The 72089-nt window shown below is 36.8% G+C and overlaps 4 protein-coding genes and 1 long non-coding RNA gene across 10 annotated transcripts; 3 read left to right on the top strand and 2 right to left on the bottom strand.

Moving 5' to 3' along the window:
• Nucleotides 1-10839: 10839 nt before the first annotated feature.
• LOC145051145 (uncharacterized) lies at nucleotides 10840-11514 on the bottom strand. The gene has a single exon (XM_078999273.1). It carries the CDS (start codon nucleotides 11512-11514, stop codon nucleotides 10840-10842), a length of 675 nt encoding a protein of 224 aa, XP_078855399.1.
• A 3837-nt stretch (nucleotides 11515-15351) lies between these two features.
• LOC145055619 (protein TIFY 4B-like) lies at nucleotides 15352-18509 on the top strand. Of its 4 annotated transcripts, none has more exons than XM_079003973.1 (9): nucleotides 15353-15628; nucleotides 15716-15861; nucleotides 16065-16186; nucleotides 17231-17321; nucleotides 17414-17528; nucleotides 17609-17674; nucleotides 17757-17811; nucleotides 17878-18075; nucleotides 18179-18509. In XM_079003973.1, exons 1-8 carry the CDS (start codon nucleotides 15499-15501, stop codon nucleotides 18014-18016), a joined length of 864 nt encoding a protein of 287 aa, XP_078860099.1. In that variant the 5' UTR covers nucleotides 15353-15498; the 3' UTR covers nucleotides 18017-18075; nucleotides 18179-18509. The 4 variants fall into 4 exon arrangements, with proteins under 4 accessions (XP_078860102.1, XP_078860099.1, XP_078860098.1 ...); XM_079003972.1 differs by having other exon boundaries at nucleotides 17751-17811; XM_079003976.1 differs by lacking the exon at nucleotides 18179-18509 and having other exon boundaries at nucleotides 15352-15628; nucleotides 17872-18009.
• Nucleotides 18510-29605: 11096 nt separating this feature from the next.
• On the top strand, nucleotides 29606-33869 carry EOL1 (ETO1-like 1). The gene is made up of 6 exons (XM_079003968.1): nucleotides 29606-29957; nucleotides 30046-30528; nucleotides 30817-32541; nucleotides 32621-32912; nucleotides 32990-33299; nucleotides 33392-33869. The coding sequence occupies exons 2-6, from the start codon at nucleotides 30404-30406 to the stop codon at nucleotides 33610-33612; spliced, it is 2673 nt and encodes an 890-aa protein (XP_078860094.1). The 5' UTR covers nucleotides 29606-29957; nucleotides 30046-30403; the 3' UTR covers nucleotides 33613-33869.
• Nucleotides 33870-34058: 189 nt separating this feature from the next.
• On the top strand, nucleotides 34059-36372 carry LOC145055617 (putative protein phosphatase 2C 76). 3 transcript variants are annotated; one of them, XM_079003970.1, is made up of 6 exons: nucleotides 34059-34465; nucleotides 34792-34972; nucleotides 35053-35155; nucleotides 35250-35364; nucleotides 35594-35771; nucleotides 35923-36372. In XM_079003970.1, the coding sequence occupies exons 1-6, from the start codon at nucleotides 34171-34173 to the stop codon at nucleotides 36233-36235; spliced, it is 1185 nt and encodes a 394-aa protein (XP_078860096.1). In that variant the 5' UTR covers nucleotides 34059-34170; the 3' UTR covers nucleotides 36236-36372. The 3 variants fall into 3 exon arrangements, with proteins under 3 accessions (XP_078860096.1, XP_078860095.1, XP_078860097.1); XM_079003969.1 differs by having other exon boundaries at nucleotides 35579-35771; XM_079003971.1 differs by having other exon boundaries at nucleotides 34061-34465; nucleotides 35615-35771.
• A 14050-nt stretch (nucleotides 36373-50422) lies between these two features.
• On the bottom strand, nucleotides 50423-51525 carry LOC145052183 (uncharacterized). The gene is made up of 2 exons (XR_013684004.1): nucleotides 51391-51525; nucleotides 50423-50867 (listed from the first exon to the last, which is right to left on the bottom strand). It is a non-coding gene; the product is annotated as an uncharacterized LOC145052183 (long non-coding RNA).
• Nucleotides 51526-72089: the final 20564 nt, after the last annotated feature.

Below are 72089 nucleotides of genomic sequence, written 5' to 3'. Positions count from 1 at the left end.
ACGTAGATTTCTTCCTTCACCTTGTCATACAAGAAGGCAGTCTTGACATCCATATTAAAAACAGTGAAGTTCATATACGAAGCGTACGCCAAGAAGATACGAATGGCCTCCAAGCGAGCTACATGAGCATAAACCTCAGTGTAGTCAAGACCCTCGACTTGTCGAAACCCGCGAACTACCAGTCTGGCCTTGTTTCACACAATGACCCTTGAATCGTCCTGCTTGTTACGATAAACCCACCGTGTGTCAAGAGACTTTTTGCCCTTTGGTAACTCAACTAACTTCCAAACACCTAGTTTTTCAAATTGATGCAATTCTTCATGCATCGCATCCACCCAGCTAGGTTCATTTAGAGCCATTTCTACATTCTTGGGCTCAATTTGAGAGATAAAACAAGAATACAGACATGTATTCACGTCTCCACTTTGACTTCTGGTTTTAACACCACTATCTAGCTGGCCGATAACGTTCTCGAGCGGATGATCTCGTTGAATCCTAGAGGGTATTTCTTGGCTGATGTCATTGATGGAGACAGGTAGAGTGTGAATGTTAAGACCTCCTTTATTTGCTTGTTGAGTAGAACTAGATGGTTCTGCAACATACTCATCTGCAATAAGGTCAGGAAAGAGTAATTCCATCAGGGTTGAAGAGACAGCGGAAGCATCATTTGGAATGAACTCTTTCTCTAATAATGTGGGAGGTCTTGATTCAGCATCCGAAGAATCAATGTGGTCTGATTGAGGATTGACATGTTCCAATAACGGCCTCCCTTGAGAAGTAGCAGAAGACTTATTGAAAGATGTTGCAGAAGACTCCCCTTCAATTTCAGCAGACGGCTCCCCCTCAGATGAAGCACAAGACTCCCCCTCAAATGGAGCAGAAGATTCCCCCTTGTGCGAGTCGGAGGACCCCCATTCGGTTGAAGCTTTAGACTTTCCTTTCAGTGAATTGGAAGTTTTAGATACAAGTTTGTATACAACTTCATCGACTTCATCTTCAGAGATACTCTTCAAATGCGAATTAGTTCTTGAGACATCATTTGAATACATGTTTAAGGATTTGAAAAGTGACGTGTAATCAAATAACCAGTCCGGACCCACTCTTGCGTCTGTCTCATTCTCTTCCAACCAACGCACGTCATAGGATTCCACAATCTGTTTGGTTTTCTTGTTGTAGACTCTATAAGCGGTACGTGCAGCATACCCAACAAAATAGCAGTCATCAGCTTTGGCATTAAACTTCGGATTGGCATCTAGGTGAAGAAGGGTGCAAGGACAGCCAAATACTCGAAAATGACTAACTGACGGTTTGTGACCATAGTAAATTTCATATGGAGTTTTCATTTGAGGTTTGTTGATGAGTATTCGATTTTGAACATAACAGGCAGTGTTTATTGCCTCTGCCCAAAAGAAAACAGGGAGCTTGGAGTCACACAACATCGTCCTTGCTGCATCCTTAAGTGTTCTGTTTTGCCTCTCAGCAACACCATTTTGTTGAAGTGTGTGAGCGGAACTAAATTGATGTAGGATCCCCTTCTCAGAACAGAAGTGATTGAGAACAGAATTCTTGAATTCCGTTCCATTATCAGTGCGAAGAGCCTTTACCCTATGATTGTTCTGATTCTCAATAAGTGTGATGAACCTCTTGATCAATTCAGCGGCGCTAGCTTTGTTGGATAGAAAGAAAACCCACGTAAAACGAGAAAAATCATCAATCACAACTAGACAGTAGGAACTCCTATTGATGCTTAGCACATTCACTGGACCAAATAGGTCCATGTGAAGAAGTTGTAGAACCTGACTTATTGAGTTAACTTGCTTCGGTAAATGTGGCTTTCGATGATGCTTTCCTTGAGCACAGGACACACATTTCTCAAACGTGATAAAGTCTTTGACAGGTAATCCACGGACCATCTCATTCTTTGCAAGACGATTGAGATTTTTGGCGTTGGCGTGACCTAATCTTCGGTGCCATAACATTGCGGTTTGCTCAGAGATCTTGGAGAACAAACAAGTAACTTGCTTTGGGAGATTGCTATTCATATCGATAATATAAGCATTTCCATCCCCTTTTGACTTTACGAGAATCCATTCTTCAGGGATGACAAAACCTGGCTTTAAGATCATGCATTCCTTGTCAGTGAAATGCGTAGAATAGCCTTTGTCACAGATCTGCGAAACACTTAGCAGGCTGTGTTTTAGCTCTGGAGCGAAATTCACATTTTCAAAACTCAAAACTCCATTTGTTACCGTGCCCTTTTGTGTAATTTTTCCTCCATCTCCACCCGCAAAAGAGACGTATCCCCCATTAAATGATTGAATGTCGTTCAATTGGGTGATGTCTCCTGTCATGTGCCGGGAACAGCCGCTGTCGACGAACCATGGTCTGACGACATTTCCCCGCAACTGCCCCTGCAAAATGGGCGGGTTTAATTAGATTTGGGCACCCAGGTCATGATCTTCCTGGGTGATCCCGATGCTTTTTCAAATTTATTGCACATGAACTTCTCGGAGGATACAGATGATGTATTGGGAGAAGATTTGGATTTCCATATATAATTAGGTTTTTTGAAAAATTCAATCAACTTTGTCATTTTATGTCTGACAATCTGCTTAAAGCATGTGTTACTTCTACCAGAATTGGTTGAAGATCCATTATTGCTTTGGGATGAGCTTGACCTTTGCATGGCTATGCTCCTTGTTGGCAGACTGTTCAGGACAAGGTGATTAAAAAACCTTTTATGACTGTGAAAGATATCCCTTTTTCTATTTCTTTTATCTACCCAATAATCATTTCGAGAGCGACTTCTAGAGGAATTTCTATTTAAGGATCTTCCTCTGAATTCGTTCTCTCCTCTTGGAAGATTATAACTCACAAACATTCGATTAAGACAATTTCTAGCAATATGACCCTTAGTGCCACAATTAAAACAAATCTGATAGTTATTGTTAGAACTTGTGTTGCATTTGTCAGATTTGTTTTCCCCACAAACACCCTTGCTTGTCTCACAAAAACATGCAATATTATCAAGTTGTGAGGCAAGTGAGGGTGCTATATTTATTGAGGGTTGTGAGACTAATGGTATCTCAACATTTTTATCACAGACGTTTAAATTGTCAACCAAACTGTTCAAAGATTTATCAGACATATTAGAAACATTCAAAACTGTATCAGAGGTAGCAGCTACTGTATCAGAATAATTAAAAACACCACAAGAAAAATTGTCACTTAAAACATTTAACAAAGAATTGTCTTTATTTAAAATAAAAGCTTCAGATTTGGACTCGATTTTATTTTCAGAAACACATCCTTCAACTTTGTGCTTTGACTGATTCAAGGATTGATCTGCAGGAGAAGTAGAAATGTTAGTACTTTCAACATTAATAAATCCTCCCGAACCAAAACCGGAGGGCTTGCCATAAATCATAAATGATTCATTGGCAATCTCTTCTTTAGACAAGGGCTTGGACACGTATGAATGATTGAAAGGAGGAGGTACAAGTTTATACCCTAGACCTTTTGATTGATTTCTTTTAAACTGCATACTTTGGTCTATCATATTTGCAACCACCTCACTTGAGAAATCATATTTTCTGACATCAAGTTTGGCGGTCTCAAAGTTTCCTTTCAAGGATTCAACTTCAGCTACAAGCTCAGCATTTTGTTTGACTACATAATTGTAATTTTCACATTTGTTGCTGTAGTCTTCCTGGAGTCTCCTAAAGTCTTTAATTTTTTATTCTAGTTGAGCTTTAAGTGGTTTTTGTCCTTTTCGAAGTAGGTACCCTTCATATCTAAGGTCTTCTACGTCTCTTATTAATTTGTCATTGAGTTCACGAAGAATCCTAAGATTTTCTACTTCATCACCTAATGTCTCAATTTTATCCTGTAAAGTTTTCACATAATCTATACAAGCCTTAGAGCATGATGGAAGACTTACCTTGGATGAATTAGGTTCATGGGAGGAGGATACCATCAAGCCAAATTGTAGTTTCATCATGTTGTCTTCAGCTGCTGCAGTCCTTGCTTGAGCGTCATCCCTCACTTGTGCTAGATGAGCATTTTCTGGTCCAGACAAATTTAGAGCTTGTATTTGATCATCCCAGTCAAATGATTGTGCAACCATAGCCTTTTCATTGTTTGCTTGACCATTGCTTCGATTATTCCCAACTACAACCATTGTTCTGTCATTATTAACCCTCCTATCAGGGTGTGGGTAATCACGAGCAAAATGCCCTGGCTCGTGGCAATTGAAACATCGAAGCTTTCCTTTGTTGAATCCAACCTTCTTGTCAGCACTCATTCCCCAATTATTCTTCCCTGTCTTTTTGGCAAACTGTTTTGCCCTAAATACAGCCATGGGCAATTTGCCATGTGATGTCCATTTCCTCAACATCCTCTGGATGGATTTGATCAAGATCTGCAAATGACAATTGAGGAGGAAGTTCCCCAGCTACAAGAGCATTGTAGCAATTCACAAGCCCTGCTGCAAAGACAAGGTTTTCATCACCCTCCTTTCCCTTTAGTGAAGAAGCCACATTAGAGGATGAAACATTTTGGGTAGATGTAATAGGCTGGCCTTGTGGGTAAGGAATGACCGGTGCAGAGGAAGATGAACCTGCAGAAGTATAGGAGAAAGAAGAGAGAGCATTATTAGCTGAAATGCCAAGATTGGCAGATGAGTATGAGTTCACATAATTGATCTCTCGCTGCTTGTCATCAATATCACACGCTTTGATGACAGCCATCACTTCAGCTAGGGAAAGGCGATTAAGATCCTTAGTCTTCTTGATTACTGCTACATTCATGTCCCAAGATTTTGGGAGTGCATTTAGTAGCTTCTTATTAATTTCTGACTTTGTATAGAAAATCCCTGCCACAGTCATCTCAGTGTTGAGAGTTGTAAATCTCTGCAGTTGAGCTTCGAGAGTCTCTCCAGGAACATAATTAAACATATTGAAGCGTTGTCTCAGCATATCTTGGCGACTTTCCCGCATGTCTTCATTTCCCTCATATACTTCAATGAGAGCTTCCCACAGAGCTTTGGCAGAAGTATACTCTCTGAATCCTTGAGCAATGTCTGGAGATAAAGCCATAGTCAAAATGGCCAATGCCTTTTCTTGTTCTTCCACACTCTCAAAGTCTTCATCAGTGTAGTTTTCGATTGCCTTGTCGACCACCTTTCCCCCAACTGTAGTGGTGATTTTGACTGGATCCTTTAAAACACATTTCCAAATCTTAAAGTCTTTCATCTTTATATACTTCTCAATTCTATATTTCCACTCGGGGATACCATCAGCTGACATAAGTCTTGGAATTCGCGTGGTTGTACCCATCACAACATCAAGCTCTTGGTATTGAGTTGAATTTTGTGTATCCATATTTTTAAATATTATTACTAGAAAATTTTAAGCTTAGGCAGTAAACACTAGGCCGTAAACTCCCGGCCGTAAACTGGAGTTTACGGTCAAAAATTATTTTGTTTTTAAAACTAACTCAAGAATTAATTTCAATTTATAAAATTAACTGACTTAGCCGTAAACTCTTAAGCCGTAAACTCGTAGGCCGTAAACTCGAGTTTACGGTCCAAGTATACTTGTTGATTTAAACTCCGAAAAATAATGGTGTAAATTTCGATTAGCAGAAAATCAATTTTTCGTGAATGCTTTAGTTTACGGTCAATGAAATTCAAATAAAAAGTTCGATTTTTATTTTTAAAACACAACTCAATTAAATCCCATAACTAATATGTGATTACGAAGGCTTGAATGATGTGAAAAACTATCGTTTTCGAAGAATGCAGTTGTGGCCGTGAAGAGGAGTTTACGGTCGTAAACTAAGGCCGTAAACTTCCAGAAACTTTGATTTCGACTGAAATAAATCTCTCTATACTGCAGTGAATGTCGATTTAGTTGAAAACGCAGCTGTTGAACGCCTTTGACACTGGTCTAGCTCCGATACCAATTGTAAAGTCCCGAAAAATAGATCTACCAATGATCAAAGATAATAACAGATGCAAACACGAATTAATAAACAAATAAAGAGCAAAAGACCAAGCTTGCATACGCTTTAATACAATAAAACGTCTGATACAACTTGGAAGTATACGAGAGCATCAACAACCCATAATGACTGACACAACTCGCTATTTAAAGACCTGACTAGAGACCGTAAGGTGTTTACGGCTGTAAAGAGTTTACGGCCGTAAACCCATTCTGACCGTAAACACAACACAAATCACGAACAATTACATATCTACTGCTATCTACGACTATGCCTAGACCAAACCATTTTACAGGGTCTTTCAGCATGTGAACCATATGAGTGTTATAGTGCTTAAAACACAACACTTAGGCCCTTGAGTATAGTGAGGAGAACTCACCTCACACTGCTAAAGTCCCACGGACAAAACCCTTGTTGCTGGATGACAGATTCCCAAACTGTCAACATCAAAACAACACCCAATTAATAATTGGGTTCCAATACATAACCATAAGTCCATGCTTGGGGTAAAAAGACTACTTTACCCCCAACTTAGTTTCATTCAGGCCCAAGGCCTAAAAGTTAACCAATAAACCAAAGCCCAAAATATGGCTCAATTTTCCAAATTGGGCCCAAACCCCTCACATAGTCTTACCTTAAGGCCCAACCATTTATTCTAGTCCAAACACGTGGCATTCCAATGGTCCAATATCTCATAATCATCAAGGCCCAATTAAGGCGCACTTATGGCCCAATTTTCCAAATTGGGCCCAAGCCTTTCCAATGGGCCTTATCCTAAAGCACATCCAAATATTCTAGTCCATATACTTGTTCTTGGATAGCCCATCAATAGCCCAATCACCAAAGCCCAACTCAAGGCCTAAACGAAATTAGGGTTTTCACATAAAATGACGATTTGGGTTAAGTGTTCTTACTTAACCCACTAATGAATTAATCCATTTAGTCCATCATTCTACTAGGTAAATCATATGGAGTGATCGGGTGTAATTTATAGTTCAATTCCAATGGCCCAAACGTGGGTCCCGATAAGTCCAAACCAACAAATCCAAAATTAGGGTTTTCTAAACCCTAATTAGGGTTTCCAACCCAATCGCGTGCCCAGTAGTAAAATGGTTAGGTTTCTAGGTCAATTATGGCTTCATTAGGTCAATTAGGGTTAAATAAGTTGGGCACCACCCACTACCGCCTCGGATAGTGGTGGTCAACGGTGGCTCACATCGGTGGCCACCACCTCGTGGTCGTGGTTATGATTTTTGGCTAAATATGTCCAAGCATCCCAAAATAACAATCACACACACTCAAAAGCACACAGCCACCCAAGGTGGTGGCTGGTGGCGGCAGAATGGCGATGTGAGGTGGCAACCACCACCTCACGGCAGTGACGGGTTGTTTTCCTTGAATAATCCACCCGTACAATGTACATAAAATATTACACCAAAACATACCTAAATACACAATAAACACATACCCAACGCCACCCTCGTGGTGGTAGAAGGTGGTAGAAGGTGACAGCCACCACCTCTCGGTGGTGATGGGGGCTTTTATCGTGAAGTTTGGCCAAGCAACAAATGTCCACAAACTGAAATATGTATGTCTTTGTTTGAAAGCTGAACACAACCACCTACCTGCATATGGTGACGGCGGCGACACAGAATGGCGGGCAGCAACAACGGCTAACGACGGTAGAAGGAGTTGGGACGTTGCACCAATGAAGCGACGACGAGTTGACCTTGCAAACGACAGCATCGCTAGCGGTCGGCGGCGCTGCACTATGGAAGGAAGGTGGCAGAGAAGAAGTGTGGTCCAATACGAGCAACAACAGCCTCCACAACTGAATCAACGACGAGCGACGGCTCTTCGTCTTCATTAGCAGCAGAACGACACCAGTGGCTTCTCGGTGGTTAATAACGGGTGCTCCGGCTTCAACAGGTAAGGAGGTGGCGTCGGAAATCGTCAAGGAGGGGGTGGCGGCTGAAGGAGTCTCTTAGGGTTAGGGTTTCAGGACAAGGTGACGGGTTATATGCCCGGTCACTTTGCAACTTCTCCCATATTTACAATTTCAGTCCTTCTTTATCAATTTCTTTCAAAATGAATCCAATATTTACCAAACACCCCTCCGCTTTAAGAATCTTTTGCGAAACTAATCCGGAAATACCCTTTTAATCCCGGAATTACACTTAGCCCTCCCCCCCCCCCCCCCCAAAAAAAAAAAAAAAAAAAAAACTAACTAACTTATGACATATTCAACCTTCCTTCTCTTTTTCTTTCAAATTAAATCCAAATTTACCCAAATAGGCCCTCCTCTATAAAATATTTTCAATATAAGTCTAAAAACTACAAAACGAGCCCAATTAATTATCCTTTAGCCATATGTTCAAGTATTCTTTACACTACGAAGCCCGAAAGCACTCTTTAGACCTCCAAAACAAATTATAATTCCAATTACAGACTTTTTCACTAAACTCTTTATATATATATATATATATATATATATATATATATATATATATATATATATATATATATATATAGAAATAAAATAATACTTAAAACATATCTTCGGATTTTAGGGTTTGTCTTTGAAACGGGGTTTTACAATTATTATACTTATTAATGAGATTATGTCCTATCAAACCTGTTTGGCTAACAACCCTCCACCACACAGGAGAGTGGACACCTATTCAACGACCATTTTATTGGCTGCTTCCATATATCAATTTTATAGCATGGTTTCGTGAATGATGTGTACTAGCGATTTGACTAACTTGACTTATACATATAGTAATTAACTTTTAATAATAATATATAAGGTATATTTAAAAAACTTTTCAAAATATGAGGTTTAAATATTAATTATTTAAATTAACTATTTTAATAATTAATATTAAACCATTTATGATTTATCTCTATATTTTAATTAACTAATTAATTAAATTAATTAAATTATTATGGGTTAAATAATTATTTACAATTAACCAATTAATAAAATAATTCAAATTTAATCTTAATCCAAACCCCCTAATTTTCGAAAATAGGGTTTGAGCTTATCAAGTTTTAATTATTCAAAATTTAAGGCTTTCAAAACAACAATTAAGGAAACTAGATAAACCCTAAAATGGCTCCCTAATTTTCAAAAAAGGTCAAAGAGGCTAGGGTTTCAAGAACCCTAGCAAATTTTAAAAAATCTAAGGGTAGAGGCTAGGGTTTCAAGAACCCTAGCAATTTTCGAAAAATGCCTTCTTTAGGGTTTAATTTCTATAAACCCTAATTTTGATATATTTAACATTATGCAAGATCAACTGAAAACAATGGCTCTGATACCACTGATAAGTTTTATAGGTTACAAAAAAATATGTGGCGAAAAAACTTAACCCTAACTTCACATGTAACCTATTGGATCTAAGTTTTCTCTATTGATTGCAACAAACAATTGAACATCAAGAACCCTATGAATACTCCACTATTTTTGAAATTCATAAAGGGTTTTAGGGTTTACATACTTTTTGATTATTGTAGTAAATAATCAAACAATTCCTTATTGAACAAGCTTCAAAAAGTAAGCACCAAAAATCTCGTGTCTCTAATGGTTTGTACCCAAAACCTAGCAATTGAAGACTTGAGGGGAGAGAGGATGGAAGAGGTGATTTTCGGCTTTCTCTTCTTGAGGAGGAATGTCCGAAATTATGAGCCTCGAGGCTGCTTATATAGCTGAACAAGGAAACCCTCGATAACCTTAATTTGAATATAATATTAATATCTCAAATTAGGTAATTATCCACATTCCTACTTATCCTTAAAGATTAATCTAGAAACCTAATAAGGCTTCAAATTTTCGCTCATCCCTAGATTATTCTAGAATGTTTCTCTTGTTCAACTATTAAACAATGACAACTTTGGTCCTTGCACTTTCAAATTATCCAATTAATCTCAAAATCAAATCCAGTTAATTCATGATCAATTATCAATTAAATAATACTATTTCCAATTAACATATTAAAATCATAATATATCAATAAATTATTTATTTATATTTATTAATCTTAAAATAAACCAATAAATTAACATCTCTTTCCAAAAGTCATTATGTTAATTACTAGTTTTGAGGGCAACCCAAAGGAACTTTGCTTTTAATTCAAGTCTATACCAATTTAGTTATTGTCTTAGACACCTAATCCAACAAGTTTCATCTCTAGTTGGATGTTGTTGCTGTCCCATATCCATGGTGGCCTCAGGTGTATCCAACAATCTAAATTCTTTAATGATTTAAACCTAGATCATCCCTTGTGCCATGTTGTCTTTTTTTGTTCATCTAATAACTTAAGATTAGATTGTAAATACCAAGGTAAAATTTGTGTTATGCAAAACACCAAGGTCAAATCAAATACATCTCAGGCAAAAGATCGAAAAATATATGTATATTATCAACTAGTTGTGAGACCCATGTATTACATGGGTTAATTTAAAAAAAAGTTAAATATAAAAGTCAAAATATTTGAGAACTTTGAATTTATAAGAAAATAAGAAAAATAATGAATTATTATAATATAAATGTTTTTTATCTTTCAAATTTAAACAAATAATTTAAATGAATAAAAGAATTTACTGAGCTTTAATTTTAGAATTTTGAAATTAAAAAGTAAGTTCATTAATGAAATTGATTTTTTTTTTGAAACAACAACGATTTTATAACAACCCCAACCTTCCAGCAAGGAGCTAAAGAAAGGAAAAGGGCAAGGAACAGTTACAAATACAACACATACACATAAACGCCACAGAAAGGGAAAACAATGATAAGTACGCAACTACACATCAGAGCTTGGCAAATGGGGACATAGTTCATTCCTCCCAGGCTATAGAACCACATTTACTCCTGCTTTTACTCCAGAGATGCACCATAGAAATTATCCTATCAGCACATTGTGAGGGACTATAAAAAACATTGTTAAAGGCTCTCTCATTCCGAAATTTCCAGACCCCCCATAAGAGACCATAACACACTGCTCTGAGTTTATCTCTGCGCCTAACATTTTGTCCCCAATTATTGATGAATTCATGTAGTTCAATCACTGAATGAAAATCTGTAATGGGAATACCACACCACCGAAAAAGTATCTCCCTGATAGTAACCACATGGGGACATGAGATGAGAAGGTGATCTACATCCTCTTTTTCATTAATGCATGCACTACAAAAATTTGTGAGAGTCTCTACTCCGCGTTCCCTGAGAGCCGTTAGCGTTGGTATCCTCCTTTGAATCGCCCTCCAAATGAAGCAATTGACCTTAATGGGCACGACATTGGACCATGTGAAGTCAGGTAATTGTATATGGGGCTCACGCATTTTATCAATTGCTCTTCTCAATGCCCCTACAGTGAATCTACCATCTGCATCTAATTTGCTATGCCAAACATCCATACCTTCTGATAGTTGCACTGACTCCATCTCATTCATAAATTGAGCAAAACCGGTTGTCTGAATCATGATTGCAGGACTCCCAGTCCAATGTCCCATAAATTTGCCATCAAAGAATCTTTCCGCCACTGCACAATTTTTCCTCTGTTCGAAATTGTAAAGCTCCGGATATTTTTGTCTTAGTTGGAACTGATCTAACCAGATATCGGACCAAAATGACGTGTTATCCCCATATTTTATACTAATATCAAATATGTCTCTCTAATCCATCTTGTTCCTGTTTAAGCCTTTACTTATCAACGCTATGTTGTGCCAAACACCGGGAATATTTCTATTTGCAATGTAGTCATGTGGCTTGTTGATTAAGTTATGTATGCTGACAACAATCCTCCTCCAAAGAGAGTGATTTTCATGTTTTAAACGCCACCACCATTTCACTATCAAGCCCACGTTTAATGCTCTAATGGATCCAACACCGAGACCTCCTGCAGATTTTGAAGCAATTACCTTTTCCCAACTGACCCAGTGTATTTTCCGTTTGTCTTCATCACCACCCCATAAAAATCTTCTTCGGATACTCTCCAACTTTTCAGTCACAGCCAAAGGTGCAGGAAATAGGGAAAAGTAATATGTGGGCAAGTTTCCAAGAACAGAGGAAAGTAGTGTGAGCCTACCCCCAAATGAGAGTGCCTTAGATTTCCATTTGGATAACTTAGATTGGAATTTTTCTACGATGGGAGCCCAATTTTTTCTGAGATTCATATTGGCTCCTACGGGAACCCCTAAGTATGTGAATGGCATGAGACCAACTTCGCACCCTAGAATTCCCGCCCAATTGTTAACTTCACATTCCGGTGCCCCAATACCGAAAACTCAAGACTTTTGAAAGTTTACTTTGAGCTCCGAAGAAACGTGGAAGCATTTTAGGATGCGTGTTAGGTTCTTTAGATTCCCTCTATCCCATTCACCGACAAACAGTGTGTCGTCCGCGTAGAATAAATGAGCGAGTAACGGACCCCCGTTTGGAAGTTGAACCCCATTGAAGATGCCTTTATCTCGAGCGGCTTCCAAAGCTACATTCAGACCTTCCATGGCTATGATGAATAGGAACGGTGATAATGGATCGCCTTGCCTAACTCCTTTGGAAATTTGGAATTCATCGGTGGGAGAACCATTGATTATCACCGAGGCACGAGACGAATGCAAGCAACCACGGATCCATGATCTCCATTTGGAACCAAACCCCATTTGATCTAATGTGTTATCCAAATACTCCCAATTAACCGAATCAAACGCCTTATCGAAATCGACTTTGAATAGTAAGATCTTTTTCTTTGTTTTCTTTGCCCATGAGTTTAACTCATTGATCACCAAGGGTCCATCAAGTATATTGCGCCCTTCCACATAGGCTGATTGCACATCCCCAATGATTCCACCAATGACTTTCTTAAGTCTTGTTGCAAGTAGTTTTGAGATGATTTTGTAAATGCACCCGATTAGACTGATAGGTCTATAATCAGAGAGAGATGTTGGGTCCTTAACCGTTGGTGCTAATGTGATGAAAGAAGAGTTGCACCCGCGAGCTAGGGTACCATATTTGTCAAAATGGAATACACATTTCATCACATCATCCTTTAGAGTTTCCCAAAACGCTTTAATGAACTTGAAATTGAATCCGTCCGGACCTGGGGCTTTGTCACTACCACATGCCCACACCGCTGCTTTTACTTCTTCAATAGAGAACGAAGCTTCAAGGCCAATAGCGTCCATCATAGACAGTGTTTTGAAGTAAGGGCTAACCAGCTTGGGTCTAGTATGATGCGTTTCTGTGAACTTGTTTTGAAAGAAGCGAAGTACCTCGGCTTTGACTTCTGTCACCGAATCAACCCACACGCAGGTGAAATTTATGTGAAATTTATTATTACATTTATTACATTAAAATATTATGTGAAATTTAATGAAATAGAAAAACTTAGAGGTGGCAATTGATGACACGACACAACAAAAATACACGACACGAAACGAAATTGGGACGAAATTGAAATTCGAATTCGTGTTTGTGTCAAGTATAAAAAACACGATGTCGTGTCGTGTTCGTGTTCAAAATTCGACACAAAATTGACACGATTTAGCATTTTTCAGTCATGTTTTTCATGTTTGTCATGTTATGTATGATTAGGTATTAATTAAATAAATTAATTGTTATATTATATCATCTTTATTGTGTCGTATCATGTTTGTTGTTTTTTAATCGGTTCGTTTTTGTGTTGGTTGAAAAAAACACGACATCATGTCGTGTCATGCTCGTGTTACAAAAAAACTTTGTCGTGTCGTGTCGTGTCAGACAAAAACACGACACAATGGCCCGATTTGCCACCCATAGAAAAACTCATAAAATGACATATGGAAAAAAAATTAATTCAAAATAACCACAAAATGACATTTGACAAATTGAATGAGAGTGTGACAAATGACAAAAAAAATCTTTATTTATTAGAGAAAATATTTACATGTTTGAAATAATAAGTAATTATGGAACTCTTGACTATATTATCTTATCTAAACCCCAACTTTAGAACATAACATAATGGATTCTTTCCTTAAAATTTTCACTCCCGAGAACCTCGAAGCATTTAAATCAATGTGATGAATATGTTCGATACGTATAAGAGCAGATTTCCTGGAATATTTTTGCTTGAATAAGTTTATTGTGGTAACATTATTTTTGGGAGAATCACAAGTTCATGGTGTCCACAAACAATAACATGAAATTGTTCGATTTGAAAAAAAACACTAATGAATTATTAAAATCAAACACAATTGATGATGTAGTAGCTTTGGTGCCACGTTAACACCCAATTCCAACTCTGGATGATAATCGGTAATTGGAAGGGTCCCACTAAAATGTTCAACGTTTGAACAAAATTGTAAAATGTGATTTTCAATTTAGAACAAAAAACTATAATACCAAAACCGATTTTTTTTACTTACATGGTGTTTTTCATACAATTTCCAAAAGTCGATCCAAAACCAATGATATTAAAAATTCAAAACTCCAAAACCCATTGTAATCAATTTATCTTTAGAAAATATACCATGATAATAAATATTTACGATTTATATTTTTTTGAAAGAGATTTACGATTCATATTGTTTACATAGCAAAACACTATAATAAATTTCTTAAAGTATTATGTGTATACTAAACACCGCATACGTTCATTCATGGTCTCGTCAGTTTAAAACTAAACTCAACCAGTTAAACACAAGATTCGGTAAGATTTTACGAATACAATAAGATTTTGTATCAGGTTCTTATTTATGTGCGAAAAACATGAACAAACACTTATTAACGAGGTTGGTTTCAAAACAATTGTTTAACCAATTCATCTTTTAAGTTTTTTTTATCTGATTTAAAACTTTTAAAACTAACGGGTATGGTGTCTAACAATCTCTCCGCATTTAATCTCATATCCACTCGATGCATTTTTATGTTGATATAATTATGTGGTGTAATCTAATGCCTCAACATTTGTCAATTTTGTTTGTATCTATGACTTTAATAACTATGCATCAAGATATAGAGTGTCATTGTCATTTGAATTTAAGGTGCATAAATATATCGCCACCTAAAGATACCTACAAAAAAACCGTAGTTATCGAGGGACGATGTTTGCTGTCGACATTAAAACCCTAGTAGAATGCCGACGGCATACACGTCTACACTACCACACCACTCAGCCTAATTCAATTTTTATCATTTTTATAATTTAGGAAGTTTGTAAGCAAAATGCAAAAGAAATTTTGAGAGAAAAGGTGAAATAGAAATAGAAGTAGAAGGTAGATGGAGTACGTGGCATTATGGGGTGGCAAGTTGCGGCCTCCCCATTGGATGGCGAGCTTAAAGAAAAAGCCCTTATAAATCGACGCGGCGGCTAAAATGTCCTAAACTCAAACGACAAACACGCACACTTCTCTTCTCCCCCAAATTTCTCATACATAAATATGAAATTGGGGCAAATTTCTTCAAAATTGAATCTCTGTTTTTGATCTAATTTCGGTTACTTTTGTCAAAATCCAACCATGTCAACGGAGGAGCCACCGTTCTCCACCTCGGCCTTGTCAGCGCTTGATAAACCACTTCATCAGCTGACTGAAGACGACATTTCTCAGCTCACTCGCGAAGACTGCCGCCGGTATCTCAAGCAAAAAGGTGCACTTCGCGACGCTTGTTCTTTTCGTTTCTTGGAGGCGTTTTTTGCGTTTGTGTTTGAATTTTGCTTATTTGATGTACGTACAGGGATGAGACGGCCGTCGTGGAACAAATCGCAGGCGATCCAGCAAGTAATTATGCTAAAAGCGTTGCTTGAACCGGCACCGGAATCCGGAGATGGTAGCCGGAAGCTCTACATTACTTCACGGCAACAACAAACCCCAACCACTCGTGTACGTTTCACCGATATCATTATCTCCACTCGTTTCCCTAATTATTTTTTAAATTAATTGTGAACGCTAATATAATATTGTTAACAAAGTTACTGACATGCTTATACTTTATGCTTTTGTATATTATATTACTATTTGATCCACGATTACTTTACTGTGTTACCTGCTAACTTTGATTAATTATATAAAACTATCAAATGTAGGTCCAAAATGGAACAAGTGCGGATACGGAGATCTCTCTTTCAGCGGAAGAATCAGTTCCAGGTCACCGCAATGATACAGAGAAGTCTGATTTTTTGGGTGATAATGATTCTGCTCCTCCTGGGTAACCTCTCAAATCATTTTATCGCTATCTAATGTAGTGAGTATACATGTTTCATGATTGATGCCCTAATTTGATAAGAAAGGCTTTTTCTCTTTTGCCCATTGTCATTATAAATGAATTTGGTTTAAGCTCAACATCATTACCCCCCTAAACATGACTTTCTTGTATAATTTGTATTGCTCCTTTCATATATATTGCATTTTGGTTGATGATGCATATACGAATTTGGATTAACCTATTACAAGTTTGGGGTGGGGACTGTTACATATACAATTATACATCGGTAAAGCCTGCATCTATAGAAATGTTAAATTAATGATAGAAATGTAGTTTAGAGAATCAAGTTATTTAAGTTGAACTGAGGTTGTATATCCTTAATGAGACTTCAAGAAGGTGTTATTCAATCTCTTTCTCAGGGTATCCACTACCTATATTTTGGCTTATTGTATGTGATGGAAGTTAAAAACTTGACATAACAAGGTTTTAACTGACTAACGATAAACATCATAATATAAGGTTCTTGCATGTACAATCACATCAAGTAATCGAATACTTTATGACTTTACCCCAAACTAAGTGGGAGTAGGTTGAATAAAACTCTTCAGCCAATTAGTACTCTACAACATAGTGGCTCTAATAGGGATGTTACATTTGGTGTCATCTGACTAACAGTTACCCTTTTTCTAAGTGTGGCCCATTACTATTGAAAGGAAGTAACAGTTGACCTAATATATTAGTGTTGCCTTTTTTGATTTACCCTATTTATGACTTTTCCAACTATAAACTATTAAGTGGTTTGTACATTAGCATTTCCGGAAGATACATCTATAATTGTTTTCCATCTTTATTGATGCCTGAATAATCAACTGCTCAAATCCAGCTTACAAACCCTCACATAAATCGTAAGATTGACCTATGAGATAAAATAGGGTATATAAACCCTATTTATATACCCTGTATTTATTCATATATTAATCAAAACTGGAAGACAAAGTTACTTAAAATTTATCAGAAAATGAGTAAAGTTATAATTGAATCTTCCAGGATTGGTGGTGTGATAGAGGAGGCAAAAGGACAGATGACAATATTTTATAGTGGGAAGGTGAATGTGTATGATGATATCCCAGCTGATAAGGTATATATATTATATAATATCTTATTATGCGAAATCAGGTTGTAATTAGTTTAATTAATGTCAATGTCAGTAACTGAGTAATTTCATTTCAGGCACGTGCCTTATTGCAGCTTGCTGCAAGTCCTCTTCAGTTTCCTCATGAAGATCCAGTTGATGGAAACATGTTGCAACAACCTCAAAACATCAATCTTCCAATCTTGCAAACAGGTACAAAAAAAAAAAAAAAGTATCATGTATTTCACCCTGAAACAAGAAGTAGTATTACTAAGTTCAGTTGACTTATGCAGTGAGAACGACTGATAACTATCGATTGAACAAAGAGGAAAGCAGCATATCGCGTGAAGAAATCTCTGGTAAATAAATATACCAAAATTGACCTGTAAATGATGTTTTTCTGCTTTTGACAATTTTGTGATTAAATTTTGAAAGCTGAAGGTTCAGCAAGCAGAAAAGCATCGGTGCAAAGATATCTGGAGAAGCGGAAAGATAGGTAATATCTTGAATTCTATACATGGGTAAATCCGTCATATTTTTCTGACATATCTGTTAGTTAAAGGTTTAAGAGCAAGAGAAAAGGAGGAGGAACGTTTGATGTTTACATAAACAGTCAACAGATTAATGAGCAGTCAAGCAGGAGCACCACCTGCTCACCACCTCCGGTCAGACCACCCAACACCCCTAACCGCTTTAGCTAAATTTAATGCGCCACCTATGCATACCACAACTCTCTCTCTGCCATCCTTGCTGACCAAAGGTAAAACAACTTTTCCAATTTTATGTCATCTAGCTTTTACCAAATACCAAATCATATTTATTTTATTTAATAAAAGTGATTTCAAATTCAACTTGTTGTGTAGGCCGTTTTTCCTTTGAAGATGACGAAGGATGTGATGTGAGGACTTTAAGAATTCGTTAAAGGTAAATATATTCAACTTAATTAAGATATGGTAGGCATCAAGTAGAATATGGAGATTAATTTGTAGTTTGAAGCTTTTAAAAGATGTTAGGATTTTGAGGTGCTTGCTTGCTTTTGTAGTACTCTGCTACTAGTCTTTGACCTTTGTTGTTGTATGTTATGTTCATGGGGGGCAATGGTTTTGTAAGAATGAATGTTGCTGGTTGCTTAAGGCGTTTAAAACTTGAGAGTTGAGACTTTTCTGAATGGTAAATACTACATATTTTATGACATTTATGTTTTACTTTCATCTTCTTCAATGAGACAAACAAAAATTACAATTTTTGTCTTATTGATACCACTCTTAGTCTAATGCATACCAGGGATGAAAACCGTAACAAAAAAAAAATACCATAAAGATGGAAAAGTAATTGTGAATTAAATGGAAAAGCGTTTAAAATATATATATATATATATATATATATATATATATATATATATATATATATATATATATATATATATATATATATATATATAACATAAAACTGAATCGAACTTAAGTTTGATTAAGTCATAGTTTAGCTTTATTGGTTTGGATCGAGGTTTGCATATTTTAAAATATCTGTAAAGAGAATAAGTTGGGAGGCCTTAAACACCTAAATCGTGTTGCAGACAAGTTTTAAACGTTGATGGAAAGTGTGCACACTGCACACTAGTCCCTACCCCATGTGCCATGCGGATTGTGTGGATTTGTGGGGTGTTGCTGAGTTGGGCCACGCTTGTATCTTGGGCCCAGATGGTTGTTGATACCTGTTTATGTTGCTCCCTGTGAGTTCACTTGGGGAGTTGGGGTGTTTAATCAAGTTAATTTAATTATGTTGTATCACTATTTGGGATGAAACGACGACAGAGAAGGCAATATAAGTCTACATTTTAATTGTCATTGATATTCATGTTAAGGAAAACCAATTTAAATTAAATAAAAATAATCTATACATCTTCATATATGGTATTATAGGAAAGATCTCGATTAAAAAAATTGTTGATGTTTTATCTGGAATCTATAAAAGAAATTTTTTATCTTTACATGCACACACCATTAGTGATTTAACATGAATATTTATCCTCCTTAATAAATAAAGAGTTTTTTTTGCCACTTGTCACACTCTCATGCATTATGCCACATGTAATTTTATCATAATTTTGAAATATTTATTTTCCACTTGTCATTTACTTCATTTATCATTATTGAATATATATTATTAATTTAGTTTCTATAAATTAAACATACCATAATAACTATATTAATTTCAAATTTTAAATTTCAAATTTCAAATTTCAAATTTCAAATTTCAAACTTCAATTTCAATTTTAAATAAATTTACAATTGAAACCTTTGTATTAAAATTTTGTTATAATTAACATATTTAATACACGAGTCTGACAACTAAACGCATAATTTTAATTTAATTTTTTTCATTTTTTTTAATTTATACTTATTTGAAATTCAAATAAAACTTGCTGTTTAATCATTTTTATTTAATATTTTGTTTTAATCATTTTTATTTAACATTTTGTTTTAATCAACCCGTATATTATACGGGTATCACAACTAGTTTATGAATAAAGTCGTAAAAGGGTGTGCATTAAATGGTTGTACATTGCGTATTCAAAGATTGTGCTTAAATTGCGCCTATCCTATCGTAGAAGTATGTGCATGGAAATCAAAACGAAGAACCGATATGATATTTTTGTACTGAGCATTAATGGATTTATATGTCTTGAAGATTTAATTGGTAAGTATAACGCTTAGGTGTTTTAGTATACATAATACATTGTCATTAAGGGTAAAATAAAGTCTCCAAATACGTATTCAAATGGATGTAAATTTTAAGGCTTGAAATATGTATAGAAACTAGAGGCATGTCCAAAATGTATGATTATCATCAATGACAAAAAGGCGAAGTACGAACGTACAATGTCATTCATTCATATAAGGTCGTGGTTGGATGCTTAAATTGGTATTAAGTTTCATCAAGAAAATGTACGTTTGCAAGGAGGATTTAAGATTCAAATATGACAAAAGAATGTCCTATCCTAATCAATTAAAATCTAGAAAAATATTGTACAACACTCGCCAGAACAATGTACAAAAAATGAAGCAAAAATGTATAAAACTAATGCTTCAGACAAAAAAATGTATAAAACTAATGCTTAGAAACGTTGTAAACGAAGTTTTTGTTTTAAATAAATATAAAATTTTAAAATCCACGTGGCTGGTAATCCAAATAAACAATGTAATTGTTAATAGGGGTAGTTTTGTAAATTCATCCATACCTCAATTATACAATTCGATTATGGGACTTTGAATAATATTTGGTTATCTATCAATTCCACTTAAATGAGCCATTTATTTCTATTATAGTACTGTTTTTAAAAGGTGACGAGGCTACGTTCTAAAAACACTGTTTTTTTGTTGAATATGTATGGTATAATTAAATTCTCATTTTTGTTGACGTTTAGTTGCTTTTTATACATAATTTATCATCAAACTTTTTCTAGTGTTTTAGAAAATACCATTATAACTGGATTTAGCGGTTCTGGCAACTTTGACGTATCCGACGAGTCTCCGACAATACATGAGTTTTCCGGCCCTTTTTGAGTTTTCTTAACCATCTTTGAATTTCTCAGTCAAGACGAACACACACACATACACATACACACACTCCTCTCTCTCTCTCTCTCATGAAAGCACACAATTTTTTGAATATACTATTTTCCGGGTTACGGATCAAATTTGAACCAATGTCGAGTTTTTTTCCTGGGTTTATACCTTAAGAACACAACAACACACACAAGAATCTCATACACATGAAATATGAACTCGGAACACATTCAAGAACAAAGTACATTCAAGAACAAAATAACACACAAAAACACATAAGAAATCTAGATTCTAGTTTAAGAACTCTAAATAAATTTCGGGTTTTAAATTAGATTTTGGATTTTAAAGCTTGAAGTGAATCAATCTTGTATAATTCACAAGAATACATGTACACATTGAAGCTTGAAGCGAATAGGGTTTTGAAGTGACTCGACCTTAGATATGGAAAATGTGGGTTTTGATTTCTCAAATGCAATAAGATTTAAGGTTTTGTTGGACGATGAAAATGAACAAAGTTTATGGGTTTTTGGACGATGAACAAGATGAAGATGTTCAACAGATGTGGGTTTTTTAGATCCCACACAAACACACATCTGCTTGTCTTCCAGATTCAATTTTAGACGCATATTCCTGTCCTTCCATTCGATTTCACATCCATACTTGCTTTCAAATTTATCACTCCATTGATGAAATCGATTTGGAGTGGTTGTGTCTTTAAAGGTTTATTGATCTGTAAAATGGATGAACTACAAATTATGGGGTTAAAGTACATCCATGTCAAATTTTTTACTGCCAAGAAGTCACAAAAAAAACTCGTTTGATCGAAGACTCGTTAAAGAAGATGACTAGAGAGTCGTCGGAGATGAGAAAATCACTGAAAACCTACAATAACAGGTCATAATGGTATTTTGTGAACATCTACAACAAGTTAAACGATAAATTATGTATAAAAATAACTAAATGTGAACAAAACCAATAGTTTGTTACTCTCCTGGGTCATTTTTCAAATATGTATCTATTGAATAAATACATTGGATGATAAGAAAATTAATTTCAAAATCCAAAGTAACTTTACAAAAATCATTTAGCGAAATGAGTAGATACAAAAATCATTCCAGATCTTATGTGGTTTTAAACGGGAACTCGGGTGAAGAATTCCAGTTGTATAAAGGGTTGAGGCAGGGAGATCCTATCTCTTCTTTTATTTTTATTATTATCATGGAAGGTCTTCATGTGGCTATGGAAGATGCAATAGCCAATGGTATTTTTATGGTGTCCCATTGGGAACATGTGATCTTCGTATTTATCATCTTTTCTATGTAGATGACACGTTCTTTATGGGGGAATGGGATGAGAGGAATGTGCATAATCTTATTCAAATTTTACGGTGTTTTTATATGGTGTCGGGTTTGAAGATTAATCTCTCCAAATCTAATTTATTAGGGGTTGGAATGGCCTTTCCGAAAATCATCTCTATGGATTCTATTACTGGTTGTTCTCCGGCTGCTTTCCCGTTTTCTTATCTTGGTGCTCCAGTGGGTGGATTTATGGTGCGTGTCAAATCTTGGGATGTGATTATAGATCGATTTCGTAAAAGACTTTCTTCTTGGAAGATAAAGCTTCTTTACATCAGTGGCAGGTTAACTCTTATTAAATATGTTTTCGGAAGTTTAGGTATTTACTACTTTTCCCTTTTTCAGAGTTCCTGCTACTGTTTGTAAGTTGTTAGAGTCTCGTAGAGTTCATTTTTTTGGAGGTATGGATGATGAGCATAGACATATACACTGGGTGAAGCGGAAGACTATTCTCAATTTGCGAGATAATGGTGGGTTAGAAATTAAGGGCTTGGATGCTTTTAACATGGCCTTACTTTATAAATGGAGGTGGAGGTTTGCTCTTGAAGGTGATACTTTATGGCTTCGGCTTATAAAGTTCTTATATGGTAAGGATGGTGGTTTTTTGAATGGTCCCCGAAAAAATTTGGGTGGGGGCGTTTGGCATAAAATCATTGGCTTTATTAATCAACTACATGAAAGGGGTGTGGTGGATAAGAATTTGATGAATATGGTGATTGGGGATGGCACTGCGATGTTTTGTTGGGAGGATGCTTGGTGTGGAGGAGTGATCCTGAAAGACATTTTTCCTAGACTTTATGTTCTCTCTGATTCTCAGAATGCTCTAATTATGGAGTTTTGGTCATCCTCTGGTTGGGATTTTAGTTGGCGACGTCCTATTAGGGGAGGAATTGAAACTTTTCAATTTCAAAGTTTATTGGAATTGCTTAGTTCTGTGGAGTTGGGATCTAAACTTGATAGATGGAATTGGGAGTTAGATAAACTCTGGAATTTTTTTGGTTAGTTCAACTAGAAGATACATTGATGCTTTTCACCTTAGTGGGTGGTATGGTTACCAGATGAAATAAGTTTATGTAATGCTTGGTCCAGGTATGAATTAATTCTAATTGTTTTTAAAATATTGGAAGGAACTCGACGAGTTGGGAGGATCCAACTCGACGAGTAGAGAGCTTTCCAGCCGCATAGATTGGAGGACATACTCGACGAGTTGGGGAGCCCCAACTCGATGAGTTGGCACTGGAAAGTAAAACCCTAATTTTTTGGGTATTGCACCTTATTTAAAGAAATTAACTCCTAGGACTGGCCTCCTTACCAGCCTCCTTGCCCAGAGAAAACTCTAGAATCACCTTCATCCTTGTTCATTGAGTTTTGAGAGTGTTTGAGTGATTGTTGAAGATTTTTGAAGGAGGTTTTGAAGAGAGAAGTATCAAGCTTGGAGGAGTGAACTTGGATCCAAAAACTCTACATCAAAGGCAACATCTCAGAGGTATAAAGTCATAACCTTGACATGTAGCTTATTAGATCTCATCTTTTGTAGTTTTGGGCTTGGTTTCGGGACTTTGGCTTAGATGTCCAAATAAAAGAGGTTTCTAGAGGTTGAAGGTGTAGATCTGGCCTCTATAAGACATGTAGAGGATTAAAGTTGCAAACTTTAATAGCCTCCATGTCCCATTCATGCAATATGTTCATTTTTAAGCCTAAAGTGGACCTTGGAGTGTGTTTCAAGCTTGCATGGATGTAAATTTAGAAACTTTACGTGCTTTGTCTACCCTTGGACATCAGATATGTAATTTAGAACGTTGTAGTAAGGGTTTGAGGGCTTAATGGGTCAAGACCTTCCTTAAAGGAACTAGGGTTTGGGTTTAGAGCTTATTGGGTGAACCTTGGGGGTAAAGCTGGAAACTTTACCCTTTAATACATCTCTAGGGATGTGGATCTGAAGTTTGGAACCATTGGATTCAAGGAAAAGGGATTAATGCATTAAGTGGGATGACAGATTGAAGAACTCGACGAGTTCACAGGGGAACTCGACGAGTTGGGTTGGGGTTACCCCGATTCTTTTGGAAAACGGAGAAAATCAACGAGATATAGGCAAACTCGACGTTTTGGGTCACGATATTGCGATTCTGACTTTGGGGTGGACTCGATGAGTTCGGTCAACTCGGAGCGTTGACTTTGACTTTGACTTTGACCTTGACCAGGATTGACTTTTAAAGGTTTGAAGGGTTGAGCTGTATCTAAGAAGTTGTTTATGATTAGGGAGGTGGCAGAGCTGATACTCGGAGTTTGGACCTATTCAGCTACAGTTCACGTTTGAGGTGAGTCTCCTCACCATACCAATGGGTCAGAGGCACCAAGGTCGGGCCATTACGTGTTTTGTGGTATACTAATTGATTATGTGGTACATGATATACTAGTTATCTTGTGATACTTGCATGGAAGACCCCGGGGGGAGCCTGTGGCACTTGGATGTCAGGCCATGTGGGGGTGCCCATGACATTCCAGGTAAAGACCATGGGGGTGCCCATGACACTTGGTTGTCAGACCATGTGGAGATGCCCATGGTATTCCTGGTAAAGACCATGGGGGTGCCGATGAAACTTGGTTATAAGACTATGTGCACGTGCCCATAGCATTCCAAGTAAGACCATAGGGGTGTCCATGGCATATAAATGTAAGACCCTTGGGGAGCCTACGACATCCGTATATGTTTGTATGCATGGCTTGTATGGTTGATATATTTATATGATTATGCGGATTGTGTGGGGTATGTTATGGGGAACTCACTAAGCGTTATGCAGACCGATGCTTGATCGCTCGGTCATTGTGTTGATAGATGACATCTTGGTATACTCCAAGACCAGAGAGCAGCACGAAGAGCAGTTCCGTGAGCTATTGGGAGTTTTAAGGTGAGAACGGATGTATGCCAAGTTCTTGAAGTGCGAATTTTGGTTGCGAGAGGTTCAGTTTCTTGGACACCTCGTTAACCAGGAGGGGATTTTGGTTGACCCGCCCAAGATTGAGGCGGTTATAAAGTGGGAGGTTTCGAAATATCCCTCGGATATCAGGAGCTTTTTGGGATTGGCAGGGTACTACCGGAGATTCATATAGGATTTCTCCAAGATTGCGGTACCCCTCACTCGTCTGACGAGGAAGGGGGTGGATTTCCGGTGGAGCCCTAAGCAGCAGACTGCATTTGAGACTCTGGGACAGCAACTGTGCGAGGCGCCAGTGTTGACACCCCCCGAGGGAGTTGAGGATTTTGTGGTGTTTTGTGATGCATCGATCATCGGATTAGGAGCAGTCCTCATGCAGAGAGGATGAGTGATAGCTTATGCTTCACGGCAGCTAAAGCCGCATGAGACAAGATACCTCACTCATGACTTGGAGCTGGGAGCGATGGTATTTGCTCTCAAAATTTGGATACATTATCTCTACGGGTCCGTTGTACCATATACACGGACCACAAGAGTCTGAGAAATATCATGGATCAACTGAACCTGAACATGAGGCAGCGCAGGTGGCTGTACGTAGTCAAGGATTATGACTGCGAGATCCTTTACCATCCGGGTAAAGCGAATGTTGTTGCGGACTCCTTGAGCCGCAAGTCGGCTGGATCTTCTGTTCCAACTGCATGTATGAGGATATCCGTGGAACTCCACTCGTGAGCTTGATTAGGTAAGCTCAAGTTGAGGGTATGCGACAGGAGAACTGGAAGCTTAAGAGAATCAGGGGAGAGAACACCCGATTTGTGCAGGATAGTTGGGGATTGTTGACCCGTTGTAGTTGGGTCTGGGTTTCGATGTCTGGTGGGTTCAGACAGATTGTACTGGAGGATGCTCATAAGTCTTGCTTCTCTATTCACTCGGGGCCACCAAGATTATATTGTAGACTCTATACGCATGTTGTTTGTTATGATATGGTTATTTGGCGTTGGTACTTTGGAGGAACTCACTAAGCTTCGGGCTTACAATTTTAGATTTTGTTTCAGGTACTTCTAATGATCGCGGGAAGGTGAAGGTGTAACACATGGTTCCTGGTACGTAATTAATTTCAAGTATTTTGGTATTCTACTCTGGGACCCGGCGAGTTGGAGGCCCATTTCGTCGAGTAGACTCGTCATTATTGTTGGATTAGTGTCTAAGTCCATAACTATTTTGGTATGTACTTGACCCGATGGTGCATGGTCCTTTTGGGTTGCCTTCACCAAAGCAACTTGATAGGATGAATTATGGAGAGAAAGGATTAATTATGATTTATTAATATATTATGAGAATAATATATTAAAGGAGAAATCATATTGTTTAATTAATATTAGTCAATAATTAATTAGGAATTAATTTTGTGGCTAAAAGACATTAATTAAACTTAAGGGACTAGAACTGTCAATTGTATGATAGTTGAATATTGAGCTAATGGACTCCATATTAGAGGGGTGGACGAATTCTATGGGGAAACCCATTAGAAATTGTCCTAGGCCTTTAAGGAAGGAGTCCATGGGTTGCTTAGGGCCTAAGCATCCAAATTAGGGTTTCCTTGTTAGATAACCCTAATAGCCTCACTATTTAAAGATCCCTAGAACCAAAAACGTGTGGAAGTAACTCCTTAGGGTTTTGGACGGTTTTGGGCAGCCTCCTCTCTCCTTATTCTTCATCCTCTTGCTCTTGGTGTTTGTGAACCATTAGAGGAGTGACATTTGTGACTCTAAGCTTTCTAAAGTCATTACAAGGAGGAATTGAGATTATTATTGCTACATAACAATCAAAGGTAATTCTTTAAACCCTAATTTCAGTTTATAATATGTTAGATCTAAGATTGTAAGTCTTGGATACATTGCATGTACAATATAGAAACCTAGATCCAAGCATTAGGGTTTGTATGAGCACATAGGATTGTCCTTATGTCTAAAACCCATCAATTATGCGCTAGTTTTAGTGATCTACTCGATGAGTTGGGGTACCGACTCGATGAGTAGGAGTTGTCTGGACAAAACCCTAATATTTATGGTTTGCACTGTATCTAAACACTTTATCTCGTCCTAAACCAGCCTCCATCACCCCCTCCCAACTCAGAGAATCCCTAGATTGAAACCCTAACCTTGTTTGAGTGATCTTTAGCCTTTTTGTGTGTTTTTGAAGTTGGAAAGGAGGAAGGAAGCTTGGGAGTTCAAGTAGAAGTCAGATGATATGGGCCAAGGATTATTTTTTGGGCTTAGGGTAGGGCCCATTAAGGGATTCAGCCCGATGTAGCAAATCGGGCTATTAGTGGGCTTCAGAAGCTTACTTAGTATTGGGCCTTGGTTTTGGGCATTAGATATGGACCAAGTTGGACTAGAGGTAGAATGGTTATTTTACCCTAAGATGGATTAATGTATTGGACTAAGTGATATTTGGTGTTGGTAGCTCGAGGAGCCGAAGGAGCAGCAGTTCGGGATTTAGCAGATAACAGCTAGAGGGATATTAGCAAGGCTTTCAGCAGTGCAAGATGAGTTTCCTCACTGTGTGAATGGGTCTACGACTACAATGTCGGCCTATGTGGTTTATGAGTAGGAAGACCCGGGGGTTAGCCCTAGGCACTGTATGCTAGAATGTGATTCCGGATCAAGGTCCGATGTCGGGCGGGCGCCCGAGGAATGTTTTCATGATAGCTTATATTTGTTGTCTGTGTGATACTTGTATGTGCCTGGTAGGGAGGTGAGTGTGGGCGAGGTCCCATATCTTACCATTAGTAGAGTATAGACAGGATTCCGTATCTCCTTAGTAGCAGAGCAGGGGCGAGACCCGAGGTAGGAGAGAGGTGAGTGTGGGCGGGGGCCCGTATCTCATTATCAGCACCAATGTGGACGGGGTTCCATGACTCGCTGGTAGCATGCCAGGGGCGAGGCCCTAGTTAGGCGAGGCCTTAGATCAGGAGTATTGTAGAGTGTGATAGCTGCTTGTTGTATGTTATGTTATATGTTTGTATGTGTTTAGCGGGCGAGGCCCAGAGACAGGTGGGGCCTAAAAGAAACAGATATGTATACCGAGCGGGGCTCGATGCCAGGCGAGGCCTGATGTCGGGCGGGGCTTGATGCCGAAGTTAGTCCGATGTTGGGCAAGTCCTGATGCTGCGGGCGGGGGCCCAGTATGTGGTATGTGGTAGGTTGGGGAACTCACTAAGCTTTGTGCTTACGGTTTTCAGTTTTGGTTTTAGGTACTTCCGGTAGCGGGGGGAAGAGCTCGGGGTGATCGCGTGACACACACACCAAAGGAGTTTTAGCCAGGGATGTTTACTCTGATAAAATAAAATAATGTTTTAGACATGATACTCTGATGTGATATGTTTTGAATGAATGGTTGTCACTTGTGGTTTATTTATTAAATTAAAAATGAAATTTTTGGTCATGATTTTTGGGTCGTTACAAGTTGGTATCAGAGCCTTGGTTTGAGGGATTCAGACACACTTCTGGGTGTGTCTGAACTCAAATTGAGGACGTGGTAAGAAAGTTTTCAAAAGGAAATCATTTTTATAAAAAAGAACTTTGAAAAGAGAAAAAGAACTTTGAAAAAGAAGAAAAAAAGTGTGATGCATGCAATCCACCGAGCTCAAGTAAGTTCTACCAAATTACCTACCACCACAACCGCCACCGCCACCGCCACCACCACTACCACCACCTCTGACACCCTCTGTCACTTATACCACCACCATCTCTTTTGCCACTAACTATCATAATCATATATGATTACTGAATTTATGAACAAACATATATGTATAATGTCAAGTGAATCGTCAACATATAACATTGTCAGCAAATAGTTTAATACTTAAATTTTATTATTAGTTATTAAATAATAAAAATGTAACACACAAATTCAATATTTTAAAATTGTCTTTTCTCTTCAAATTTAATTTCTTAATAACCTTCTTTAATTCATGTCTTTAAATTTTTGATAAATATTAATGATTTATTTATGTATAATTGATTTGTAAAAAAGTTTAACGACTTATACTTCTTACTATTTAAGATATAATCAATATGTTTTAATAAATTAAAAAGACAACACACAAAGTACAAATGACATAGTTAAGGACGATACCGTAACGATTACAAACTCATGTAAAAAAAACGATACAACAACATCGTTTTTACACATAACTTATACTATGATTTTATAATTATGTAATTTATTTCTTATAAAGATGTTATTTTCCAGTTTTACCCTTCTGCGGATTAGAATTTAGATCTTAGAAGCACTAGATATACCCCACCAATCAGTATGTAATTCACTTTTGAAGAGTAATTTTGTTGTTTGAATGAAAAAGCAATTTTGTCATTAACGAAGCGAAGACAATCTTGAATCTTGATATTATGCATTAACACTTGTACTCTTTGCTGGCACCAATCAATTCCTGTTCTCTTTTATATTCCCCCAACCCAACAACAACGAACAACATAGCATGAGCTGCAATCTTTATGTTTTCCAACGGGAAAAAAGGAAGTGGGAAATTGAATAGAAAACAAAGAAAAAGGGGAAACTTTTCCTTTTACCAAACAGACGAAAGAAAGAAAGCGAAAGATTGAATTTTTCTGCAGATTCCTTCACTTTCATCTTGTGGGATTTGTTCGTTCAAACCACTAGATTAGTGGGTTTGTTCTGTTTCTGTTTTTTAAAAAAATTAATTTATTTGGTATAGAAATTTTGTATGTTTACCGTGGATCTTCCCTAATTTCAAACAAGGTTAGTAGCTCTCTGTGTGTGTGCTGTTCGTGGTTTGGTATTTAGAAGATTTGGTGAGATTAATGTGGTTTTGGTCGTTTTTTGGCAGAGATCTTGCGTAATCATTTTAGGGATTTTGGTGATTTCTGGTTCTTTTTAACCGAAGAAATCACAGTGCTTTTGGTATAGTTTCTCTATCCCTTCAAAGAAAAAGCTCGGATTAGGGATTTTTTGAGGGTTTCAATGTTCTTAATTCATCCAATTTGAAAATTCGCTCCCAAACCCTAATTGTGCTGTTGTGGAGATCTCGGATACATTTCATCATCAAGTTAAGAAAACCGTTTGGAAATTGGGGATTTTTTTAGGGTTTGAATGCTCTTATTTCATTCAATTTGAAGGATTTGCCCTTAAAAAACCCTAATTGGTCTATTGTGGAGATCTGGGATATACTTCCTCTGTTATGCCGTATGAAGACGTTCTTTCCATCTGAATCTTGTAAAGAAACACATTTAAATGCTCTGAATCCGCAATCATGGCTGCAAGTCGAAAGAGGAAAGCTTTCAAAAGTCTCACCTCACTCCCCTTCTTCATTGTAAGCTTTTTCTTTGCTATTTTTAGTGGTTATTTGGTTGGATGTGCGTTTTGAAAGTGGTTTTTACCGATTATCTCTGCAATAAAACTTATCATCATTCAGTAAAATCAATTATATACCCATATTGTAACTTCATTCAGCAAAATCATATCTAAATGCTATCCAATACACATCATGTTTTGGGAGTGTTTGGATGTGCATTTTGGAATCAAAAAACCCTTTTAGTTACAAAGATAGATGCAATGCAAACATGCAATGATTCCCCTTTATGATTGTGTTGTTTTGCAGAGAATCTCTGATCAAAGTACCGGATCCACCAATTCTTCCATTCTTTAAACCCGTTGATTATGTAGAAGTTTTAGCACAAATCCACAAAGAACTCGAATCATGCCCTCCACATGAGCGATCAAGCCTCTATTTGTTGCAGTTTCAGGTCTTCAAAGGCCTGGGTGATCTCAAATTGATGAGAAGAAGCCTTCGATCAGCTTGGCTCAAATCAATCACAGTCCATGAACGCCTCGTTTTTGGGGCATGGTTAAAATATGAAAAAAGAGGCGAAGAACTTATATCAGATTTACTCTCTTCATGTGGTAAATGTGCAAAAGAGTTTGGATTAATAGACATTGGTTCTGAGCTCCCATCTGTCACAAATGATAATAGTGTCGCAAATGCTGCAATGATGAACCACAACACTTATTTATCAGAATCCATCACGTTTCGAATCGGGGACGAAAAAGTAATTTGCGATAGACAAAAAATGGCGGCACTTTCGCCGCCATTTCAGTCCATGCTTAACGGGTGTTTCCTCGAATCGCTTTCAGACAACATCGATTTATCCAAAAACGATATCTCGCCAGCTGGCATGCGTGTCATCAGTGAGTTCTCCAAAACCGGGACATTACCCGAACAACTCCCGACCGATCTTTTACTCGAAATCATGGTGTTTTCGAATAAATTTTGTTGTGAAAATCTCAAAGATTCTTGCGATAGGAAACTTGCGACACTTGTTTTATCAAGAAACGACGCGATTGAGCTCTTGGAATACGCGCTCGATGAGAATTGCCCGATTCTTGCTTCATCGTGTTTGCAGGTTTTCTTACAAGAGCTTCCGGAATGTTTACAGGATGAACGCGTTGTTGAGATTTTGACAAGTGTCAACCATTTGCATCGTTCGATTATGGTCGGGGGCGCTTCGTTTTCGCTTTATTGTTTGTTAAGCCAGGTGGCGATGGATCTTGATCCGGGGTCCGATAAATCCGCTCTTTTATTAGAACAATTGGTTGACTCAACCGAAAACACCCGACAAAAAATGATCGCGTATCACATGTTGGGATGCGTGCGGTTACTAAAAAAAGAATACAACGAGGCGGAACGATTCTTTAAAGCCGCGGTAAACGAAGGCCACGTGTACTCGGTTGTCGGGCTCGCGAGGCTCGGTCGGATTAACGGGAAAAAACGCGAATCGTACGAGAAACTTAATTCGGTTATTTCCGATTATACCCCTCTCGGGTGGATGTATCAAGAACGTTCGTTATACTGTGACAATGATGAAAAACGGTGGGAGGATTTGGAGAAGGCGACGGGGTTGGATCCTACGCTTACGTACCCGTACATGTATCGTGCAGCCTCGTTGATGAAGAGACAAAATGTTGAAGAATCAATGGGGGAGATTAATAAGATTCTTGGGTTTAAGTTAGCGGTTGAATGTTTGGAATTGAGGTTTTGTTTCTTTTTGGTTCTTGAAGATTATCGATCCGCGATTTGTGATGTTCAAGCGATTCTTACGATTTGTCCGGATTATCGGATGTTTGAAGGGCGGGTCCCGGCTTCTCAATTTCAAACACTTGTCCGTGAGCATGTGCCAAGCTGGACAACCGCCGATTGTTGGTTACAGCTGTACGACAGGTGGTCCGCGGTTGATGACATCGGGTCCCTTTCTGTAATTTACCAAATGCTTGAGTCCGAAGCTGCTAAAGGCGTTTTATATTTCAGACAATCTTTGCTTCTCCTCAGGTATTTAATACAGAAAGAACGACTTAATATATTTTCAAATAATAATTACTAATTAAGATTTTTTTTTTAAAAAAAAAAGGTTAAATTGTCCGGAAGCAGCGATGAGAAGCTTACAATTGGCAAGACAGCATGCATCGAGTGAACACGAGCGGTTAGTTTACGAGGGTTGGATATTATATGATACGGGTCATTGTGATGAAGGGTTAACAAAAGCTGAAGAGTCTATTAGCTTAAGTAGATCTTTTGAAGCTTTCTTTTTGAAAGCGTATGCTTTAGCTGATTCTAGTCAAGATCCGACTTGTTCTTCTACGGTTGTATCGCTTCTTCAAGATGCCCTTAAGTGCCCTTCTGATAGGCTTCGTAAAGGCCAGGTTTGAACAATCTTTATCCCTAAAGTCAAAGGTTATTTCAGACATTTTACAAGTGAATTGAAACTGTGGTGTGGCAGGCATTGAACAATCTTGGAAGTGTTTATGTGGACTCAGGGAAACTGGACCTTGCGGCTGATTGCTATATTAATGCTCTTAAGATCCGGCACACTAGGGCCCACCAGGGGCTTGCTCGTGTCCATTATTTGAAAAATGAGAAAGCTGCTGCTTATGAAGAAATGACAAAATTGATTGAAAAGGCACGTAACAATGCATCGGCTTATGAGAAGAGATCTGAATACTGTGAACGTGAACAGACGAAAATAGACCTTGAAATGGTGACTCGATTAGATCCTCTTCGTGTTTATCCTTACAGATATCGAGCTGCAGGTTAGTTAATCTAGACATAATGACTTAATGGGTTAAGACAAACAATCTAGATTATATTTTTGTTCTCATATGGGGTTTTGATTAAATGGCAGTTTTGATGGACAATCACAAGGAGAAAGAAGCAATAGCAGAGCTATCAAGGGCGATTGCATTCAAAGCTGACCTACATCTTCTGCATTTACGGGCAGCTTTCCATGAACACATTGGAGATGTTTCGGGTGCCATGAGGGATTGTCGGGCAGCTCTCTCATTTGACCCAAACCATCAAGAAATGCTGGAACTAAGGAGCCGTGTAAACAGCCAAGAACCCTAATGAATCCAACAACAATTTAGAAAAGATTAGATGCAATGTTACACAAATGGTGAAGAAAAGGAGAGATTTTTTATTTTTGAGTTTGTGTGTGTGTATCTTTGCAAATGTAACAACACTTCATGAATATTTGTAAACATTCAAGTATGTGTATTATTATTAACATGTGTTTTTGGCCTTGTATTTGTCTGGAGATATAATGTACAAGATGTGAATCTGATTGATTACAAATGGTGTATTGTATCGTTTCATTTCATCAACTGTAAGATGTTAGTTTTTATAAAGAATGTTGGTTTTTGTATATGTAGATTTGTAACTGAGAATATCATATTCGATCTAATTACCAATTTTCATAATTTAATAAAATAGTATCATTTTGTATTGAAAATGTCCGATAAGTCATCTGTTTTCAAGAATATCATATTTGCAAATTTTCTATATCAAGTTTTTTATTTACTATAACTGGACCTCGAATATCTACAAAATTTCCTATTCCAAAGTGAAATCTCTGCTTTTAGCCCCCTTTTTCGTGATGTGAGAAATATTATTCCCAGATTGATTATGGGAAGATTCAAGAACGGGATTTTAGCAGCGGAAATATTATTTCTTCTTGAAATATTATTAAGCGGCATTGATGCGGTGGTGTCGGCGGTTTCTTCTTCGTGTATGACTGCTTACGACGACGGTGGTGCTCCTGCCGTTCTTCAGTCTTTGGAGTGTGCTGCTCAGTGGGGTTTCATGGTTGAATCTCTGAAAAATTCAACGAAAAATTGTGACTTTGCGAGTCTTCAAGGTCACAGGAAGTACCAAGAGGATCGTGTCACCTGCAATCTTGGTATACGAATACCTTTAATCGGTAAGAATGGTTTTAATTTCATGGTTTCATGCTTTCTTTGACATTATTGTTGTTGTTTTGAGTTTATGTCAAATGTCCTAGTTTTCATTTAAGAATTTGGTTGGTTGGGGTGAATAAGTTTAGTTTGACTTTCAAATTTTGAACATCAATCTGCTATTTCATGCTTCATTTGACATAATTGTTGCCATCTTCATTTTCACGAGTCAAATGTCTTGTATTATACGTACTTAACGGTTTTCATGTCTTATCCAATCTTCTTATAAATAGATTATTTTGTATAAGTTTAACAAAATGTGATTAATGTGAATTAAATTACAAAATTACAGGAAAAGATGCGAGAAATGCAGCTAAGGTTGATCTACTTGCTATATTCGATGGCCATGGAGGAACAGAAGCTAGTGAAACAGCCAAACAAAACTTACTAGATTACTTTCTTGTTCATGTTATCGCGGGTGCTTTCAAGAAATCATCAACACTTTATGATAATCAGCATGATTTATTAAAAGGGTAAAGCTGCGTTAATACATTGTATGGATCATAGATATGATGATTTCTGAACAATTTACAGTTATTTGATTTTGGTGTAGTTCCCATGGATCTTTACTAGAGATGGAAGATAAATCTTTACATGACATGTTGAAAGAAGCTTTATTGGGCGCAATTCGTGATATTGATTTGAAATTTTCTTTGGTAAGTAGAAAAACTTAAAACTCTTTGCGTGATTCAAGATTTGTTGAAATTAATCGCTTTAATATTCTCGTTTGATTTGTTATTAATAATGTAGGAGGCGATTCAGAAAGGTTATAGTGCAGGTTCAACTGCGAGTATTGTTGTTTTGTTGAATGATGAAGAATTAATGGTTGCAAATGTCGGCGATTCCAAAGTCATCTTATGTTCAGGTAGAATCACTCTTAATTAACTGCGAGTTTATTTTTTTTTCCTTCTGTAACAAAAAAATTGAAAAAAGAAAATACAAAGGGCAAAATCGTCATTTTAAAAAAAATTCAAAACAAATTGGACCAATTTTGCAACAAAATCAAAGGTCCAGTTTTGGGCCATTGTTGCTAGTCCCAACCTTTTTGGACCAAAATGACAATTTTTGACATTCCACAGGGACCATTTTCGCAGTTTTATCTTTGAAAATTGCAGGATATGCTGAGGAATTGACAAGTGATCATCATCCAGATAGAGATGATGAACGAGCCCGAATAGAAGTTGCTGGTGGTTTTGTTCTTGACTGGGATGTGCCACGTGTCAACGGTGTATTGGCCGTGTCTCGAGCCATTGGTGATGTTCAATTGAAAAGGTTAACCTTTAAACTCATTCTAGTTTCAAGATTCTCTTGTCATGTTAAAAGCTTCATAACTAAATCGAAATGTTTATTGGAGGCTAAAATAACGACGTGCACATGATAAAATGACCATTATACCCTTCAAATATTGAAAATTTCTCAATAGGTATGGTGTGATTGCTGAACCGGAAACGGTAGGTTGGAGAAACATGAGTGATAAAGATGGCTACTTGGTGGTTGCAAGTGATGGTGTTTTTGAGAGTTTGACTCCTGAAAGTGTTTGTCAACTTATTGGAGATGCAAAGGTTCAAGAAAACGGGGGCCCATATGATAAATTTCCTTTTTTACCCTCGTTGTCATTGGCATATCGTGTTGTGAAGACGGCCTTGCAGAGGGGTAGTACTGACAATTTGAGTGCTATTGTGGTTCCATTGGCACAAGCAGGTGGTGGGATTCTAGTGCACAAGGATGAGTTGTGACAATGCTTAGAGTTGCAAACAATCTTTAACAACATTGAATTTTGAAAACTAAAGTCAAATACATTGGTTATAATAAATATGTCAAATAGGGGAAAATGCAAGAAATAGCAATTTATTTCCGTTTCGTTTTTCTATTACCTCATTGTGTATTGAAATATGTATCAAATTATAGAAATGTCATCTACATACATAATAATTTTCATTGTTATAACTGGCTATATATTTTATAATATAACGTTAAAAAAATAAGATAAAATCATGTTGTTGTAGGTTACATTTAACTCTCCCAAATACAATATTTGTCTTCCATAATTCCATTTGTACAAGCATCAAAAGTGATCAAATATCTTTCCAATTGATATTAGAGTAAATACATAAATGGTCTTTCAGAGATTGACCCCTATGAAGAAGTCATTATATATACTAGTTTTAATGAATATGTGAATGAAAGCATATTGCTATATTTTGGTTTTAATGAAAATATATTGCTATAAAATAGTCACGTAGGATTAATTTAGGTAATATCAAAACATAAAAGGATTTTAATGAATTAAAATATAAGACAATAGTTTTTTTGTGATTAGAGTAATATGTTAGTTTTTTTCTATAAAAGTTAATGTTTTGAATGTCTTTATGTTATTACATGTTGTAATCAATTGCTTGAATATTTGAAAAATATTCATTATCTATATAATTAGTAAGCAAAATACAAAAAAAAAAATCATATTGGTTAAGTATTTAAAGATTTTTTTTCTTGGCAACTAAAATAGTGATATTTTATTAATGATCTATTAATCATTTTTACGGAAGTCATTTAATGTAAAGGTTGGTGCATATTTTAGGGGTGGGCATTTGGACCTGTGGACCAGACCACGACACGTTCTTTTGGACCCCAGGCCGGTTCTCGGTTCTACGGTTTGCTCAAAACCGGTCCTGTCCGGCCGGTTCCGGATAAAAACCGGTTTGGAACGGCTTATTTAAAAAAAAAAAAACTTTTTCAATAAGATTTTTAAAATTTTGTAATCTGTGAAATTTTTTAAACAACCATAACTTATTAGTTTTAAGTCGGATTGACATATGGTTTTTTCCAATGTTTAATTTATAATTTGTAGCTGAATTTAGACTATATATATATATATATATATATATATATATATATATATATATATATATTGTTTTTGGTCTTATATTCAACGAGTTATATATATATATATATATATATATATATATATATATATATATATATATATATATATTGTTTTTGGTCTTATATTCAACGAGTTACAGTCCTCCAAAGTTGAGCTATCAAAGCTGAAATATTTCAGCTTTTCAACAAGAATTTTAAAATTTTGTAATCTGTGAGATTTTTTAAACTACCATAACTCATTCGTTTTAAGTTGAATTGACATGTGGTTTTTTCCAACGTTTAGTTTACAGTTTGTAGATGAATTTAGACTATAATTTGGTTATTTTTGGCGTTAAATTCAATGAGTTACAATCCTTTAAAAATTGAGCTATCAAAGCTGAAATATTTCAGTTTTTCAGCAAGATTTCTAAAATTTTGTAATATGTGAAATTTTTTAAACAACCATAATTCATTCGTTTTAAGTCGGATTGACATGCGGTTTTTTCCAACGTTTAATTTACAGTTTGTAGATGAATTTAGACTATAATTTTGTTGTTTTTGGTGTTATATTAAATGAGTTACAATCCTTCAAAGTTGAGCTATCAAAGTTGAAATATTTAAGCTTTTTAGTTATTATTTTAGACTATAATTCTGAATTTTATGTATCTTAGCTATTTTGTTACATGCATTTAAAAAAATGATCGTGTATATGGAACCGTCATTGACCCCCGAGGGCATAGACATAAAAGCACGTCAAATGGTCCGAGACGGAAACGTATTCATTTTTACAAGTTGTATAGTATCAAACCCCAAAACGTATTCATTTTACAACTTGTAACGTATCAAACCCAACAACATATTCGTTTTAACGAGTTGTATCAAACCAAAAAACTTATTTTAACAACTTGTACTCTATACAAGTAAAGTTGTACCGGTCCAACCGTGTCCAAAAACCGAAAAAACCGGACATGGACCTGGACCCGGTAAGTCTCATCCAATCCGGTCCACGTTCCACAAGATTCTCTGAAACCGGTTCGGTCCAAAAGCCCGTCCGGTCAAAATGCTCACCCTTAATATTTCTAACTCTCTATCAAGATGAGACATGTTACATTTACACATATATATGAAGTTATTATTTAAAACTAATTATTTGATCATATGCTTTAAATAACATAAACTTATAATTCTGACTTGAGTGACAATAATTATATAATTAGCTTCACAAAGCATGTCATTGTCAAGCACACCGTTTTGTCAAATCGTTCATTATATATACTTTGAAGAGTTAAGAACTATTTGATATTGTTGACAAATAATTTTCCCATATCACAAATATTGTATTCCACCAGATATTTATAATACAAATAATCAAAGGGCTAAGAATGTGGGCTAACTATACATGAGACACATACTAAAAGACTACAATATAAAATAACATATACATGAAATATATACGACTAACATCCCCCCCCCCACCCCCCACAGTCAAAGCGAGAGATCAAGATCGAACGTTCAGATTGGATATGAAGTCAAGAAACAAAGTCGAGGGAAGTCCTTTGGTGAAGATTTTAGCATACCGAGACGAGGATGGGATGTGTAGAACACGAATTTGACCCATAGCAACTTTCTCACACACAAAATGAATATCAATCTCAATGTGTGTTGTGAGTTGATGCTAAACAGGATTGGTGAACAAATAAACGACACTGACGTTGTCACAATATACCAAAGTAGCAGAGAGAGGAGGATAGTGAAGCTCACGAAGTAAATTGCACAACCAACATGTCTCGACAACTGCATTTGCAACGCCTTGATACTCAGCCTTGCCACTGGACCTAGAAATGGTACCCTGTCTCTTTGAAGACCATGAGAGGAGATTCTGACCCATAAAAACACAATAACTAGATGTGGAGCGACGTGTAAATGGACAACTAGCCCAATCGGCATCAAAATATGCAATGAGACCACGGGATGGAGAGGCGTATAGCTGGATACCATGATCAAGAGTACCACGGATATATCTCAAAATACGCTTAAAAGCGGTGAAATGAGGCTCTCGGGGATCATGTCTGTAGAGACAAACTTGTTGAACAACATAAGTGATATCAGGTCTCGTAAATGTGAGATATTGAAGAGCCCCAGCAAGGCTCCTATAGAGCGTAGGGTCAGAGACCGGTGGTCCTGTGCAATCAAACTTGGCTGAAGTATAAGCTGGGGTTCGAGCTAGTTTGCAATTTAGCATCTTAGCACGCCCAAGAATTTCAGTGGCATATTTTTGCTGAGATAAGAACATGTCGTGAGTGTCTCAAGTAACGACGATGCCTACAAAATAGTTCAGAGTGCCAAGGTCAGACATGACGAATTCTGAACGAAGAGTGGTGATGACCTATTGAAGGAGGCTGGGAGATGAAGCATTCAGAGCTATATCATCAACATATAGCAATAAATAAGCAATTTGGTCACCCTGGCGATAGATAAACAAAGATGAGTCTGACTTGCTGTTAGTGAACCCAAACAAAATGAGCAAACTGATGATACCACGCTCGAGGTTCCTGCTTGAGTCCATACAAGGACTTTTGAAGTAAGCAAACATGATCCAAAAAGGATCGATCACGAAAACCAGGGGGGGTGATGCATGTAGACAGTCTCCTCAAGATGTCCATGAAGGAAAACATTTTTCACATCCAACTGATGAACCGGCCAGTGGTATGAAACAACCAAGCTGAGAACAGTCCGGATAGTAGCTGGTTTGACAACCGGACTGAACATCTCATTACAATCAATACCGGGTCGCTTACTGCGACCATTGGCAACAAGGCGGGCCTTATGTCAATGATCCATTTGCATTATGTTTCTTTTTAAACAACCATATATAATTAACAATATTCACACCCGGGGGCCGAGGCACAAGTACCCAAGTCCCATTAGAAATAAGTGCATTAAATTCATCTGTCATAGCATTATACCAGTTGGATCGCGAAACGCTTGGGAATAGTTTTTAGGAAGAGGAGAAAAAGAGGAGTCTATATGAAGATTTAATTTATCAACGGGTTTAAAAATGCCATGACGAGCACGAGTTTCCATACAATGAGTGTGAGATGAAGTGGGAGCAATAGGGGTGGATTTGATGTCGAAGAGGAAGGAGGGAGGCTGTTGGAAACAACAACGTCATCGACATGGCCTCCGGAAGGGCTGGCAGCGGAGGTGGTGGAGTTGCCAACGTTGTTGTCATTGTTTGGGTGGGTAGAGGTATTGATAGTGGATGATTGAGAAGTAGGATGAGATGGGAAGGTAGGACTATTGAAGATACTGCGTTGATCTTCAATATTAAGAAAATCATAGTCAAGAGATTTGTCAGGTGTGAGAGACCCGAAAGGAAAAATGGATTCGTCAAAGAAGACATGACGAGAGATGATAATTTCTTTGGTATGAAGATTGAGGCATTGATATCCCTTGTGATGGGTAGGATATTCAAGACAAATGCATGGAACGGAGCGAGGTTGAAGTTTGTAAGTTTTGTTTAGGTAAGGGTAACAAAGACAACCAAAGACAAGAAGATGGAAATAAGACGAGTGTTTATGGAAGAGTTTGTGAAATGGTGAATCATGATTTAGAGTGGTTGAAGGAAGGATAATTTTCCCATATCACAAATATTGTATTCCACCAAATATTTATAATACAAATAATCAAAAGGCTAAGAACGTGGGCTAACTATACATGGACCACATTCTAAAATACTAAAAGACTACAATATAAAATAACATATACAAGAAATATATACGGCTAACAGATAACATTTTTAATTAACTTTCCTTTCAGTTTTAATAATTGAAAATGATGTCGATACGATATAAGTGAAAGAGTCCCGTGTCTATATCCCACTTCTTGCATTGTATGATTCATCACAAAATGTACAGAAATATTATAAGTAAAAAATTTTAAAAATTGTATTGCTATAGCCTATAAATATAGACGACGAGACGTGGTGAATTAGATTGTGTTCTTTAACCAATTTTTTATTTTATTTTATTATTATTTTTTTTTGTGTGTGTGTAAATTTGAATGGATATGTCGGATTAACAGGAACTCATTTGCTCCATTGTTTTTTTTTGGTAAAATTGATGTATTAAATGTGATTTTATAGATATATTATGATAACTTTTTTTTTTATGAACCATTTTTCAAAAACAAATATATCATTAAAACTAGGACCCGTTCGTAGATTTTGAAGACTTTGTATGAAAATAAAAAATAAACCCTAAATAAACTTTTATATATACAAAATTCATTACTACTATAATAAGTTGATAATTATTATTATATAAATAATTAAAAAAAACTGCTTAACTAGAAAAATAAATAAATAAATAAATAAAGCACAAAGGGTTAAAACTTAAAAGCTAGGATAGAACCATGGTCAATAAGAAAGATTACGGAAACAGTTGACAAACTAAACTACAAAGCATTTTTAAAACTATTCACGTGAAAGGATATATATATATATATATATATATATATATATATATATATATATATATATATATATATATATATATATATATATATATATATATATATATATATATATATATATATATATATATATATATATAGTATATTAAAAGTGGTATATAGTAGGAAAGGAAAAATTTATACATGTCCTTAGAGCATTTTTTTCATGACGTATTGCTATTTACTTTTTAAAATAAGCTTTGAATTTTATTGGAGTGTATAGTTTATTTTTTTATTGATCATTTAATATTTTTTATTTTTAATAATATGTCATACTACCATTTTAACTATATTAAAGTTTTGAATATATTTTATTTTTCTATATAAAACTTTATATATTACAAACTTTTATATATTAAAAATCATGATAAAGTTCAATTCAAACCATAACATATACATTAATATTTATAGTAAATTTTAATAACTGAGGGGCTTTAAAAAAGTATTTTAGACAGTTGGGGATAAATTAGTTAAATATATATATATATATATATATATATATATATATATATATATATATATATATATATATATATATAGAGAGAGAGAGAGAGAGAGAGAGCGAGAGAGAGAGAGATAGAGAAAGAGAGTTAGGTTCATTTGTTTAAACTAAGTATTATGTTATCGTATGCATAAATGTGGGTCAATCAATATTTAAAAAATAAATAAATAATCAAACAAATAAATAAGGGTAATTTAGTAATTTGATAAATAATTTCTACAAATACACTCCTATAATTATGGTAAACAGTTTGACCTACCTTTATTCCTTTTTAAAACAATAAACAAATTGTATTCTATCCCATTCGTAACCTTACATCAAATTCTACATCGGCATGAGATCGCATTCACCATCAGGCCCGATGAGGTATCGTGAGCAGTAGCATCGACGAAGACGAGGCTTTTGGTAGTTGTTGGACAATAGGAGGAAAAAGGGGAGGCACGAGGGGTGAGACCGGTAGAGGGTTTCGTCGGTCTCAGTCAATGCAACGATGAGATGCACGGCCAGCTGCTCCAATGGAGCAATCAAACGACGGTAGCATCTCCGGTGAGGCATCCGACAGAAGTCCAAGCGGAGAAGGGTGGTTCGATAGAGCTATTTTCGATCGGTGGTGAGAGGTGCGTAGACGGGGGCTGCTCCGGCAGCCTCCTTGTTGCTTCCAATCTTCTCGTTTTGTTCTTGTTTTGACAGAAATGTATGGAGGGTAAAAGGATTCTTCGTTTGGTGTTTGACAGACAGGATAAGAAGAAGGAATCAGTGGGTTTTCGTGGTTGCTTCATTTGACAGGAAAAAGAACGAGGGGGTGAGGAGGGATGTACAACCGCTTTTCCTACTTCTTCGTTGGCTGAAAATCCATAAACGGGAAGGATATCATTTTTTTGGAAAAAGAAGATATCATTTTTAGCTTTACACCATCGACAGTTTATAAAAACACATTTTAAAAGGTAGGTCTTTGTCGATTCAACCCGATTCTTATTTTCCACCTCTTTGTTGAATTGTCGATGTGAAGTTGTTGATATTTACTACTGAATGTGGTCAAACTTATATGATGCCATCGTCTCCTCCTTCAAATGGTCACATTTGATTTTGTTATTGATAATTTGTGATTGTGCACCAAACCTGCACTACAGGTATTCAATGAAAAGCCAGACAAAGTAATTATGTGTTTTTTCATTAACAATCGTTGTTGGGAAATTGATTTTATTTGTAACTAATATACATATCAGAATAAGCAGTTTTTTGACTGCATTTTATGAATTGATTTATATTTCAATTTATGTTTTTTTTAACACTTCATTTATGTGGACATTGCAGGGTCTTGACAATGTTGAATTCTGAAAAGTTATCAAGTACGTTTATGTAGATGATTCAATGGATGATATTGGTGAGATTCCAATTCTATTCGAATAGAATCACGAATTCCAATTTTGTTGGAACGGAATCACGAATTCCAATTCTGTTGGAATCACAGAAGTTGATGCTTGAAGAACGGACCACAAAATTGAAACGGATCACATTATTCTTTTAGAATGTATTAGTCGTTGTTAGATTTTTGATGTTTTCTTTCCCGTTTTGAAAGTTTTTTAGTTTTATTCTTTAACAATAAATGTAATTCTTAACAATTATTACCCGTATTCTATAAGAAATAATGTATTTTTTGTTTTTATTTTTCAATTGATTGTTCAAGAATTTGTTATTCTACAAGAAGTTTTTAAATTCATGATCAAGAAATAGTTACAAGATTTTTTTTATTATTTACGGCTCAAGAATATTTTTATTTTTGAATATACTCATAAACATATTCTGTCAGAATGTCCGGATTAAAAACCTTATAATTATTAAAATTCGTATTTTTAAAATTAATAGAATCTATGATCCCTTAAAATATGAAAATTTCCTTAATTAAATATGTATTAATTAACTAAAATACCCTTCTAGTTAAATTGGATGATATTTTTCAATTATTTTTAATTCAATAATATGTATTAATCGCTTCCTTAAAATAAGTAAAAATATTGGCCCACATTTATGCATATATATATATATATATATATATATATATATATATATATATATATATATATATAGTTAGGTTATTTTGTTTTCACTATCTATTATGTGCATGTATGACTGATTCTCGACCAATCATTTTAGTTATTTTAAGAAAGTAATTAATGCATATTAAATGTTGAAGATATAATGGGTATTAATTAGATCTTCAGCATTTAATATGCATTAATTACTTTCTTAAAATAACTAAAATGATTGGTCCAGAATCAGTCATACATGCACACAATAGATAGTGAAAACATTTGAACCTAACTCTCTCTCTCTCTCTCTCTCTATATATATATATATATATATATATATATATATATATATATATATATATATATATATATATATATATATATAAGTTAACCACTGGAGACACTATTTATGGGGTTAAAAGTAAAAGAATAATTATGTGATATTTATTTAAGCTATGTACAACTCAACCGTTGGAGACGCTCTTACAAACATTAAGTATTAGTTGTGAGACCCGCATACTATACGGGTTGATTAAAACAAAATATTAAACAAGAGCGATTAAATAAGAAGTTTATTTGAAGTTGAAATCTGAAATAAGTGAAAATTATGAGAAAAAAAAACATGTGAAAAATAAATAAATTAAAATTATATGTTTAGTTGTCAGATTCGTGTATTAAACGGGTTAATTATAACAAAATGTTAATTACAAAGGTTTAAACTGTAAATTTATTTGAATATTGTCAAAGACTTGTTCAAGTTTTTTCTTATTAATGCATACTACTTCCATTTTTTTCTTATTATAGGATCATACTTTCAATTTATTTCTGTTATAGTAATGTATTTCCATTTTAAGTTTGAGTTTATTATAAAAGTTCTTTTGTTCTTGGTCAATGAGTGTGAGATTGACTTTTGGGTTATTGTCTTGTTTATTGGTGTCATTATTTTATGTTTTACCTTTTACTCACAACTATATTGGTTGAAGTCCAACATGCTTTGCATATGACATGGACTGCGTATATCAAAATAAGTACATGCAATGAAACTGTATTACAACAAACAATTTAGAAGAATGGAATATACTAAAATGGAATTGACTAAAAATTATAAATAGGACCTATTCCAAGGGCTGACAGGAACGATGTCATCCTTGCACACATTTCTAATGGGTAAACGAAAAAAAATAACAATGTACTTTCATCTATTTGCTTATAATAGTATCCTACTTGCAGAAATGGTCCATGTGCAGAAATACATTATCTAATTGGTCCATAGGCAGGAAAACATTACATAATTGGTCCTTGCGACATAAAATTGTTACAGAAGTGGTCCATGTGCACAGGGAAACATTACAGAATACGTCCTTGTGATAGAAATACATTACAGAATTGGTCCCCTATGCATGAAAACATTAGAAAATAGATTCATGTGACAAATTCTGTAATGTTTTTGTACATAGGTACCATTTTTGTCAAGTTTTTTTTTTTGCCATAAGGGCCATCTCTGTAATGTTAACATGCTACAAGGACCAATTTTGTAATGTTTTTGTGCTATAAAGAGCATTTTTGTAACTTTGTTTTTGCAACATAGACCATTATGTATTGTACATTGCTATTTATGTTAAAAATGACACGTGTGTATATATATATATATATATATATATATATATATATATATATATATATAGAAAAAGTGAATATACATTACAACTGATGAAAATACGTCACTTTACTATATAAAGATTGCGGTTAGGGATTCATGATTAGCACTTGAAGATGTAGATTCAAGATCGACGCAACAGTTTGGATAAGGAAACAAGAATATTGATTATCTTCAACCTTCGTGACACTAAAAAAACATGTTTTTAAGTTGTAAGTATCATATATTTAAGACGTCATAACTTTTTATAGTCGTAGATTCGTGCATAGATTCTACTAAACCACGGCTGTGGAAAACTTCCACATGTCGCCAATTTGAACTCTACAGCCGTAGATCTGTACTCTTAAGTCGTTGGAGAACTTTATAGTTGTAGATTCGTACGTCGTAATATGTACTTTAAAGTCGTTGGAAACCTTCGGTGGTCGTTGATTTGCACTCGAAATTTTTCGATCGTTTGCTCCATCAATCTGCACCATCGCTGCCGATCTGCACCACCATCGGACCATATCTACCGATTTGCACCATCTCCACCGTCACATCCACAACCACAACGTGAAAAACTCTTCCTTTCGTCTCATCTGCATCCGTGTTTTATTTATGGTTTGTATTTGTGTTTTATTTATCGTTAGGATTTAACAATATGATTTTTGGTATGAAAGCATTTCTTATTCGAATGGGTTCGATGGGGTATTTTTTTCTGGTGGCAAAGGCAGTGATGATTTAGTCCGGTGACACTTACTCCGACAACAAATCAACCAAACAGGTGGAAATCTGGAGGGAATTAAAGGTTTTGTGTAATTACTAGATTGATGATAAACAAATAAATAACAATAATTAGAAAAGAAAAAAATACATAAATAATTAAATAAGGGTAATATAGTCTTTTTATATCTAGTAAGGACTAGAGAATCAACAAAAACAAATAATAGAGACCATCTGAGTTAAAAAAAAATAAGTTAGAGACCAAACGCGCTAGTTAGCCAAAACCACATGCACCATCTGTGTAATTCACTCTTAAAAAAAATTATGCCCCCCCCCCCTTCACCCCCCACAATATATTGTCATGTTTTATGTTGTACATTTTTTTGGTTAGTTTTATAAATTTGTAGGTTTCTCCCTACACTTTCATAGTTACGCAAATTTGCTCCCCAACGAAGCGGGGGTAGGAACTTACTAGTTATAATTTGATTAGAAGAAAAAAAAAACAGGTAAAGAAAGTAGGAATCGAACGTTGGTCATATACAAAAAGATATTAAAGAGAGCGACGTAAGCCAGCTAAATTATAAGTCAGGTTAAACAAAGTTTACGTAAAATAATATATAATAATACATTAAGTATATAATTGGGCTAAAACTCAGGTCTTATTTTTTCCTGGCGTTGTGCAGTCGCACAACCCAAACCCCCTTAGGGTCGACCCTGATTAAGACCCTCTTTTAGCAGCTAAGAAAAACGTTGAAAGATATTTGCAAAAAACTGTTTTTTCGTTATATATATATATATATATATATGTGTGTGTGTGTGTGTGTGTGTGTGTAAGTTCTTTCGATCACCAGATATATATATATATATATATATATATATATATATATATATATATATATATATATATATGTGTGTGTGTGTGTGTGTGTGTGTGTGTGTGTGTGTGTGTGTAAGTTCTTTCGATCACCAGAGTATTTCTCTCTCTTTCTCTCAATCCTCACCATCCTGTTCTTTCTCTACCGACGGTGGAGATCTCCAAAAAAACGGGGCTTGATACCCCTTACCGCTCCCATATCTGATCACCAGAGTATTTCTGTCACTTTTTCATTATTTTTTTTTCTTAAACGACAACTCATCGCATCCGATATAATCTTCGTCAATGTTGCAGTCAGGTTCTTAATCTACACCAATATGGGTGAAAGGGTTTTGAGGAACATCCATTTAGAGAGAGAGAGAGAGAGAGAGAGAGAGAGAGAGAGAGAGAGAGAGAGAGAGAGAGAGAGAGAGGCAGTGACCAGACTTATAGAGCAAGATCTGAGGTTTTTTTCGGGGATAAGGTTTCGATAGCAGATATGGTGGTGGTGGTGGTGGTGGCAGACGGTGGTGACAAATGAGATTTGAAACAATTTTTGGCGGAGATGGAGGTAGCAGAAGAGAGAGATGCCATTTTTTCTTTTATTAGTTATAAAACAATAAAAGAAAAAGAATCTTTAAGAGTATAATGGTGATTTCACAAACATTTAACCCTTGTTAACTCATGGTGTTAGTCAAAAGGATTCATTTTGTGCGTTTTAAACTTATGAGCGACCAATCATGTTAAAATTTCTTAAAATGACCTGCAGTGGTATCTTCTGCCAACCATAAGAACCACTTATGCAAGTTTGTTTAAAAACAATAAATTTGTCAATGTTAAAAATTAGTATTTGAGCTCACGCTTTGTTGTGGGTTTTTACGTGTTTTCTATGAGAATTGATTAAACAATGTAGCATATCATATATAAGTATAAATTATTAAAATACTAAGTTCAATTTTTTTTTTTATTAAATCTTGGAATAAAACAGTAAAAAATTAAAAATTAGGAAAATATATGAATGCATGAAAAAATCGAAGAAGAAAATCACATTGTTAAAAATCATAAAAAAACCAAAATATTTGGTTGGATTTTGATATGTGACAAAATCATTCCGTAAAATAATAAGTAGTATTTTTCTCTTAGAAATTCAAGTTTTAAAATTTATTTGTTGTATGATAATGGGCTACAAAAACAATAAAAATGTATAAGAAATAAATGTAGGTGATTTTACCGAAGAAAAGAGTCAAGAGGCTAGTTTTATAATTTGTATGGATTGTGAATAAAAAGAAAAAAAATGAAGGGGCCATTTCTGTAAATTTATATTAACTGTGAAACAAATTGAATATGATTGGATGACTTATTAATAGAACTAAAATTATAAGGGTTATTTCTATAAGTTAAACTTAAACCAATTGAAAGATGTTTGGTGGCAGGGGCACGATAGTGGAGCACAATAGTGAAACCCAATTCCACAACTTGTGCAATGCATCATAAGTTATACTATTAGCTACAGTATTTTACACACAAAAGAAAAGTTGCATTTTGTATATATTTATAATGTTATAAAGAAAATAAAGTATGTTTTGAATATTATAATCAAATGGGAAAGCTCTTTTCTAATGTTGACAAATTGCTCATTTTTGTTGTCAATTTTGTTTAAAAAGAATAACTTTGTCGATGTTAAAAATGTGATGGAAAAAATAAAGTATGTTTTGAAAATTATAATCAAATGGGAAAGCTCTTTTCTAATGTCGACAAATTGCTCATTTTTATTGTCGGTGATGTATTATCAAATAAAGTGTTGATCTCGGACAAAAGAGTTGGAATTGGAATGAAGAAGAAATGTAGTAAAAAAGTTTGAAAATTGGTTTAGCTTAAGCAAAAATTATATATCATCTAAGATAGAGAAGACTTAAAAAGTTGTAATATAATTATTATTTCAATAACATTACATATAAAGCAACCACTTCGTTTTTGTTTTGGAAACTAATAAACATAGTTCAACAAAATGCTTATCATACCAAAAATAATAAAAGATGATCGACAAACCCAAACAATTAACTATTTAATACTATAAGTTTATTCTTTAAAGAAATAGCAGCGTGTTTTCGGTTTAGAAAATTAAGAAAAAGGATATGAAGTGATATTTTCATTACTTGATTTAATAAGAGACATTAGTAAATCGTACTTTAAGCAAAAAAAGTCAAGTTTTTTGGTTTGGAACTACACACGTACACGTTAAAACCAAAAATGCCGATCCATGAAGCTATTAATTAGGATCTAATGGAGTTAAACTTTAAATAAAAAATTTTTAAAAAAAAAAAAGTGTTTCTTTAGTAGGTTGAGGTTCAATCTCTCAACTCAAAGAACACCAATCTACTTTTTTCCATTATTTTGGTCAAGAAAAATTACTTATATACCCTAATATTACAAACATCATCAAAAGTGATTATTAGCAGTAAAACACATACATACATTACTTTTATTAAAGGTGATTATATCTGATTCAAAGTAAAAACAAGCTATGTAGGGAAAAATGCAAGAAATAGCAATGCATTTTCTATTTTTTTTTTCCTTAATATTGTATTGTAATTCTATATTTCCATATTATAGCCTTGTTCTCCAAATTATTCCTTTTAGGGCATTGTACTTCAGATAATTTATGTAGTGTGAATTATAATTTTATTGGGAAAAATGAAACACACATAGAAAATGAGACATGTTTAATGCTAAAACCAACACAAGTTCAAATGTAGTAGGCTTTATTACAAAAAAAAAAAAAAAAAAAAAAAAAAAAAAAAACTGTGAATGTGAGACAAAATCTTAGAATGATCCAGAAGAAAATGCTTGTAAACCAAAAGCAAAATACAATCTAACAATCTAAAAAGTTTTAGTAAAAGTGATTCAATCTTTTTGATCATTTACCCTTTTTTGCAGGTTTTTTCACATTTTGTGGTTTTTGTGGCTTACGTGCACGTGTAAGTGCAAATTCCCCTAATTTGTGGCCTACCATGGCATCTTTAATTTGAATAGGACGATGTCTTTTTCCATTATGGATAGCAATACGATGGCCCACCATTTCGGGTATGATCATAGATGCACGTGACCATGATTTTATGGTGTGTTTCTCATCATTTGCATTCAGCTTAGCTATCATTCTCTTCAAATGTGTAGCTACAAATGGAAACCTGTTTATAAGTGGTGCCATTGAGAAACAAACTTCTTCCTTTCACCAATACCTGAAAATGAACTTGATTGAAAATGAGAAAAAGGTTATTCAATTGCACGAATTTAAAATCAACATAACAGATTTCTGCAATATAAAAGCACACCCAACTTCAATATTAACACAACTGGACCAATACTGATAAACAGTAGTGGTAGCTAAGAGTGACAAGATATAGTGAGACTACTAATTTCTGAAAACATATCCTAAATTTCTTATTCTCTCCTCCATAATAACGTATAAATACTGCTCTTTCATCCCCGACATCGATTGACATTAGTGAAAGGCATAATTGACTGGGGCATTTTGTCGAACACATGGAAGGCGTAAATGATTTCAAACAAAATTTATAAAACATACCTAGCTCAAAACAAAGAGATAGATTAAATATATGCAATATTGCTTGATGCCAAAATCGAATGATGGAGATTCATTTTTTTATTGAAAATGAAACGAACCAGAGAAAGAAATGCAGGCTAGTGGAGAAACAAAACAAAACTATTAACCTAGAATTGACCGAGAGAGAGAAGAGAAGACAATAGCGTACCTGAATCGATGATGGAGGCGAGATGAGAGAGGAGCTCTGATGATGAAGAAGGCCAGAGGAAGGGTTTTCTTTGTCAAGTTGTAGTCAAAAAGACATTTTTTTTTCTAAGAGGGTACCTAAAGGGTGTTTGGGATTTAGACTGCGCTTGAAAAAAAAATGTGCTTATTGTTTATTTCTATCAAAATAAATTAAGATTGTTTATTTCTATCAAAATAAATTAAGTTTAAAGGTTTAGATAGAAATCCTTAAGCAAGAATAAACTAAATAAATTGATTTTAATAAGCATTCTCCCCCTTGTTTATTGCTTATTATTTATTCCCACCACGAACACTTTTGTAAAAACTGATAAGCAATAAGCTAATAAGCAATAAACTAATTTATTCAAACACTCTCTCTTAAAAGAGACTAAAGGCTTATTTCCAATAAAGACCTCATATTTACTATTTTTTTCGTTTTCGACCAAAAGGTTTGTTTTTTTCCAGAAAAAAAAACACACATTTTGCAAAAACTTGTTTTTTTGTCTTGTAACTGGTTGAGTGGGTACCCATCCATCCTTTTGTGTCGATTGAAACAAATCAGGAAGAGCTTTTACCGAGAACCCCACCACTGGAGCCACTCCTTCGTTGATCTAGAACCGAAACAAACCAAATCCATAACCACCACTTTAGACCTCCCTTACACAACCTTCATCACAAACAGAAGAAAAAACCTACGCTGCTCTTCATCTTCTCCATCAAAAAACATAAGCATCAAAGAAAAGAAACATAAAAAAAATTGTTGCTTTGTTCTTTGCCCTCTAGCCGATACTAGAGACCTTTCCATCCTTGCTTATCCAGAAACTGGTAACCGACGTCGGTTTTTCATCATCACCGAATCCACATCTCCACCTTCGCCTTTTCCATCGATACTCGAACCTCTACCTCTAGCCGAGACCACCTAAAAACATAAACCAACCCGTCGCCACATCCTTCGAACAACCATCACTACCTATCAACTGTTTCTTCTGAACCAAGAATGAAGCTACTGTTTATCTTCGTCGCCTAGTCCGAACCTGCAACAAACCGAATCAGTGAAGAAAAGAAACAACATAAAAAAAACTAATTTCCTATCGTTGCTTTCCCTTCGGTTTAACCTCCTATCGAGAACCCTCATCCGAAAACAAAACAGAAAAAGAAAAAGAAAATGAGAAGAAGAACTTACCTGTTGTGTATCTCGATTCACCTAAACTCGAGAACCAAACAACCTCACCCTCGTCAGATTTTATATGCATGGATTTTAGCAAGAATGGTTCTTCAAATGCGTGGGGTTATCAACCAGGGAAATAAAATGGGATGTCATGGTATGTATAATGTATTTTATATGCATTCACAATTAACAGTTTTTTTCATTAGTTAATTCAAGACCAACTAACTGTGTAAATCGATGGTGAAATTTGGAATTGCAGGTGTGTCTGTTTTTCTACAGGGAACAAAGGAGGCAAAGGAAAAGGAAGATGGGTTGCTCACGCGGTTACTAGACAAAAAACAAGTTTTTGCAAAAAGTTTGGGTTTTTTTGGGAAACAAACAAACCTTTTGGTTTAAAACGAAAAAATCAGTAAATATTGGGTCGTTATTGGAAATAACCTGAGACTAAATTACAAAATACTCTCTCTCTCTCTCTCTCCCTCTCATCTATCTATCTATCTATCTATCTATCTCTTATATCAGAGTTAAATCCCAACACGAAAACAATCTGATACTTGTTACTCATTACAAGTTGACAAGAACAATTACGGATTCTATTAACTGATTAACTAAAATGATAAAAACCCTAGCTAGGTGACCAGGCTAACAAGAATTAAAAATGAAATATTCATTAAGCTCAAAACTGAAAAATCTAGATAGAAACACAAAAAGAAAACCATACAAAAAATTGAAAACTAATCACACGAAAAGTCATAGTCTATTGTAGAACTGAAAACTAGGGTTTTAGCCAGACATGGCTAAAAACAAATCTAAACTAATAAGAAGAAACTTTAACCAAATAATCTTCTAAACTAAACGAATGAGATCAGTTACATCCTTCAGATCTCCAGGAATCGTTGAAAGGTATCAAAAATCGCCTTCATAAGTGTTTCCTGTCATCTGGAATTGTCTAATATTCTAATATGATGATAAGGGTCGTATTTATATGTGAGACGGAAGCTTCTGGAGAAAGAAACCGAAAAATGCGATCTTAGTTTTCAGATATACGGTCGCAAATATTCCGACTTTTTCCAGACTTGCCCCTGAATGATGTTGGATGCTATTTATGAAGTTTCTGAATTTATGAGGTTACGGCACAAAAATACGATAGTATACAACCTTTATGCGATCACAAATTTGAGGGTTTTTTCCAGGATTGCGTCTAAATGAAGTACGAAGCCATATCTGAATTTTTTGGAGTTTGGGTCAGAAATACGATCGCAAAAATGCACTATACGATCGCAAATTTTATCTTTTCTCCTCAGATGGCCTCTAGATGACTTATTTTGACCTTGGCAAACTTCATGGCACTTATGCGATCGCAGAAACTGAAATTGCGATCGCATAAACTGATTTTTGGCTTGTTTCGAACGTGATTCTTCAGTTTAATCACTCTTTGTTATTCATTAGCATCCTTCTTTAGTTTCAGCTCCATTTAAGCTTCAAACATGCATCCAGCTGCTCCCAAAGCACTGCTCCACTTGAACTATTTGAAAACAACACAAAAATGCTAGCAGTACGAGAATTTTGATAAAAGACATGAGTTAAACATTATTTAAACAAATGACATGCAAACGTACACAATATGATGCTAAATGATAATAAAAACTACCCTAAAACATGCATAAAATGGCATCTATCAACTACAAAGGGATGATGAATTGTTGTTCAAAACTCATATGCTACCAAAAGGCTTTTGTCCTAACGGTGTGGTGTGTGCCTCCCTCCATGATGTTGATGGTTCAAGTATCACTTGGAACATATGTGGTATTACGAATAGAATAGGAGTAAATTAGATTTGTCATTTCAAAAAAGCTCGTATGTCAATTTTAGGTAATTCATTTATTATTCTTATATTTTAAAATTTTTTATGCACAAAAACAAGCTCGCTTAGCATTAACATGCGGTGTTTTTCCACACCCATTAAAACTCTTAATATAATTTATTTATATTTTCATGTATCAAACAGATGAATTGTTGCAAGAGAAACAATGATGAGATATTTTGTTGCAATGAGAAAATAAAATTTTAGTTGGTTTCTGACATTTTGTTTTGGTTAATTGCATGATATTTTTTCAATTTTGGTTAATTGTATTTTTTTTGTTTTTTGTCATAAACATTGTAAAAAATTTGGATGGTTTGTCTTTTAGACACAAACTTTGTATGTTATTGTTTTAGAATGAAAATTTTGAATGATTACTGCTATTATGTGTTAACAATGAAAGGAGGATGCTATTATGTGTTTAAAATAATTATTAGATGCTATTATAGGTTAAAAAGAAAAGTATGATGTTATTATAGGGATGAGATGAAAAGTAAGATGTTATTATGAGTTAAGAAGAAAAGTAGGATGCTATTATGTTTAAAATGATATTAGGATGCAATTATGGGTTAAAAAGAAAAGTATGATTCTATATTGGGTTGAAAATAAAAGTACGTTGCTATTGTTTATTAAAAATAAAAGTAAGAAGTTAATATATGTTTAAATGAAAGTAGGGTGCTATCATGTGTTAAAATATTGGTAGGATGTTATTGTTGGACTTTAGCAGCAACAATAGGAACTTTACACCAAAATGGAAATGGGGTCAAGAAAGCAACCTGTACAAGGGACAAAATATAGAAGGGCAATACTGGAATATCTATGTTGTTTTAGTAATCTGGACAAGGACTGGAGTATACCAAAGCTTTAGAGGCTTTTCTTATTTAGCTTGATAATAGAGAAAAGTGACATTCCAGTCACGTACATAGCTAGACTATTTAAACAAAAAAAACGTGCATGAAAATAGGAACTTTCGGATACTAGCTAAAGACCAGGTACTTAGATATCATGTGCCTTTGATTTATTCTTCTTAACATAAAACATGCATATTCAATAAAGATTACTGAATTAGTTTTAACATTCTCCCCTTAATTCAGAATCTTGTGATTGACTTTACTCCAATCAAGTCTCTTATTTCTTCATACTTCACCCTTGCCATTGACTTTGTAAGAATATCTTCTTTCTACTTTGTCCCACACACATGACTGACAACTATTTCCCCATCCTCTACACATTCTCTTATAAAGTGATACCTTATATTGATGTGTTTGCTACGCCCATGGAAAACTAGATTTTTCATTAAGTCAAGAGCTGACCTATTATCTACAAACAGGTCAATTGGAGGTACCTTATGTCCAGTGATTTCAATAAGGAGTCTGCGAAGCCATATGCCTTGACAAGCTGCCTGAGTTGCAGCCATAAACTCTGCTTCACATGATAACAAGGCCACACTTCGTTGCTTTTTTGATGCCCATGTCACTAAGTTCCCATTCATGTAGAATGCTATTCCTCCTGTACTCTTGTCACACCCCAAAACCAGAATGGCGGAAACGTTCTGAGGTGGAGGACGTCATGTATAGCATCACAACCAATTAATAATGGCAATCATAGCAACACAACCATCACAGTGAATACTTATATGAAAATGATTACATCAGTTTGGAACTTTGTCTGAAACTTGTTTGAATTACATTAAATAGTATGTAAAAATATAAACATAAGACTCTTATTGCTCCAGCTTCTCAAAAATCCAACAGGTATCTGTCTACTGATTTCCTGATAATACAAGCAGTTTGAAAATATCAGCATAAAGCTGGTGAGTTCATAAGCGATGTTTTAAAATAGAAAGTTGTTGATGAATTGGTAAAATCGTTCGTATGATTTCAATAAAATTCGATATTTTTCTTTAGTGAGAATGTAGCGTTATCAATTCTGTATAAAACCATGAATATTCGTTACTGAAAATTGTAGTGATATGCGAAAATACTACTTCATGTGACCAGCTAATGTTAATCATGATGTATAAGTATTTCGTACGTGAAACCATTGTATAATCGGTTCTGTTTGAAAACCCTGGCTATAGCCAATAAACGTATTGTGTTTTATTACTTAAAATAAAACCATGTAGCGAATTCCCTGGAGATTCTTTGTTTGTAGTGCGTATTAGTTTTACTTAGTATGAATAAAACTGTTGAAGAGTGCCAACTTGTAAACAAAAGGTGATTTATACATATTGTGAGTCGTATAACCATACTTGATATGACCTAGAGACCTTTACAACGTTCTTCAGGCGTTGAGTTAAATGACATTTGTTCACCCCAGGCATGCCTGCCTAACTGTAGCTAGCAGTTCAGGTGTAGGATTGTCAGTCTCGAATAGATCTATTCACAAATCTCATGCTCTCCCTCCAGGAGACTTTGGTTATAGAATGATAGGATTTATACCTGTACACATAAGGGTATAGTGTTGAAGTAGTGCTTCGCAGTATCGTAAAATCTAGTTTACATGTAGTGCAATATCGTTTTAACATAGTGAAATTTGTATGTATACCGTATGTGGTGACAATTATAGTTATGAATGCCATGTTCGTGTAGTGATGTAAACTATAAAATGTATCTTTCATAGTGTATATGTTTAGTAGTGAAAGTTTATGTACTAGTTACGTTTCAAAAATCCCAAACTATACTAATTATAGTTTGGATGTATAGCGTAGTGAATATCGAATCCGGAAAACTATGAAATTTAGTGATAAATTGTAAAACTCCCCTTATGCTCAACATAGTATAAAAGGGTTAAAGTATGAGAATTGCATGAGTTTTATATTTGTTAAAAGCTCTTTGTATTAATTTACAAAAGCACTTATGGTTCGGTGTAACGCCCGGGTTTCAGGGCTAAGCATTTTTGACAATGTAATAGTCTAGGTCAACTATTGTAACTCTTTTTGAAGTAATAAAGATGAAACATTTGAGTATTATGTGAAATTATGTGTATTTATGTGCTTATTATTTAATTATAAATGTATAATTAAAAAAGAATAAAAATAAGCGTCAAAATTAAAGTGTGAGATAAGCCCGATATCTTTATATAAAGTTGTAGTGGTTGAAACAAGGATTCCGGGGATATAAAGAACACCGAAATCCGAGTTATAACGAAGAAGGTATGACCTGTCGAAGTTTCGCGACGGAACCGACACGATACCGGGAAGTGTAAAAAGTGAATTTACGATAGAGTGAGATTTAGCCTTAGAGATCTAAAAAAAAAGTCGTAGAATGCATTAAAACGAGATTGTCCATAAAAAGAACGCCCAAATCTGACTTCGTATGAAGAAGTTATGATTTTTTGAAGTTTCGGCTTAGCAGTGTACAACCCGAAACTCGAATATTAGATCGAGCGGTTTTTAGCCGACACGATCTGAACAAGAATCGAATATTTCATTAAGAGTAGCGTAACGAGAAAAAGATGGGCGAAAACGGACGTCGGATGAAGAAGTTATGAGAATTTAACGGACCAATCATGTCCCGGCCTGTTAATAATATAACTTTTAAAATAAAGTCAAAATTAGCCAACGGAGTCTAAACGAAAGTTGTAGAGTACGTTCCCACCTTCGCGTAGATATAAAGAATGTCAAAAACGGAGCTCGTATGTGAAAGTTATGATTTTTAGAAGTCGGAAAGTGAAATTGCGAAATCTGTTGAGAAGTTGATGACGTGGCTCGATCAGGGCCGTCGCTTACTGACCACGGTGCTTGCTTCGGATGATGACACATCGCTTCGCTACGCCCCGCATCCGAGGCCAAGTACGCCCCGCGTACGTTCGCTTCTTATCCTACCGGTGTGTGAGATAGCTAGATTCGAGTGGCAATCTTATCCAAGCCTTACGCCCAACGTAGCCAAGGACTACGCCCAGCTTAAGCCGAGGCCTCGCAGGCTATAAAAGGGGGTCGAGAGTTCCTCCATTTTCACACCTTTCTTCACTCTCTCTCTAACTTCTTTCTCTCTCTAAGTATCCTAAACACTCCTAAACCCTAGGGAGCCTCCCTAGCACCTGAAGGAAGCCCCGAGGCTCCCGAAGTCCCGAGAAAAAGAGTCTTTTGGTTTCGAAACGCTGCTCCGAGCAAAACCCAGTTTTCTTTAAAATCCGCTGTAAGTGAGCTATGCTTACGCAATTTTTAATATAACTTTTAAATAATTATAGTAATGTTATTAGGTCCTTAAAATAATTATTTGGGCTATTATTATGAGTTATATTGAGTGTTATTTAACGCTTATATAATAATAATAATAATAATAGCTAGACTATTAATTAATCGTGGTTGACGTTAGACTAAACCCTAGTGGTATTGATACTAGGTTTTATCGAAGGAAAATTGTTTTGAGAGTATCGAAGCGCTGTCCGAGTGCTGAGTCACTACATTTTAAGTGAGTGCATAGTTACTTTCAGCTTACACATAGATATGAAGTATTTATATAAATTACGTGTTGTGTGTGCATATACTTGCTATCTATGCTGGATGAACAATTTTATACACGTTTTCAATGATTTAAACTGTATATGTATTTTATATCTACAAAATGTGTTGGGTAGAACATGGGTAGATGTAATAGTTGCTGTGTGATAAAATAAAATAATGAGAGGCCTCGTTATAGATGTTATTGATGATCCAGTCATCTAGCAGAGTATATGTAGCACCTGGTTCCTGGTACGTATGACCTATCTAAGTAATTTACATTTTTAGCCTTGGACTCAGCGAGTTGTAGGCCCGACTCACCGAGTGGAGCCGGGATATTGAGCATGTTTAAGTTGGCGACTCAGTGAGTCCATATTCTGGACTCGGCGAGTCCCCGCTGTCTAGATGAAACCCTAATTTCAAGGGTTTGCACCCTATTTAAACAACCTTATGTGCCCCAAGCTCGCCCCCTTCACCTCCAGAGCAACCTTAGCCAAACCCTAACCTTCCCCTTTGTGATTTGAGTGTTTGTGTGTGTTTCTTTGAAGTTTTGAAGAAGAGAAGGAGGAAAGATCAAGGAGAAGGAAGAGGACAGAAGTTGTGAGCCCATTTCAGAGAATAGTAAGGTAAAACTCGCCCCCTTCTTCTGTTTCTATGGTAGAACCTTCATTAGAGCATCTTTAAGGCTTTTTGGAACCATTTATTGGCTTGGTTGTGGTTTAGAGGACTCCTTGGTTCATTTAGCCTTCAGATCTGACCACATCTGAGCTCTAGAGGCTCAGATCTACAACCATAATGGGCCATTTTCATGAACAAGCCTAGATCTACACTTATAACCCCATAAAAGTCCTTAAATCGCTTGTATGAGCATGCATGCACGTAAAGTTGGCAACTTTACGCGTAAAATCAACCCTAAGAGCCCAGATCTATGCATGTCATGAGCTGGATTCAAGCAAAATCGAGTATGTAGTAATTGCATGCGAACGACTCGGCGAGTCGTTCATTGGACTCGGCGAGTCGAGTCGCGAGTCCTCGAGTTTTCCCCCTTTTCGTGTTGCTGAGTGGAGTCGTGAGTCATAGGGGGGACTCAGTGAGTCGGAAGCCAGACTCACCCATGGAGGGACTTGGCGAGTCGATGCCCTGACTCGGCGAGTTCAAGGCCATCTTCTTACCTCAAGAACAGACCTGGCGAGTTGTTCATACAACTCGGCGAGTCTCAGCTTGGGGTGTTCATCGGATGAAGATGAACTCGACGAGTTGTTCATGCAACTCAGCGAGTAGGATGAAGGACCTTTGAATATCAGTTTAGAAAGAGAACCCGTCGAGTCTATGCCTAACTCGATGAGTAGGGACAGGAGTGAGGACAGGGACTCGACGAGTTGGCAAGCCAACTCGGCGAGTCGAGTCAACTGGAAGTTGACTTTGACTTGGAATTTGACCTGGTCAAGGGTAAAATGGTCATTTTACCCTAGGTTCAGCTAGCGGTGTTTAACTGAACGTTTTGTGGGAATTATAGCCGGAGGACTTCCGGAACAGTAGCAGCAGCAGTAGACAGTCAGTCCCCGCTCAAATCATCAACTACTTTGAGGTGAGTTACCTTCCAGTAGCGGTGGGTCTACGACCACAATGCCGGCCCACCAGTAGGAGTTGTATGTTATATGATTGTCTTTGTGATATCATCTAGGTTTGCTACTACCTGATATGTTATATGCTAGCATGATATGTTGTATGTGTAGAGTTCGGTCGTTAGGACCGATGGGTAGTCAGACACCCCAGATACGTCTGACAGTGTGTGATGTTATGTTTGCATGCTGGCTTGTATGTTATATGCAATAGAGGTAGTAGAAGGGGACCAGTCCCCGAGGTTCGGTTGTTAGGACCGATGGGTAGTCAGCACCCCATAATGGCTTGACACGGGTAGGTCGGCACCCCAGAATGGTCGTACGGGTAGATCGGCACCCCAGAATGGCCGTACCGGGTAGGTCGGGCATCCCAGAATTGCCTGGCAGTAAACAAGTCATATCCATAAGCCTACAAGTGATATCTAAGCCTTAGGGACAATTCAGAGGGGTTTTGGGGCTTTAAAACCCCATTAAATGGTGTTCACAATCCAAGAGTGTTCTTGGGCCGTAAACACATCATTTTGTCCCTAATTTATGTTTTAAACTCGAATTTGCAGGCTAGATAAGCTATATAACAAGTTAGGATAGTTTACCTACTCGTTTGGGGCTCGAAACGGACGATTTTTGGCTCGGGAAAAAGTTGTAGAGAGAGAGTAAAAAGGTAGAAATGGAGTTTACTCTCCCTTATATAGGGGTTGGAGTTGGGGCTCAGTGGAAATCTACCCAATACTGCCGTTAAACGGGGCTTTTGGTCGCACCCGATTTAGTGGTCGCAATAAAATTTAACTTTTTCCAAATTAATATGGAAATGTAATTTACATGCTTTTACTTTATTTTATTACGACGAATAACGACATAGAATATAAATAAATAAAATATTTATTTATTTTACGACCTCAAATTAACGGAACTTTTATAACGTGGAATATTCCGTTAACGGAAACGGGGTAATGTAACGGAATAGCTTTGGGTTGTCACATCATCCCCCCGTTAGAGGGAATTTCGTCCCGAAATTCAGTTCTAGGCAAGGAAGTAAGTATGAATGGTAGAGGCAGGAGGGTACTTCCTATTTGGTTTTTCATCGCATTCCCAAGTGAATCTCTGGCCTGTGTTGGTCATTCCAACAAACCTTCACCTACGGGATGCAGATTCCGTCTGGTGCAGTTAGCGATTTCCTACCGGTATATCTACGAGGTTAGGGTTCTCAATGGTTTCTATCAAGATGAGTGGGATACGAAGAGTGACGTCGGGTAAACACATATCAAGTCTAAGAAGTGGATTGATCTGGTGTGAAGCTTGTGGAATATCCGAAAGTAGTAGTGGTCTGATGAGGGTTGAACCAAATCTCCGTGAGGATTCTCAGATGGTCCTAAGCTCTCGGAAGGGTAGAGCTTTTCAGTACTTAGAACATTGTGTACTTCTATGGCAAGATCACAACTGACGTGATCGCCATTCCGAAGTTCCTAATGTTCTCTCTCATACTGGTAGTGTAGTCCATCAGGTTGGTTCTTAGGAAGCTCGGGTTGTCTTTGGTTTCGCGTTTCCTGTCAATTGGCTTTTAGAGACTTTCTAGATCATCGGATGGGTAGTGTGTCTACGGTATCTTTTTGTGGTAGATTGGCTATCTCAATCTTGTGCAAAATGAACCTGCACGAATGAATCTTGAGATATTCCCAACGGAAACCCTCAGGGTCGAGGAAATAGGGTTTCACCAGATGAGTGTTGGACTATCTCGGGAGGTGGTTCTACTATTTCTGTGTGAGATAATATTCGTGGAACACCTAATAGTCCAATGAATCTCTAAGACTTTGGTTTATTCTAGTGCGGAAAGCGCATGCTCTGCATAACCCCTCGACTAACACCAAGGCCGGTGTCAAGTCTATCTCTTCGGGCTCTGGGCCATGAGGCTTAACGCAACTACTTTCGCACTTTGATCAAGTATTCTTGCCTGCGAAGATTATCCTGTGGTTCTTGGTATTCTAGTGTTTACTTCGGAGAATGAAGTCTATCGTCTACAGGGCGACGATGATTTCCTCCGTGTGAGAGGGCCGAGGATCCTAGGCACTGCTCGTCGTTAACGGGTGGAAGAAGTGCCTGAGTAGTGCGAGCATCTACTGCAACTACTCTTCCGAAGGTTCTGAGTTTTCTCGGTCTAGGTCAAATCTAGTGAGTATAGGGTTCCATTACTCGGAACTTTAATCTCTTTACTAACTGAGGGTGTTGGTTATCATGTGAGCTTAACCGGTATGACAACAAATTTCGGATTTGTGGTCATTATAGTAGCTCATCCCGCAGTGGTTCTCTTGACTCCAGCTCCTATTTTATGGAAAAGGATGAAGGGCTTTACTATGAGGTTCGTGGTAGAGCTCATACTCGGCTTAACCACTAATACTTGGTGTATGCAAGTCGTATATAATTGAGGTCAGCAGGATGTTCAGTTGTGCGACTCCACCCCAGACCCACAACCCAACGAGGAACAGGGAGTAGGGAGGAAGCACACATCTTAAATCTTTTGATCTCAACTATATACCACCTTTATGCATATACCTGGTTATAGTGGTCAGTCTCATGAGTTCTATCCTCTGGGTTCACGAACCTGATGTGCGAGGTGCGAAGGGTTTTTCTGGGGAATCTACGAAGTATGCTTCGGATGGTTATTGTCTTTTGGAGTATCTTGCAGTGTCTTTCGCTTTGGTTTCCATATGACTAAGAGGGGTTGGTCAACAGCGCGCTGTACCCTTCTCTTGGGTACTTCGGAAGGTTTGAGATAAGAGGGACGACTGACAGATCGTATTAGGTTTGATTATTTGTATTATGTAGGTTCGGAAGAACCTTTATTTGCCGACATGGCTACGGAGAAAGTTCTTTTTACACAGCACTAGTGATTTACACATGGTTGCACTACATCAAACCATGATCGATAGAGTCGTCGAAATTGGCATACTTCGACATGACATAAAGTGAGGGTCGATAGAGTCATGCGCCGAACAGGCACACAAGTTCTAGGCGTCTCGGGTTTCGTCCTGTGTATCACTGTCGCGGATACTTGGACCGATAGAGTCGACGCGGAACTGTAGAGAGTCCTAAGTGTTTCTGAGTAGAGTATCTTTTCATGAATGGATTCTCACGAGGCATTTCTATAATCGCCTAACATATACTAGTCATGTATAATTAAGGTGGGGAGGACTGTTGACTGAGCGAATCCGCCCTAAATCCACAACCAAACGAGGAACAGGAAATGAGGCGACATTCACTCACTCTAGGTCTATCCATCTTAACTATACATGGCCGTAACATATATGTTTAGCCCTTATAGTTTTACCTGATGAATTTTAAATTTATAACAGTGCTGCGACTTTCGCCTTAATGGGGAAGTATTTACATTTGAATTAGTCTTTTAATGTTTTGCGTTAGTTATCTGAGATTGAGAGACGTACCAAAATCTACCGGGTTCCTTGATGCTTCTCCTTAAGCTGTAGACTTAGGCTCCTCCTGTGTCCTTGTCTTTTCCTTCGGTTGGGCAGTCCCTTTTGAAGTGTCCAATCTCACCACATAGACGGCAAACTGGATTGGTCGTCACGTTGGTGATTGATGCAATACGCTCCACCGGAGTTCTGCATACGCGAGCAGTATGCCCCTTCATGTTGCACCTAGCACATAAGAGTTCCTGGCATATACCATGATGGTGGTAGCTACACTTGCCACAGTGGGGAAGGTTTCCTAGGTATGGTCTTCTTGAAGTTAGGAGGGAAGGATTGACAGGGGTATTGACCGCCTCAGCTCGTTGCCCTTCGGAAGGTACTTGAGCCGAGGTACCTCCCTCCTCGATCTTGAGTTTTCTCTTCAGTGGATTCAGTTGAGGTTCTTGGGTGGCTGGGTATGCAGGTGTTGGTTGCTGCTGTCCATTGCTAGGATCGGAATTTCCGATAGGGCCCTTGCTAACATTGGCGTTGTTAGCATTCAGGTGAGCCATGACAACTGCTACGGTTGCCAAGACTGCAGCTTGGAATGTAGCTTCATCGAATAAGAGAGTAGGTTTCTTGCTTGTGGACTGGTTGCGTTTCTTTGGAGGCATGGTTTTTCCTACACGAAAAGGAATACAAGATAATGAGAGACGATGGCTAACCCTGGACATATCTGTCCTGACTGTATTAGGCATAAATTTTTCTCGTTCCTCGGGTACTGGTTGTCTGAGTGTCGACCTACATCCCTATGATGTAGTCCTGGTAATCAAGGTAGGAGTATGGGTATCGGGAAAAGGCCATAAGATGCGAGTCGTTCCTACTAAGTTACCTTTTATACTGGGAAAGGTTTCACTCTCCGGCCTGGAGAGATTTGAGAACAGTTCGGAACGAAACCGCGGAAAGAGAGGCTTATGAAGGCTTATGGCTAAATATTCTCAATAGAGGTGCGGGGATCCACTCTAATCGTGTTACTGGCAACGGGAAACGACGATTTACCTAACACATAGCGTGAGTAGTGTAACCACTAACTCACTAAATTGTATTATTTTATGGGTGCATTAGCGTGACGAACACGAGGAAAAGACACTTCTCGGGTTCCATGTACTGGCTCCCTCTGTCTACCTCGTAGCTTTGACTGAAATCGGCGTTGGTTTCCATCGGGTAGTTACCTAGGGTTCTTCTCTTGTGAAGACAAATTGAATTTCTACTCCGCCTCACTTTCGAATCCGTCTCTGGGTGTCATCACTTCATCATGGATGACTAGAAATCTCGAAAGTTTCGGCGAGTTTCTCACCGATGTACCTAAAAAGATATAGGCACTTGGTGAATTCAATACTCTCAACCCAGTTCATTTATTTCTGAACTAGAAATCTTCTCAATGAACCTCTTATGGGTCTGAATCAACTCTTCTGCCGAGTGATGAAGTGGATAGGGTTTTCTACAGGGTTCGTGCGAGAATGGAAATGTCTAAAGAATCCTAAGAGATTATTAACATTTCACTGGATGATCCACATCGAGTCCTGCTACGATTACACAGGGTATACAAATCATATATAGCTTAGATCCAATAGGCCTTCGAACATGTGATACTACTCTATATCCACATCCCAACGAGGAAAAGGAAGTAGAGCGAAACCACACATTCTTAGCCTATGGGATCCTTATTATATATAACCTTGGGAGTATACCCTCTGTAGTTGTAGGTATATCAATAAGGATCTTTTTAGTTCTTCACACAAGGTTGGTTATGGATTCTAAAATACCCCTATGCTATTTTAATTTCTTGTTTGTGTTTCTTATCTTCTGAATATGATTCTGGGATTAGTGTGAATCCTTTAGTGTTCCAAAATACTCCTATAGTATTTTGACTTTATGTTTGGCTCTAGCATTCCTAGTTGGTAAGTTTCAGACCTGTTGCACACCACTATCACTCCCAAGCACATGTTCATCGCATCTCGAATAAATGTAGTTGATCAGGTTACATTTTTTCTAGCTTACGATTACATAACTGCCCAAGTTTGATGGCAATGCTCAACATCCGAAGATTTTTATTATCGTTCTTCTTGTGATACTTGTGTTCGAGTGTTTAGATTCTGGATGTTCATATACTTTGGTAAAATATGGTTATATTTTAAAGTACAATTCTTGGTCAGAGTGTTTTATCCCTTTGTATTTATAGGTTGTATATCTTTTATGATTTGATATACTTAGCTCACTATAAACAATGCTCTGATACCAATCTGTCACACCCCAAAACCGGAACGACGGAAACGTTCTGAGGTGGATGACGTCATGTCAAGTATCACAACACATGCATTATAGTAATCAAGGTACAACAACCATTGCATTAATAGTAATAGTTTTACATGATTTACATAACAATACAACACAGTAATACAGGTAATAATATAAGAGCAGCTTGGCACAAAACCGTCTTCAATAGAAGCTCCTGGAATGTACCTGTCTAAAGCTGACCTGAGAATACAAGTTATTTGAAAAGCGAGTATCAGCATTTTTTACAAATGCTGGTGAGTTCATAAGTACTTAGTGTCATTTTATCCAAATAACTTTAATAAAAGTGGTAGTTTTAGAGTGTCCATTACATTAGTGTCTTTTCTAGAAAATCCTATATTTTCTTTAATAAAAGCAGTCTTCTACCAAGACTGGACGGAGTTATGTGGTAAAAAGTAGTTTTCCCTTAATCGCTATCACTATCAAAATATAGAATTTGATTATTAAAGAAAGCAGGAGAAATCAGGGAAAATAACATATGCCTCAGCAGTGAAGACTGCTGACTAAGGCAAAAGGAATCATAGACTCCAGGAGAGTATCGAACGAACGACACGCCTAGCTCAGTCTAACAAAAGAGACACAGACCCCAGATGGTACCAAATGAAAGGTACGGCTAGCAAGGTCTAAAAACAGAGGATACAGACCCCAGACAGTATCAAATGAAAGATACAGCTAGTAAGGTCTAAAACAAGAATACAAACCCCAGACAATATCAAATGAAAGATACAACTAGCAAGGTCTAAAAACAGTGTGACTCTGAGAGTGGGTTTTCAGCATACAGTGTAAAGTACCGTGTAAAATACAGTGTGAAATACTGTTACCTTAAGGCCATGAATTATAAGGTAACCTGGGATACTCGTAACCATACTAACCGACACTAGAGTACCTGACGCCCTACAAGCGTCAATATAAAATATGACATTTGTCACCCCTTGGCTTGGTAGCCAGTGGACTGTAGCTAGCAGTCAGGGTGCGGGGGTGTCAATCCCGTATATATCTATACACACAATGTCCGCTCTCCCTACAGGAGACTCTGGTTACCAACTAGACGACGGAGAAGACCATGTCCCGAAGATGCATCCCAAATAGTGGGTAGTGGGTTTCCAATATAAGTGTTGAACTAGAAGTAGAGACTCATAACTGAACTGACTAGAGTGAACCTATATGTCTATGCTCGTATACATAATTTATAACTAATGAATCAAATGACCTTCGGACGGCCATCCGATCCCACCAGACCACATCTCAAAGAAGAAAAGGAAATAGGGCGAACAAGCCTTCCTAAGTCCTTCACCCATTATTTATATGCATCTATACAAGCATAGGCATACATCCAACTACGCTTGAGTATGTAACAAGTGAAAACGTATCGTGAAGTATAACCAAATCGTGATGTATAACCGAGTCGTGTGGAATAACCAAATCGTGATCTATAACCGAGTCGTGTGGAATAACCAGATCATGATGTGTAAACGAACAGTGTGGAATAACCGACTCGTGATGTATAAGCGAATCGTGAAGCAAAAGTGTCATCAAGTATAAGTGTACCCCGAAGTGGAATCGTTAATAGGTATAAGTGAAACGGAAACGAAATCAAGTATAAGTGAAGAATAAGCATATCACTAGGTAAAAGCGTATCACATAGGAGTTTAAACTAAGTAGAAGTGAAGCAGCGGTATCAAACATGTGAGGGTATATAACATGAAAGAAAACCTTGATGAAAATCCTGAGCAAAAAGCTTTATACTTAAGAAAATCGCAGCTTAGTATTCTTTGATAAAATAAGTTTAAAAACCTTTAGAAATCCTTTAGGAACCTTTATAAACAAGTTTTAATGAAACTTTGATAAAACAATATAAGTAAGAGTTTTGAACAAGTGAAAACATTTTAGAAAACCATTTATAATATCCTACTCGGTAAAACAGTTTACAGTGTGGTAAATCCTTGTGCATGCGGGTTATCAATCACATGTGATTGATATGATAACTGGCATGTTTAACTTGTATTCCCCCCCTTATAAAACATGTAAAAAAACATTTAAAAGGTTCATTCAGGGGGTATGAACTCACCTGACATAAGTGGATCCAACGAAGGTGCCGGTTGGGTGCTCGGTGTCAAGTAAAGACTTGGACACACTTAGTGACCTATTTAACATATGACAACATATGTTCACATACAATTAGTACATTTAATACTAATTAAACAAGTATACGCTTCCTAAGTGCGAAAACACTTTTAATTAAGCGTGAGGGGTGTCTCGGGTAACTTTTAAGGGCTTGAATGGCTTAGCAATGGAGTTTACTCTTCACGGCCCTGGGACAACTCCCCATGAGTTTACAGCCGTAAACTCATGGTGAGGGTGTTCTAGGATGCTTAAAGGCCTTATCTCAATTGTGGAATTTTGCTAGGTCCAAATATAAAAGGTATGAATGGATATAAGGCACTTAAATGGACCAAATGAGAGTTTACGGCCCTAAACAAGGGAGTTTACAGCCGTAAGCTCCCAAGGACATCTTTCTTGGGTGTTTTAAGGGCTTAAGTGATTGAGAATAAATCCTATGTATTTTTCCAAGTCAAATGGGGAGTTTAGGGCACCATTTAACCCCTTTATAGGAGTTTACGGCCCAGGTACCCATTCTTGAGGGGTTTATGGCCGTAAGCTCCTTATGGAGTTGTTTTAATCATGTTAAAGGTCCCAAACTTGTTGGTGGTTGCTTCTTGAATTTATTCTAAGGCCATTGGTGTGTTTAAGTGGCTTTTAAACACTCAAACATGAGTTTACTCCCCATAATGAGGAGTTTACGGCCCAAGGATATTCTTGGGCAGTAAACTCATGTTTACTCCCCAAAATGCTAGTTCAAGGTGTTCTAAGTCCGATACCATAAGCCTACAAGTCATATCTAAGCCTTAGGGACAATTTGGAGGGGTTTTGGGGCTTAAAAACCCCATTAAATGGTGTTCACGGTCCAAGAGTGTTCTTGGGCCGTAAACTCATCATTTTTTCCCTAATTTATGTTTTAAACTCGAATTTGCAGGCTAGATAAGCTATATAACAAGTTAGGATAGTTTACCTACTCGTTTGGGGCTCGAAACGGATGATTTTTGGCTCAGGAAAAAGTTGTAGAGAAAGAGTAAAAAGGTGGAAATGGAGTTTACTCTCCCTTATATAAGGGTTGGAGTTGGGGCTCAGTGGAAATCTACCTAATACTGCTGTTAAACGGGGCTTTTGGTCGCACCCGATTTAGTGGTCGCAATAAAATTTAACTTTTTTCAAATTAATATGGAAATGTAATTTACATGTTTTTACTTTATTTTATTACGACGAATAACGAAATAGAATATAAATAAATAAAATATTTATTTATTTTACGACCTCAAATTAACGGAACTTTTATAACGTGGAATATTCCGTTAACGGAAACGGGGTAATGTAACGGAATAACTTTGGGTTGTCACACTTGTATTCCGCACTATGAGATCTTTCTGGGGATTTGTACTATGATATTATTATGTTTTATAAAATGGTTTCCAGACACGCGACATCTTTTATGAAATGATATGATCGGTGAATGTTTTATTTCTAATGTTTTGCAAAGTATATGTTTTTTTTAAAAATGAAATTTTTGGCCCGTATTTTTGGGTGTTAAAAGTTGGTATCAGAGCCCCGGTTTGAGGGATTCGGACACACCTTCGGGAGTGTCTGGACTCAAATCGAGGGATTAAAAGATTTTGAAAAAGGAAATGTTTTCTAAAAGTTAAGTAAAGAGTTTTTAAGAAAGAATGTGTGATGTGTGCGACCGGCCGAGCTCAAGTAAGTATTCCCCAAAGTACCCATACAAGTTTATGTTACGTTTATCGGTTTCAGTAGAACAGCATGCTAGAATAGGACTAAGGATCTAAGAGTGATGCCTTATGTGCCTGCTTTATGTGCTTCAACTTATGAGAGTTGCATGCTAGTATTGAGTAGACAGTAGTAGGATAACCTGTTCAGGTTATGCCTGGTAGTAGGAGCTTAACATTGCATGCTAGTGCAGTTCTTGTTATGAGGATAGAGTTGCTTGAGATTGTTCCCTTTTGTCCGAATGTTGTTGCTTTGTGCTTTGTGGGCCTTGAGTGATGGGAATTAGCTGTTAAGTGAATGCGTTAAGTCACATGTGATCAGGTTTGAATAATCTCAGAGTGTTGGATTTGACCCTATTGCGTAGCTCTTGTTTGAGTCCTAACTGTTGTGGGGATGAGTCCCTTACTCAAAGGATTATCCGAGCCTCATTGCATGTGGTTGTATTCAGGTAATGACTAATTGGCATTACAAAGAGACCTTCAGCAGCTGAGGACTGGGTTGGGTGGAGTGAGAGGTTTCCTAGGGTAAGCCTAGGATAAGAGTAGCAGAGATCAGCAGTGGTAAAAGGGATCTAGTGGAGTCAAGGCAATCCTTGAGGAAGGTACGGATATATGTGGAAGGTAGTATGGGCCCGTACTACTGAAAGCAAAGGATCCGTACCCGAATTGAGGAAGGCTAAGACAAGTCCGGGGAACTTGTATTAGATGTGATCCCTTTAGAGGTATCAGTATCACTAATGGTTGCCTGTATTTACTGCAGAATGGTGGTACTACGTCAGTGGCCAACGGTTGGCAGTTCTGGAGAGGGATCGGGTTCGGGATCAGGTTCCGAGCCAGCAGATGAGAGGCTACGCGAGTTCATCGCGTCAGAGATCACCAGAGGTGTCCTTGAGTCGACTCCCATTATCTTCGGGTCGATCAAGGAAGGGGTAGTCAATTTGATGGAGGATCGCCTCTGGGCAATCAGGAGTGACATGGCATCTGGCCAGTCGGGATCTCGCACACTGTACTTTAAGGACTTCAGGGGCAGTGGTGCACCGGATTTTCACGGGGCGAAGGACCCCATAGCTGCCAGGGGATGGATTGCAGACATTGAGCCTACACAGTTGACTAGCTTCTGCCATGAGGGGTTGAAGGTGAGATTTGCAGCAGGATGTTTGAAAGATCGAGCTAGGGATTGGTGGGAGTACGTTGGTGACTCGTTGGGAGCCTTGGTTGTCGAGGCTATGACCTGGTCGGACTTTGTGACCAGGTTCAGGGCAGAGTTTGTGCCGGCTGTCGAGCTTTAGCAGCTGGCCAGGGAGTTCTTAGATATGAGGCAGACGACGGAGACTGTGGCGGAGATCACCGCCAAGTTCCGGGAGAGGGCATTGTTGGTGCCCCAGTATGCGGGTGATGAGAACATGAGGAGGACCCACTGCCATGACATGCTCCAAGCTGATATTCGAGAGCATGTCATTTTTCAGCTTGCCCTACCTTGGACTCTATGATTGTCAGGGCGAGGGAGAGGGAGATAGATTTGGAGCACATCCGGAAAAGGAAGGCAGAGGAGGGACAGGCAGGAGGGGCTTCAGGGAAGAAGCCCGAGGGACCAGATGGTAGGCCGAAAGGCCAGTTAGGACCGAGCCGCTGCAGGAAATGCGGCAAACCTCATGAGGGGGCATGTAGACTGGGATCGTCGGGCTGCTATAAGTGCGGCAAGATGGGGCATTTCAGCAGGGTTTGTACCGCCCCTGTACCTGTGATACAGATGTTTGAGTTGTTGTGTTTCCACTGCAACCAGAGGGGCCACAAGAAGGCCAATTGCCCCCAATTGACAGCAGTAGCAGCGCCAGTGCAGGCGCTAGCTCCAGCGACCCTGCAGATCACTGATGGCCGGCAGGGCAAGGCAGAGGATCCAGTGGTGAAGAACCGGGCATTTCAGCTGACTACCGAGGAGGCACGCGTTGGACCCGATGTGGTGACGGGTATGATTCCTTCCCTTTATTTTAT

Source organism: Lactuca serriola, chromosome 5, assembly GCF_051521515.1.
Source record: "Lactuca serriola cultivar US96UC23 chromosome 5, Lser_US96UC23_V15, whole genome shotgun sequence".
Taxonomy (NCBI): Eukaryota; Viridiplantae; Streptophyta; class Magnoliopsida; order Asterales; family Asteraceae; genus Lactuca; species Lactuca serriola.
This window is presented reverse-complemented; position numbering and strand designations above follow the sequence as displayed.

Coding starts and splice junctions, on each gene's coding strand:
- LOC145051145 (XM_078999273.1), bottom strand. CDS start 11,514: ATGGGACATTGGACTGGGAGTCCTGCAATCATGATTCAGACAACCGGT.
- LOC145055619 (XM_079003972.1), top strand. CDS start 15,499: ATGTCAACGGAGGAGCCACCGTTCTCCACCTCGGCCTTGTCAGCGCTT. Junction 15,862..16,064: donor AACAAACCCCAACCACTCGT/GTACGTTTCACC, acceptor TATCAAATGTAG/GTCCAAAATGGAACAAGTGC. Junction 16,187..17,230: donor AATGATTCTGCTCCTCCTGG/GTAACCTCTCAA, acceptor TGAATCTTCCAG/GATTGGTGGTGTGATAGAGG.
- EOL1 (XM_079003968.1), top strand. CDS start 30,404: ATGAAGACGTTCTTTCCATCTGAATCTTGTAAAGAAACACATTTAAAT. Junction 30,529..30,816: donor CCTCACTCCCCTTCTTCATT/GTAAGCTTTTTC, acceptor GTTGTTTTGCAG/AGAATCTCTGATCAAAGTAC. Junction 32,542..32,620: donor CAATCTTTGCTTCTCCTCAG/GTATTTAATACA, acceptor TAAAAAAAAAAG/GTTAAATTGTCCGGAAGCAG.
- LOC145055617 (XM_079003969.1), top strand. CDS start 34,171: ATGGGAAGATTCAAGAACGGGATTTTAGCAGCGGAAATATTATTTCTT. Junction 35,156..35,249: donor TTGATTTGAAATTTTCTTTG/GTAAGTAGAAAA, acceptor TTAATAATGTAG/GAGGCGATTCAGAAAGGTTA. Junction 35,365..35,578: donor CAAAGTCATCTTATGTTCAG/GTAGAATCACTC, acceptor GACATTCCACAG/GGACCATTTTCGCAGTTTTA.